Source organism: Schistocerca serialis, chromosome 9 (assembly GCF_023864345.2).
Source record: "Schistocerca serialis cubense isolate TAMUIC-IGC-003099 chromosome 9, iqSchSeri2.2, whole genome shotgun sequence".
NCBI classification, from domain to species: Eukaryota; Metazoa; Arthropoda; class Insecta; order Orthoptera; family Acrididae; genus Schistocerca; species Schistocerca serialis.
In genome coordinates this window covers 361,888,460-361,960,548 of record NC_064646.1, presented here as the reverse complement: position 1 = coordinate 361,960,548, position 72,089 = coordinate 361,888,460, and the positions used below count along the sequence as shown (strand labels likewise).

The 72,089-nt window shown below is 41.1% G+C and overlaps 1 protein-coding gene across 2 annotated transcripts; it reads left to right on the top strand.

The window, feature by feature from the left end:
* Positions 1 to 36,260: 36,260 nt before the first annotated feature.
* On the top strand, positions 36,261 to 66,079 carry LOC126419855 (uncharacterized). Of its 2 annotated transcripts, none has more exons than XM_050087112.1 (2): positions 36,261 to 36,815; positions 65,912 to 66,079. In XM_050087112.1, the coding sequence occupies exon 1, from the start codon at positions 36,307 to 36,309 to the stop codon at positions 36,811 to 36,813; it is 507 nt and encodes a 168-aa protein (XP_049943069.1). In that variant the 5' UTR covers positions 36,261 to 36,306; the 3' UTR covers positions 36,814 to 36,815; positions 65,912 to 66,079. The 2 variants fall into 2 exon arrangements, with proteins under 2 accessions (XP_049943069.1, XP_049943068.1); XM_050087111.1 differs by lacking the exon at positions 65,912 to 66,079 and adding an exon at positions 43,533 to 43,866 and having other exon boundaries at positions 36,262 to 36,815.
* The last annotated feature ends 6,010 nt before the right edge of the window (positions 66,080 to 72,089 follow it).

The following is a 72,089-nucleotide window of genomic DNA, read 5'->3' as shown; positions in this document are numbered from 1 at the left end:
AGTTAGGCAACTGAAGCATGAACTGTACCACTGTACACTTTTCACATTAACAAGTTAGATTATGAGGCTGTCAAAAGGAAACATATAAGCCAAAAGGAAACAGGCTGGCATAACTTGGAGAAATGACAAATGCAAGCATGCAACCAATACATGCTACTTTACAACATCCACAAGAACACTGACAGATTGACTAAAACAGCCCCTTCTGCTAGAAACACATATTGCTCAAATCATTCAGACTCAGATGGAGACCAGACAGACAGACAGACGAACATGCACAATGTGCATTACCAGTGTGAGAAGGCAGACTGCAAACATAACAACAGACACACTAGAAAAAAGGAATATGACATGACAAAATGTTGTTACATCAAGTCAGTACGTAACAGAGCCCTAGACAGTGTAGTAACAGACAAAAAAAACATGATGCATCCTTGTTGACACTGTAGACTGTCACAGCAAGCCTAGATTTACTTGTGGAGGAGGTTGAGTGAATAAAACGCACACAAAATAGAGGGTTGGTCGAAAAGTTTGTATCCAAATAGACTTGCGTATCCACAAAGGGTCACCATAAAAGTAGGTGGCTTGTTTGTGCGAGACATTATGGTAGCCTTTATTACTTTATTAATAATAAATTACTTTATTAATTACTTTATTAATAATAAATTACTTTATTAATTATTTTATTAATAATAAATTACTTTATTAATTATTTTATTAATAATAAATTACTTTATTAATAATAATAAAGTAATAAAGGTTACCATAATGTCTCGCACAAACACCACCTACTTTACGGCGATCCTTTGTGGGTATGCAAGTCAAATTTTGCTGCTCCAGCTTCATTAGTTTTGCTGCTAGAACACATTGTATACCGTAGTGTAAGCAAAATGATGAATATTGAGAGAATCAATAACCACGTTTTGATTGAATATCTTCATTTGAAGGGAATGACACCCAAAGAAATTGTGGAGGACATGCGGAATACACTTAAAGAGTGCTCTGTCTCACGCAACAGTGAAAAACTGGGTGTTTGACTTCAAACATGGAAGAATGAGTGTGGAAGATGGGCCAAGGAGTGGAAGGCCTGTCACTGTTGCCACTAATGAAACAGTGACTGCAATTCACAATACGATTTTGCAGGATTGTCGAATAACATTGCAGCACATTGAAACCACATTTGGATTCTCCCATGGGTGTGTTTGTGACATTGTTGTGGATATTTAGCGAATGCAGAAAGTTTCATCTCAGGGCATCCCAAAAGACTTGAGTGCAGATTAGAGATGGGAGTTTGTGCAGTGTTGTGAAGAAATTGTCGGCCAATCTGAAGTGGATAAAGATGGCCTTCTTGCAAGGTATGTGGCAATGGACAAAACATGGATTCACTAATTTGATCCTGAAACAAAACAACAGTCACAACAATGGGAACATCCTTCATCTCCCATTCAAAAAACTTCCGGGTGCAAAAATCTGCCGGTATGGTGATACTGTTGTTCTTCTGGGATGCTGGTGGATTACTTACAAAAGGGCATAAGTATCAATGCATCATACTATTGCACTATCCTGCACCATTTAAGAGAAGAGATAAAGAAAAAAAGGTGTGGAAAATTGGCGCTCAGAGTTCCTTTGGATCAGGACAATGCACCACCGCACAAAGCCCTCACAACAATGCGTGACTGCGTGTTCGAATTATTATGTCATCTGCCATATACTGCAGATTTGGCTCCATCAGACTTTCTTCTTCCCCCAAACCTAAAAAAAGACCTCAAAGGATGACTATTTGACAGTAATGATACAGTGATTGATGCTGTGAGAGTTTAGTTGGACTCGATATCAAAGAACTGTTATTTTAATAGTTAGCAGAAGTTACTTGTGCATGCCTGCAAGTGTATTCGTGTACACGGGTATTATATTGAAAAATAAATTGGTATAATGAAATTTCTGCCATTCTTTATTTGTTAGGCTAAAAACTTTTCACCCGCCCCCCACATATTATTATTTGAACAATATAAAATACTTAACTTGCAAAGAATCCTTTTCCACATGAATGACAATCTATATTTGTTACTGTCACTGAATAACTGTTGTCACTTTATACAGTACAGAATTATAATCTCATTGTATTGCGTAATTTACTATAAACTTTGCTACACAGTCTGACTAATAGTTCTGTTATATCACAACTGGATGATGCTGTCGTTGTGAGGTACCAACTTTAACACGGGACATTCTTTGGGCGACTCACGGGACACCAATTTCCACAGCACAACAATAACTGCAGCACAGAAACAGCAACCAACAAAACATGTGATAAATAACCACATGACAAGGATGAAGGCATACAAAGAGAAGCACCAAGCCAGGTGCAGAAGACTACAAATGGCACAACACACTCAACCAAACTTTTACCAAACACAAACAAAAAAGAAACTGACTAGAAACAAGTACCAGTAACCACGGAAACAGAACAAGTGAACACTTACAGAAATGATTCTATAAATATGAGTCACTAGAGGAGAAAATGTGCATTAACAGGCTGGGACACCAAAATACATCTTTCAAACCACCTAGTGTTTCAGAACATACCAGATACACTCAAAAGGGAACACAATATGCTTTTTCTCTAGCTAACAATCAGACTGAGTGATCTCAAAGGCTAAAAATCTTTTATCCTTGTTGATTTCTTGAACTTGTAGGGAGAGCAGGGAATGGAAGGGTTCAGCCTGGACCAAGTGTATAGGGACCTTTTAAGGATATGCAGCCATGTAGTATTCAACTTGGTCAGAACAAGCATGAAATGCTATAGTTTCCTCTACATCTACATGGATACTCTGCAAATCAAATTTAAGTGCCTGGCAGAGGGTTCATCAGACCAAGGACCCATGAAGCTGTTCCAACTAAATACTACCCGGAGTACTGTCATAAATGCGGATTTCATAAAGGTCATGGAAAACACAACACACAATAGCAAAGAACTATGTATCTCACACAATGCTACTACTACCTACCAATGGAGATGAAATCAGTAGCATTGTACATAAATTCAAGAGTAAATCATCCACAGGTCCAGATGAAGTTCCTATGTGTATACTAAAAGACTGCATTAGCAGCATAAAAGAACCGTTAGCAGACATTATAAACGAGTCATTCTCATCAGGTTGCTTCCCTAATGATCTAAAGCACGCAAAAATTCTTCCCATACACAAAAAAGGTGATACAGAAAACATAGAAAATTACAGACCAGTTTCATTGTTGTCTTCTTTTTCAAAAATAATGGAAACTATTATGAAAAACAGACTTATGGACTAGTTAAATAAATACCAACTCCTATGCAAGCAACAGTTTGGTTTCAGGACTGGAAAGGGAACAGAAGCAGATATAGAAAAATTTACAAGAGTAGTTCTAGAAGCAATAGATAAAGGAGAGCAAGTAACAGGCATTTTCCTAGATCTCGGCAAAGCATTTGATACAGTTGACCATGAAATACTACTGGGTAAACTTGAAGTACTATGAATCAGGGGGGTTGTAAATAAATGGTTTAGATCTTACCTTGCAGACAGAGTGCAGAGGGTGGAGATATCTCAAATTTCAAGTAGCTCAAATTATTTAGTGAAACATCTTTCAGATGAAGAATATTTGAACATTGGAGTACCTCAAGGGAGTGTGTTAGGCCCAATATTATTTCTTATTTATATTAATGACTTCCCACAGTGGGTAACGCAAGGAGAAAGTGTCGTTTGCTGATGACAGCAATATAATAATTACAGACAGGACACAAGAAATGTTAAATGTAAAAGCTGAAAAGGCACTTATGGAAGTTCCCAACTGGTCAAATAACAACAAAGAAACCCCTAATGTGAAGAAGACTAATAACATAAACTTCTATATAACGAAAAAACTGAATATGACAAAACTTAAAGTTAAAAATGAAACTGTAGAGTGTGTAGCCAGCACAAACATTTTGGGTATGTATGTTGATCAACAATTAAAATGGGATGAACATATCAGGATGCTTGGGGAAAAAATTAGCACAGCATGCTATGCCTTACGAATATTAGTCACTGTGTGCAATAGTTCATGCCAGAAAATGACATACTTTGCACACATACATTCTATAATAAGTTATAGCATAATATTCTGGGGTGCAAATGCCCAAAATGTGAAATATGTGTTCAGATTGCAAAAATGAGCTATCAGAATAATGAGCAAGAGTCACAAAAGAGCACACTGCAGTGAGCTATTTAAAAAGTGGGGTATTCTGACAATCCCAAGTGAATATATCTTGCAAACTACAGTTTTTATTCACAAAAATATTGAGCAATACTTAGCAAACAGCTGCATACATGATCACCAAACCAGAAACAGTAATTGCTTGTACCTAGACAGAATGAATAAAACTAAAACCCAAATCACTATGTTTTACCAAGGTGCCAAGATATACAATTAATTGCCAAAAGAAATCAAAAGCATAAAGGAACTCTGTAAATTTAAAGCATTCCTTAAAGAATATTTATTAAAAAAATTGTTTTTACTTGATTAGAGAATTCATGCAGCATAAAATTGGCATAAATAAATAATCAGGTTAAAAAATTATAAAGTGGACATACTAGACTGTAATTTACCCATACAAGTATTAGAGGAGTCTTGTGATATATTCTTTTTGATTGAAGTAGGTTCTTCTGCATTATGTAATTCAATGATAAATTGTGTGTGTGTAATATACATATATATATTATGAATTTATTATATATAGCTTGTATTTCATTACCTTATATGACAAAATAATGTACACATGTATGTATAATGATGACATCCATACAAAGAAATTTGTTTACGGATGAATAAATAAATAAATAAATAGATGTATACGTGGACTTTGCATGCTTGCAGAAGCTATACGCAAGGAAAGGATGGCTAATTGGTCTTGCAGACACCATAACAGTGATATCAGGGGGCACCAACCCAAAAGCTGTGATTATATTAATCAACAGTCAGTGGACTTTGACAGCCATGTCACAACTATGCAGTTACAGTAGAAATGAGTCAAGATAATTATGAATGGGTAATTTTGTCAATTTATACACAGTTCTCTGATGAGGCTCAGTCGCTACAAAGAACAGAAAACAGGCATGATTTAAAAGTTAATGATCATGGCAGATATTGAAGCATATTCAACACTATGGCACTCATCACGAACAAATAACAAGGACAACGTATACATTATTAACAGGGAGGACCAACCACACACCGGCTGAAATTACAGGACTTTTTAGTTACACACGACCTTTCCCAGACTGAAGGTAGCATTGACTATAAGATAAAGTACACAGACTGATGGAGATTTTGAAAGAGGTACTAGACAAACCAGTTCCAACAGTAATATGTCAGAGCAAGGAGAAAATACCCTAGTTGAATTAGTTTAGAAGTGACATAAGTCAGAGCAAAATTAAAAATATACCAGTCTCTGACAGTGTTTCTTCTGAGACCCTTACATGAGCAGCACCACAGATTACTCCATTTTTAACTGAGATAATAAATGAAGCCCAAACTGCCTTGATACCTGTGGCATTAAAAAGCGCATCTGGCCACTAAGTTAAATAATTAACAGGTAGAATCTCACAATGACATGAAACATTCTCAGGCATGGTCAAGAAGTGTTGTACTGAGATTATCAGTGGCTTTCAGCACCATATCAGAAGAAGCACCGTGCATGGTGCTTGGAATATACCCGACTGACATAACAATCTATTAGCGAGCTGCAACATACTATCTGAAGATGGATAGCCTATACTAATCAAAATTACAGAGGAAGATTTAAAGGACAAGAATCAACTAGTGAGTGAGTGGCAGCCAGTGTGGGGAAACTAATGCTGCAGCCATAGAGTTACTCCTTTCTCCTGAGATGCGGGAGCATTTGAAAATGTGCCACATACATCCCTAATGAGTTATGGCACACCATTTTGACCAACATGTTCCTTACCCAATGCACCTTCATCCATTGCATCTCAGTCAGGGAATAAGGCGTTCCTGTGGGGAACCAGGCACCTCTGAGAATATACAAGGATTGGACAAAAGTATGGAAACATTGCGAAAAAAGCATGTTTGAACATAACTGCAGATGCTAGCCAAGCTAATTGGCTGTGCTGTTGTATTTTACCACGAACGATATCTGTTCAATTTCCTCAATATGTTGCAAGTGTCAGTTATGGCCAGAACAGAATTCCATGTTGGTGTGAGTGTCTCATGTCAGAGCTAAGGGAATTCAAACATGGGAAATTTTTGGTGCTTGTATAGTGGGTGGTTCCGCAATCAAGGTAGCCATAGTGTTTGCTGTTTCAATAGGCATTGTATCGAAAATTTTAAGGCACGAAGAGAAAGCGAAGAAACATCATCCGCCAAGTCACAGCATGGACAAAAGTGCGTGTTGCATGATCGTGGAAGACGGTGATTCAAGAGGACTGTGACAAAAGATAAGGAGACGACAGCTGGAAAAGGCACTGCAGAACTACTCGTGAACCCTGTCAGCAGCAAAACAACACGAAAGGAGACCCACAAGCATGGATTTGCAGGGCGTTCTGGAAATCCAAAACCACTAATCAGTTATGCAAATGCCCATAACAGGAAAACACAGTGCCATAAAACCTGGACTATGGACCAATGAGAGATAGTCATTTTGTTGGATGAGTCTAGTTTCACGCTGTTTCTAACTTCTGGCCCATTTTACGCCCTAAGAGTTAAACATGGCGGGGGTAGGCGATGATTCGCGTAGCCATATCGTGGTACTCCATGAACACCATTGTTACTCTGCGATATCACGTAACAGTCAAGGCTTACCGGTATGTGACCATATGGCTCATCAGATCCCTCGTATGGTGCAATGTTTGTTCTGCAATGGTGATGCTGTATTCCAAGGAAACAGGACGGCTGTTCACATAGCCTGTGACGTCTGTGACTGTATTCGTGACCACAATGATGAATTGTCGCATCTCCCCTGTCGCCACAGTCACCAGATTTCAATTTTGTTGAATCTTTGTGGTCTACTTTGGAGAGGAAGGTGGGTGAGCACAACCCACGCCCATCACCATTATCTGAAATTGCCACTATTGCGCACGAAGAAGGTATAAAATTCCATTGAAAACAACACAGGAACTGTATTTATGCGTTCCGAGACAACTGAAATCTGTTTTGAATGTCAACGAATTTTCTACATCGCATTAGGCATGGTAATGTGTTATGTTTCTGGTGTTTCCATATTTTTGCCTGCCCTGTATTTCTATATTGCACACTAGATGTACGTAGATTCGACAAATAAATTTCACGCATGGCGACGGACGAATCAGTAAGAGACCTAGACTAAAGGTAAGACCTGAACGGAGTCATTGTCACTACGTCACGTACCGGCACACTACATGAAGAATAGCCTACATAGAAACGAAACCGTACAGACGGACCAGACAGGCAGTTACCCGAGGTGAAATTGACCCATGGGAAGTATCCGACACAAAACAGAACGTAAACTGAGATGCTAATAATGACAATTCATAATTAGCGAACAACGTAGTGGAAGAAAAACAGAACACAACACCATATTGGTTCAAATAGCTCTGAGCACTATGCGACTTAACTTCTGAGGTCATCAGTCACCTAGAACTTAGAACTAATTAAACATAACTAACCTAAGAACATCACACAAATCCATGCCCAAGGCAGGATTCGAACCTGCGACCGTAGCGGTCGCTCGGTTCCAGACTGTAGCGTCTAGAACCGCACGGCCACTCCGGCCGACCAACACCATATTAATAGCTGACATATTGACGACTAACTGTCCGCAAGTAGATGTCATGAAGAGGTAATATTTGTGAACACAGCTAGCTGTAATCCTTCCAGACTGCCGCGCGGGATCAGCCCAGCGGTCTAGGGCGCTGCAGTCATGGACTGTGTGGCTGGTCCCGGCGGAGGTTCGAGTCCTCCCTTGGGCATAGGTGTGTGTGTTTGTCTTTGGGATAATTTAGGTTAAGTAGTGTGTAAGCTTAGGGACTGATAACCTTAGCAGTTAAGTCCCATAAGATTTCACACTCATCATCATCCTTCCAGACTGTGCCCTAAATAGGCATGTACAACATGTAATAGATACACTGTAGAAGTAATAGCACTAAATTTCAGACGTATGTCAACTAGGTCATAGATGCAGAAGTTATATCTGTGCCGGGCTTCTATTATAATACACATGTTAAACCGTGTACAGGCAGAAATGAAACCACACACGAAGAACAATACGAGGACTTACACTACATTACATTAGAATAGAACAGCAGACGGACTTAAGCTGGAAAAAGCGAAAATGAGTGTACGGATAGTAATGAGAGAAGTGTTCAATGGCTTTGAAAGTAAAATTTAGTGAATCTGTCTGACTGAAAACGCGAAGAAGCTTTGGTTGTAAAATCAACAAGATAGTCGAAAACATATTTTCAGTCACTCAGTGGTTATCCTGGCATCGAAACGGAAGATAACAGAGAGAAGGCCGAAATTTTTTCACGGTGTAAATCGTAGTACGGTTCCTCCATTCAGTCAAAGTACGAACATCTAAATGGCAATTATTGAGATTACCAATTGCAGAACAGAAAAGCGACTGCAATTGTTTAGCAGTGGAAAGGCATCTAAACGATATGAAATACCTGTAAGTTACTACAAACTTAATGCGAAATGACTTGCTCCCCTACTAGCAGCAGTTTATCGTAGTTCGCTGGAGCAACGAAGGGTACCACCCAGCGACTGGAAAAAAGCGCGAGTCATTCGCGTTTTCAAGAAGTGTCGTACGACAGATGCACTTAATTGTAGTCCTATATCGTTGACGTCAATCTGATGTAAAATTGTGGAACATGTTTTATGCTCAAGAATTACGACGTTTTTAGAGAACGAAAATCTCGTCTATAAAAATCAACATAGATTCCACGAACAGAGCTCTTTCGAAACTCAGTTCGCTCTGTTCAGCCATGAGATCCATTGCGCTGTAGACAGCGGCGCTCCGATTGATGCCGTGGTCTTTGACTTCAGGAGTGCATTTCACATCGCTCCGTACTGCCGTCTAGTGCAAAAAACGAGCTTACCAGGTATCAGGCCAGATTTGCAACTGGATTCAGGACTTCCTTCCATCTCTTAACGGAACCAAATCTACAGATGTAAAGGTAACTTCCTGTGCACTTTAAGTTTGATAGGACCGTTAATATTAAGATTGTATGTAAATGATCTGGCAGAAAGTGTTAGAAGCTCTTTAAACTTTACACAGATGATGCGGTTCTCTATAAGAAAGTAACAACACCAGAAGACAGTATCGAATTGCAAAATGATCTACGGAAGATTGGTGAATGGTGCAGGCTGAACATAAATAAATGCAACAAATTGCGCATACATGGAAAAAGAACTCCATTACTGTACAACTGCACTATTGATGACAAATTGCTGGAAACCGTATATACCATAAAATATCTAAGAATAACTATCCAGAACGACTGTAAGTGAAATGACAACATAAAACAAATAGTAGGAAAATCAGACGCTGGACTGAAATTCATAGGAAGAATCTTAATTAATTGTAACTCAGCCACGAAAGAAGTGGCTTACAAGGCACTTGTACGACAGATTCTTGAGTATTGTCATCAATCTGGGAGACTTGCCAGGCAGAACTGATAGAAGAGATAAGAGAAGGTCCAACGAAGAGCGGCGCTTCGTCAGGAAATCGTTTAGTCTTCGCGAAAGCATTACAGAAATGCCCAACAATCTCCAGTGGTAGACGCTGCCAGAGAGGTTCACTACTCAAATTTCGAGAGAGCATTTTCCAGGAAGCGTCGAACATATTGCTTTCTCATCAGACAACGAAGGCTGTCACGACCGGATGTCATAGTTGCTGATGAGTCTTCCGGGCTGTATGGCCACTGTCAAAGAAACTTCTCGGTTCCTGACGTTTCGTCCAGAGTTGCGCTGGACATCTTCGATGGTGCTCCAGGCGACGCTGAATCTAGCCGGACGTCAGAGAGCTACATAAATACTGTATAAAGTAGATTGGTCGTGTTTACACGTGATCAGCAGTGATAATATTTGTCAGAGATAAAACCTTAACTATCGATTGTCGCTGTCAAAATTATCACTATGCTTATATCTTTCAATGGGTTCTCTATATAGTCTTCGAAAACAGTTTGTCATAGTAGATAAAATTTTGGTTTTGGAAAACTTCACCTCTCGATTTCCTGAATTACGAGCATGCTCTGCTTCAACTGATTTTTCTGTTTTTAGGTTGTTTCAGTCTTGTATTCACACTTCTCTTGGTAGTTCCAATGTAGACCTTCCCACAAGTACACGGAATCTTACGTATTTCACTTGCTGGCAGAGGAGGACATGTGTATTTTACACATCGCAGTGCTTGACATATTTTCTTAGTTTGCCTAAAAACCAGTCTCATGTCATGTTTCTGTAGACCTTGCTGATCTAATCAGTTACATTTTTGATAAAAGAAACAGTCAGCTCTATAAAATGCAAATAAGAAACCATATTGATGGTTCCGGTTTGTCGATGATAAATTCGTGTTTCGATGATGTGGTAAAAAGCTTTACAAGAATTCTTTTGTTATTTGAATGGCATAAATCCAAAAATCCTGTTTACCATGGAGATGGAAAAAGGTAACACAATATCCTTCTTGGACGTTTTAGTTATGAGGCAGGCTGATGGAAGGTTGAAACGTAAGGTTTTTTTGGAAATTCACACATACAGATAGACAGTTGCATAAAAACTCCAACCAACATTCCAACAAAAGAGAGGTGCCCTTTAAAGTCTTGTTGACAGAGCCAAAAGAATTTACACGCTGGAACCCATGTTCGCCGAACTGAAATATATGAAGCAGACTTTCGAGAAGAATGGCTGTTCAAGTAAAGAAGTAAATATGGTTCTGTGAGCAAATAACCCTAGGAAAAAGGACAACGATAAAAAACAGCTGTGGTAGAACACTGTTTCTTTCCCTTTTATCAAAACATTAATTGATCAGGAGTGGAAGATTTTACAGAAATATGACATCAGACTGCTGTTAAGACCAACGAAGGAAAAGTGTCAGGCATTCCAATCTATAAAGGGACAAACACCCTTTTCTGTCAGCAGCGGAAAATATAAGACTCAGTGTGCTTGTGGAAAGGTCTATATTGGTACTACCAAAAGAAGTGCGAATACAAGACTCAAAGAACATAAAAGTCTAGGGAAAACAGAAAAATCAGCTGTACCAGAGTACACTCTTCAGTCAAGAAATCATTAAGTGAAGTTTTGCGAAAACAAAATTTTATCTTTTATGACAAACTACTATCCACGACTATAGAGAAGCGATCAAAATATATAGACATAGTGATAATTTTGACAGAAAAGAAGCCATGAAACTCAATGATATATGGACAGTCTCTCTGCAGACTCGATGGATAAATTTTTATCCTCGACAGACAACAATCGATAGTTAAAGTTCTATCTCTGTCAAAATTTGTATCGGTTGATCACTTGTAAACTCGACCACGCCCCTATACACGATATTTATTTCACTCTCCAATTCCGACTCGTCAGTCTGCACAGCATCAGCTACCACGTGTGACCAAAGTAGCCACCTCAGAACGTCCATGTGAGCAGCAGGACCACTTCTGGGAACTCCCGCCTCACACTGTGGAGGCGATCAAGAGAAGGACAGGACCTTCTGCGAGTGGCAGGTCAAATGCCAGCTGGACATGAAACGTCGCCTGAACCGTGTGAAGTGAGACATCAAGTTGGCAGTTGAGGAATTCAGAAATCGGGATTGGGCTGGTCTGATGGCCACACACAATCTACAAGACAGCAGCGCTTGGCGAGTCATGAAGAGTTCCCTTTGCCGGACTACAATCCCTCCTGCCACCACAGGTTGGCCAGAAGGTCGCCTGCAGCCCAGACGAGAAGGCCAGTGTATTGACAGACACCTTTGCTGAAAATCTTACAACAGTTGACATCATCTACCTAGATCACATTTGCCCTATGGAAGAAGAGCTACCAACTTACCTGGCAGTAAGGGAAGACAATGATGAAATCACCCTCATCTCTGAAGAAGAGGTGGTAGAAGAGCTGTGGTCGCTGGACACCAGTAGGGCAGGAGGTGCAGATGGAGTCGACAGTCTCCTCATGCAACACCTGCCAGCGGCAGTCCTCCAGCTCCTGATGAGATTATTTAACAGCATCTTTCGGTCCGGAATCTTCCCTTCCTTGTGGGAGCATGCGGAAGTCATAGCAGTACCGAAGACAAAGAAGGATTCCCGTCTGGCCACCAGTTACAGACCCATTAATCTGCTTCTGTCCCTCTCTCAGGTGTTCGAGAGGTGCTGGATCAAGAGGCTTCTGCACCATGTCGAAGAGGAGTCGATCTTTGCTGTACTCTCTTTACACTGCAACGCTCCGTGGGTGGTGGGCATGAAGTTAGCGCAACATGCCGACGATATGGTGCTACTTGCATGCAGTATGAAAGCAGCAGAAATGAGGTGACTCCGCAACTTGGCTGCGACACTCTTGGAGCCTGTTCAACCTAATGACAGTTGAAGTACAACACCGCCAAGAATGGTGTTCATGAGGAAGCTGCTGCCACCAGATCTGCCACCTGTTACCATCATGGGCGGCTCTATACCAACCTCAACCTCAGGGTTGCCCTCGACCAGGAGTTGACATGGCTGCCGCACATCAGAGAAGTAAAGAGCAGGGCAATAGGGCGGGCCACTTTGCGCCCTATCTCCTCTATCCAAACCGTACTCATCGCTGCCTCCACGCCATGTGTGACACTGTATCTGACACTGATCAAACCAGTGTTACAATACGCAGCAGTAGTGTAGGGAAATGTGGCACCAACATCACATGATGCTATGACAACAACACATCAGTGGCAGACTCTGCAAGAGAGTCGCTCTGCATCGCGGTGTAGCTTGCTGTCCAGGTTTCAAGAGGGTGCGTTTCTGGATGAGGTATCGAATATATTGCTTCCCCCTACATATACCTACCGGGGAGATCACGAATGTAAAATTAGAGCCATTCGAGCGTGCACAGAGGCTTTCCGGCAGTCGTTCTTCCCACGAACCATACGCGCCTGGAACCGGAAAGGGAGGTAATGACAGTGGCACGTAAAGTGCCCTCCGCCACACACCTTTGGGTGGCTTGCGGAGTATATATGTAGATATAGATGTAGTCATCAGAATGCAGCAGGGGGTGCAGAACTGAGTACTCAAGCTCTCTCTGCACATTCTGAGAAGATATAGCTCGCAACTGCTGCACAGGGACACTGGCATCCCGATGCAGCATGAGAGATGCAAGCAGACAGCATGCCAATTCTACAACAAGGCGGATCATTCTTGGAACAAGCTTGTTCAGGACATGGGCCACCAAATACACCGCAGGCCAACCATGTGTTGACTTGACTTGTTGCAGGAGTAGACACCTACAACAGCGGCCTGAGGAAGACATAGAAGCCAATCAAACAAGAGGAAAGCCCACAAAGACAGGCAAAACAACACTGAGAACGAGAAGTGCCACAGAAATAGCTTGCACAACAGACAAGCTCAGGATAGGCTTATCGATTTCAGCGAACAGCCAACCAACTTGTCAGTCAGTAAGACTCAGTATCGCCAGGGAGCACCTCCAAAGATGTCCGCCGTAACTCTGGACAAAACATCAGGAATGAAGAAATTTCTTGAATCATGGCCACACAGCCACATACATCTCGCGAAAGTTACACAATGAAAAAATTCTAGAAACTAGAAGTAATACAGTGGCTTACTGACAATCACTATTCCCAAACGCCATTTGGGTGTGGAACAGGGAAAGAGGATCAGTTAGTAGTACCAGAAGTACCCTCCACCACACACTGTCAGGTGGCTTTCGGAGTACTGATGTAGATGCAGATGAAAGGCAGCTACTCCATGTTAATTCAGAATTACTTCCATAAAGTCAATCAATCATTAGGATTAGATATCAGTGTGCCAAGCAGAGGCGAGCAGCTCGATGTGTCTATCGATGCCCTTGCATCTGGAATGAGATTGATGGTGTTATCTTACACATTCTAGTCTATGTTCTCTATTTTCTTTCTTTCTAGTGAAATAACTTTAGGTTAAATTCTTCCACACCCTCAGCCTAACGCCATTTTTAGGTTTTTATCTATTTGTTAAAGTCATAAGTACATATTGGGATACAATAAAGATTCCTTCCTCCCCAATCAAGATAAATGCAAATGTATATACAGCAGAACCACTGCTCTAACAGTCCAGCGATTTCACTATCAGAGAAAATGACATCCACTTTATCGACTGTCTTATACGTTGTGAACGTATGGATAGCAAGTTGTTTGGTTGCTGTAACACGAGAGCACAGACTGACAGGCTCCAAGTGTGGCTGAAAACACGTGTATTGAACCAGAGTTATGTGTTTACTTACTTTTAGTACATCAGGGCAGACATTTGTGAGAGATCTGCTCCTGATGGCAGGACAGTGATTTCTGGCACAGACACACAAACAACGTGCCCACGCACAGCCCACTGCCCCCTGTCCACTGGGTTGCACAGAAGGCTAACACACACCCTCCCAGAAGTCGAGATGCACCAGCAGCTGTAAAACCACGTACAGGTGCTTGCAAGTATGAGGCACCGACATCCCTTTCATACTTGACACCTGAGAAATTCCTCTCAAAATACATGATCACCCAGGTGCCATTGCTGATGTGACCAGACGGGAGCGAAGACCTATTTGCAGAGTGCAGACGCCACCGCAAGCCGTTGCCGTACATAGGCAAGCGCTAGCCATCGCTCTCACGCCGCTGCAAGTGAAAGTTGGGTCTATTTTTGGGTATACAATGCGCTCAAGACGGTCCTATATGCGAGACGCCTCTGGGCAGCACGTGTGTTTACTGTTGCTGACTCGATGACACATAGCTGTGGTGCAGTCTAGTGCCGAGAGAGATGTTCCAGTGCTTCCCAGAATAGCACAGTGAGCATTGTTCCTAGTGATACTTTCGCCATTGTTTTCTACAGACAAGACTTTCAGCGGTAAAATTATTTTGTACAGATTCCTAAATTGCACTGACATTTAAACCCCGCAAATGTTGTCTACAGTTCATCAAATAAATACAAGACTCACAAGAATATTGGAAGCCAGGAACATATTTACCAGTGCAACTACAATTAATATTATGATTCCTGCTACAGTCTGACACTGATTGAGGTACAGGTAATGTCTCCTCTTGACGGCTGTGGTTCTGGAATGAATCTCAATATCTATAGTGAACTCTCGGAAATTGCATAGTGTCCTAGAAGTACTTAATGTGTGCTTTTGTAGGAGTTCTCGTGATGTCTCGGCCTGTATGCACAGAAATGCTTGTGCTAACATAACCTGTTCATGAAAAAAGCGCTGAATAATGTCAAATGCATTCTTCCTCGGTGTCGAAACGTGGCTGCCCATCCATCACATGCTACCCTTCCTGCTTTCAACATATGTCAACATTTTAACTGCTATGTAGAGATTCCTATATCCCAGCACAAAGTTTGTCTTGTGAATGGATCAAGCATTATGATTGGCTCTTATCGAACTTACCCTCTGAATTACTGATGCTGCCGGTGTGAAAGCACAGTCTGCCTTTTCTTTCTTTCTGCAGACAGGACTTTCAGAGGCAAAAAACTATTTTACACAGATCGCCATACTGCATCAACAATTAAACCCTGCAAAGTGCCACTACACATCGTCAAATGCGGAAAGACACTTACTCAATTACACTGTTCTCCAACTGAGGACAGGAGCTTGAGTATTAGAGCATGAAACCGCTCTCCTACCCAGCAATATATCACCAATTACCATCTCGATGTAGTAAACATACAATCTGTATCCTGCACCATACAAAATTATCGATTTTACATCACTCGTACATATACCGCAAAGACAGAAAGCATTTATATACCCCACACAGCACTAGACATTTCTCTGTGAGTTCGGTGGTCATCTGTGCCCGATGGGTGACCAGATCGCCCTCAGTGGACCGAAGTCATTCTCAGAACAGTTCTACAACTTTGGGCTTACTTTCCCTCAGCACAAACGCGTTACTGTTTCTAGTCCAGGCCTGATTGCTTGCTTGGTTTCCTACACCCATCTCCAGAGTCTGGGATTACAAGAACAGATGTATTTTAGCATGGTTTTCAATGATATTATATAATTTTTGCGGCAATTCTCTATATCAAGCGCATGGCAGCACCGTACCAATTGCTCACGCAATATAATTCCCAAGATATAGACTGGAAATTACTTCTCTAGAAACCCCAAACTTATGTAAGGTGGAGCGTTCTCTATACCACTGAGTAACTAGAAACTTATTCCGTGTGTGAGGACCTTTACATGAAAAAGCTCGACAAAAGAAAAATAGAGGAAACTGATATTTCCACCCGCTAATACCAATGTCAGTGATGTAACGGATTCCAAATCATCCCTATAATTTACAATGTCAAATAACGTGTTTCTCATGTCTAGAGAACCAGCAAACATGTGTTTCACCTGCTAGATGCACACGCCACAATCCATGTTCCATCAACTAAAGAAAGGCGCGAAAAGCAGAAGCAATGAACTGAACAATTTACATGGGCAGGAAAAATAGTCCAGTGCACACACATGTCCATATTGATCTTCTCAAATTTCCACATGGACACTAAAGCTGTCCAACACATACTAAGTATTAGTTTGCTATTCTGCCATCTAAAGGACGAAAACGTTAACTCAGATACATTCCTACAATCTAACAGGCCTCTCCATTCAGATAGATCCTACTGTTAACGGGAAACGTGAATAAGGCCCACCACAGACCACACATAGGCAAAATCATCATAGAAAGCTTGTCACATATATGCTTTATCATTGTACTTAAAATTAAATGTTACGATCGTGGCCTCAATTGAATGACAATGAGCGAAGTACTGGAAATACACCCTGCTGATAGATGTGTCTCTGGAAATAGAAATATCTGTACCATTCTTATGACTTGACATATCTCTGATATCGCAGTATTCCACATTCATCCCTTTTCCCTATGTCGGATTACAAACGCATACTTTATAAGCCTGATGCTCAAGGTGAACCTATTATGCATCCGCTACTACTACTAAGTATAATATTTGACCAATAATTGATTCCACACGTTACTGAGAGAAAGTCAGCCATGGGTGGACATGTCTCATAAGTTTTTTTTTTTTTGAGAGTGTTACCACTGTGTGTTAGAAAGAGAGGCGTAATCGGCCATATGTAAAGAAACCCGATCGCAACAACTACTGTATGTTACTGTCACAAGCGGTCTTGGTTGTACAGGTGCCCATAAGTGTCCATAGGCGATGACTGGTTGAGAAGGATCACAAACAGTAGTAGATGGTGTGCTGATTGAGGTCGTGAGAAAAGTACACTAGGTTTTCAGATCTCTAGTGTCACGCTGTCTGCTAGAAGTACTGTCTATGATTTGGAATCAAGTCTCTAAATTCATCAACATACATGCGTTGGATCCTATGGAGAAGTCCTCTAATGATTACAGTCACTAGTGAATCACATTTGTGGCACTCTCACATTTCTAAACGAGACACCTTTCTCGAACCTGTGTGCTACAATAAAAGTCCAACGTGGTTTTAGTCAGTCCCTACACATCCTGCAACTGCCCCATTTCTGCAGATTTGCGCATGTGATCGTTACAATTTAAGTCGGAACTGAGCAGAAGTCAGAGATAGCTATATCGAGCACCTTCTGCACCCAGTCTACAAACAGAATAACCTGAGCTAGTCCAACAGGACGGTGTTTTGACCTTTTGGTGGAAATGTGCACATTGTGGTGCGTCTCCAAGTTAGATACAGATACTACAATCCGAAGCAGATCCGTGTCCATTCACATATATCCTCCAACATGCTATCATCATTATTCTGTAACATCCAAGAGAGAAAAATTACGACCTATAAAAGCTCCACTAACTTCATCCGATATAGAACTCACCTAGGCACCATTGCTGGCGCGATGACATATAGCTGTGATGTGGGTCTGGCGCAGAGAGAGTTGTTGCGATGCTTCCCAGAATAGCATTCCTAACGGGACACCCTGTCCGTCATCGAATTTACCTGTCAAACTGCTGCTACTGCCCATGTGGGACGATCCTTTTGAATATACAGCTTTTGATCTATTGCAGAGCCCAGTTTATAGTTTCATCACTCGCGCTGTAGGAGGGTGCCTGTATCCCACAGACTATACTGTAAGTCGCAAGAGACGCTTCCTGTGACCCTGTGTCGTTGTTTGAAACATTGTTTTCTAACACGCTTTGTACACTGCATATATTTTGTTTTCTGCCACGACTTTGAGGTCTGTGTCAGGTCCTAAACTGACATTAAGACACTCGCAGAAAACTAGACATTGCACAATGTAAATCATATTGTTACTGTGGCTACCATAACACGCCACAAACACTGGATAATTTTAATATAATCCATTATGGAGTCGAGGTAGCAGTTATACTGGTTACCACTGTTAGCATTCAACCGCGATTTCTTATACATATATTTTAACAACGCGTTTCAAGAGACAATGCTCTCATCATCAGGTTGTAGTCTATGTCATGAAATTAAACGGACTAAAAAGACAAAATACCATCACAAATAGTTGTAAAGTCCATAGAGTAAAACAGAATTAAAGGTATATTGGACTGTGGGTCCTCGTCTTAGATTGAAGTTGTTGACACAAGTCGATGGCCGTCCCATAGCTACCAAGTATGCTGTCGCACTGTTCCGGCTCGGGAGCTATTGTGGACTGACGTGCCTAGGAGTTGTGGCGTGGTTACAGCCGTGTGCTTGACGGTAACGCTATGCTATTGGGCGCCTTATTTCCCTATTGCATTGGTCTGCCTTCGTTAGCCTCTCGCAACTCCGTCAGTGACATGCTACAAGTTTAAAGTCGCATACCTACCCTAAAATAATTCTAAAAACCCACTAAAAAATCTCGTTTCTTTAAAATTATCTTGTGCATTTAGAATATTGCTTTGTTTCTTTTCATGGATAGCTATCTCGAATTCCTCTAGTAGATCAAGTTTCCTCCCTTTCTTTTCAACATGCAATATTTCTACGGTATCTTCTATGCTATTAAGGGGATGTCCTGTTTCATATATATGGTTCGCAACAGCTGATTTGTCATAATTTCCTAACCTGAACGCATCTTTATGTTCTTTATACCGGATCGCGAATGATCTTCCTGTCTGCCCTATATATTTTGCATCACACGTTCTGCACTGAATCTTATAAACTCCCGATCTTTCAAACTTATTTCTCTTCTCGCCAATATCGTGCTTAAGGCTATACCTCACTAGGTTATTAGTCTGAAAAGCTATTTTAACATCGAATGGCTTAAAAATATTTGCTATCTTTTTGGGGCCAGATATGCCTAAAATGCATACTAAAACAGGACTTTTTGTGCAATTTTACTTTTTTCCGAATGGCTGGTAAGTATACTGAACTTGGGGTCTGAAGCTTTGCTTTTGTGCGTAGTCCAGTATGTTGGACCGTGGGCCTCAGGAGGATAGACACAACTGTGTAATGCCACCTTGATGCTGCATACTTGTTCCCAAGTACAAGTTGATCTGTGTGAACCAGACGATACACAAGTACTTTCTCAATTGCCCCACATCCAGGTGTATATTTGGTCAATTTATATCTATTCTCCGTCATTTTTCGCAATTCTGTCGATTTTATGTCAGTTCTATCCATGCGATCATGACATAACCTCTCGTTCTGTGTTCTAAAATTGCTTGTAAAAGTACGACAGCTGCCTACACAGAGACCAAATGCACTGATTGCTGTGTGTAATATAGCACTGTACTCAATTGCATCCACTCATCTCCACATTTGGTGAGTGTTTCCTCTGTTTTCTGTATGTCTGTGTATATACATGTGTCGCGGAAGGCTTACAGGACCCAGTCTCCCCGCTGGTGGACCAAACTTCGAACATAGAGCACGTGTTCATAAGTAGCATGTGATTGGTCCACCTTCAAACTCTATCCCGTGAGCGGCACATTGTGTATTTGCAACCCGACATTGCTCTCGATATAACATGCTGCGAATCCACACTCGAATGCTAACTCGGGCCTACTGCGGTTCCTGAGAGCCTTCCGCAACACACGCACTAACATACAAAAGTTGTCACGATCGGGTTATTTAACATCTTGCCGTTTACGCCTCTCTTTCTAAGACATGGTGCTAACACTAGCAAGAAAAACTTATGAGACATGTGCACACATCGCTGATTTTCTCTCAGTATTATTTTGTATCGCGTGGAACCATTTATTGATCAAGTATTATGCTCAGTAGTAGTAGGGGATGCGTGAGAGGTTCACCTTGAGCATCGGGCTTATAAGGTATGTGTTTGTGTTCCAACATGTGGAAAGGGGATGACTGTGGAATACAGTGATAGCAGAGGGAGTCAAGTCAGAATAACAGTACAGATATTTCTATTTCCAGAGACACAGCTATCGGCAGGGTGCATTTCCAGTACTTCGCTGATTGTCGAATGTCATTCAATTGAGGTCACGATCGTCACATTTAATTTTAAGTGCAATGATAAAACATATATGTGATCAGGTTTCAATGATGATTTTGCCTGTGTGTGATCTGTGGTGGGCCTGATTCATATTCCCCATTAGCGTTAGGATCTGTCTGAATGGAGAGGCCTGTTGGATTGGAGGAATGTATCTGAGTTAAGTTTTTCGCCCTCTAGATGGCAGAATAGCGAACTAATACTTAATACGTGTTGGACAGCTTCGCCGGCCGGGGTGGCCGAGCGTTTCTAGGCACTACAGTCTGGAACCATGCGACCTCTATGGTCGCTGGTTCGAATCCTGCCTCGGGCATGGATGTGTGTGATGTCCTTAGGTTAGTTAGGTTCAATTAGTTCTAAGTTCTAGGAGACTGATGACCTTAAAAGTTAAGTCCCATAGTGCTCAGAGCCATTTGAACCATTTTTGGGCAGCTTTTGTGCTAGCGAGGAAATTAGAGAAGACTTGTGTTTGCGCTGGGCCGTTATTTCTGACCATGTAAATTGTTCGGTTCATTGCTTCTGCTCATTTTGCGTCTTTATTTAGTCGAGGGAACATGGATTGTGGTGTGTGCATCTAGCAGGTGAAAGACACGTTTTCTGGTTCTCTAGACATGAGAAACACGTTATTTGACTTTGTAAATTATAGGGATGATTTGGAATCTGTTACATCACTGACATTGGTATTAGCGAGTGGAAATATCAGTTTCCTCTATTTTTCTTTTGTCGAGCTTTTTCGCGTAAAGGTCCTCACACACGGAATAAGGTTTCTAGTTACTCAGTGGTCTAGAGCAAGCCCCACCTTGCTAAAGTTTGGGGTTTGTAGAGAAGTAATTTCTAGTCTATATCTTGGGAATTATGTTGTGCAAGCGATTGGTAGGGTGCTGCTGTGTGCTTGATATAAAGAAGTACCGCAAAAATGATATAATATCATCGTAAACCATGCGAAAATACATCTGCTCTTGTAATCCCATAGTCTGGAGATGGGTGCAGGAAACCAAGCAAGCAATCAGGTCTGGACTACAAACAGTAACGCGTTCGTGCTGAGGAAAAGTGAGCCCAAAGTTGTAGAACTGTTCTGAGAGTGACTTCGATCCACTGAGGGCGTTCTGGTTATCAATCGGGCGTAGATGACCACCGAACTCACAGGGAAATATCTAGTGCTGTGAGGGGTATATACAATGCTTTCTGTCTTCGCGGTGTATGTACGAGTGATGTAAAAGGGTTAATTTTGTATAGTGCAGGATACGGATTGTATGTTTACTACATTGAGATGGTAAGTGATGGAGAGCGGTTTCATGCTCTAATGCACTCCTGTCCTCAGTTGGAGAGCAGCGTAATTGAGTGAGAGTCTTTCCGTATTTGACGATATGTAGTGGCACTTTGCAGGGTATAATTGTTGATGCAGTATGGCGATCTGTGTAAGATAGTTTTTTGCCTCTGAATGTCCTGTCTGCAGAAAGAAAGAAAAGGCGGACTGTGGTTTCACACTGGCGGCATCGGTAATTCGGAGGGTAAGTTCGATAAGAGCCAATCATAATACTTGATCCATTCACAAGACATCCTTTGTGCTGGGATATAGGAGTCTCTAAATAGCAGTGAGAATGTTGACATATGTTGAAAGCAGGAAAGGTAGCATGTGATGGATGGGAAGCCACATTACGACTGCAAGGAAGAATGCATTCGACATTATTCTGCACTCTTTTCATGAACAGGTTATGTTAGCACAAGCATTTCTGTGCATACAGGCCGAGACATCACGAGAACTCCTACAAAAGCACACGTTAAGCATTTCTAGGACACTATGAAATTTCTGTTCCAGAACCACTGCTGTCAAGAGGAGACATTACCTGGTCATCGATCGGTGTCAGACTGTAGCTGGGATCATAATATTTAGTTGTGGTTACACTGGTAAATATGTTCCTGGCTTCCAACATTCTCTTGAGTCTTGTATGTATTTGATGATCTGTAGACAACATTTGCAGGGTTTAACTGTCAGTGTAATTTAGCAATCTGTACAAAATAATTTTACTACTGAAAGTCTTGTCTGCAGAAAACAATGGCGAAAGGATCGCTAGGAACAATGCACACTGTGCTATTCTGGGAAGCATTGGAACATCTCTCTCAGCACTGGACCGTACCGCAGCTATGTATCATCACGCCAGCAACAGTAAACACAAGTGCTGCCCAGGGGTGTCTCTCATATGGGACCGTCGTTAGTCCACTGTATATCGGAAAATAGACCTAACTTGTATCTGGAGCTGCGTGAAAGCGATGGCTCGTGCTTGCCTGCCTCTAGCAATATCTCATGGCGGCGCCTGTGCTCTGCAAATAGGTCTTCACTCCTGTCCGGTTGCATCAGCAATAGTGCCTAGATGATCACGTATTTCGAGAGGAATTTGTCAGATATCAAGTATGAAATGGATATCGCTGCCTCATGTTTGAGGGCACCTGTGCGTGGTTTGACAGCTACCAGTGCATCTCAACTACTGGGAGGGTGTGCGGTAGCGTTTTGTGCTACCCAGTGGACAGGGGACAGCGGGTGGTGCGTGGGCACGTTGTTTGCGTGTCTGCAGAGTGTTATTTAGGAGTAGTTTACAGGTATGTGGACTGTGTGGCGTGACCCCAAGCATGTCAGAGCATGTGTTTTGTATCAGCGTGATAAATATACTATCTCAAATTCATCCCAAAATAAACTGTTCCAAAATAAATCAAGTAGACTCCTTCCTTCCTCCAGCAGTCCACCACAGGGTGAGTCATTTTCCCCTCCAGATAAACATCTTCTGATATGTCATGGAACAGACAACAGTGCCCTCTGGTGACAGTACTATGTACTAGGTCCATAGCTTGTGGTGACCACACTGTTTCTCTCCATTTTCCCCCCACCATCTTGAGTTGCATCACAGAACTGATGACAGCACCCTGTGGTGGTGGTACTGTGTGCTAGGTCCAGACCTCATGGTGAACACACTGTTTTCCACCATCTTCTATAATGTTACTTGTGTCATCAGCTGACGTCATGGCTGCCATCTTGGATTACGTTACAGATGACAGTGCCCTCTGGTGGTGGTAGTGTGTACTAGGTCAGTTGGGCTCTGTACCTCATGGCGAACACACTGGATTGTGGTAGTGCCTCAAATGGTTTAAATAAAGACTGGTGCATGATTTCAACAGTTGATGATTAGCAACTATGTTTGCAGAGTCTTTTAGATGGAGTATTATTTTGATGATTTACTAGTTGTTTGGCTCTTAGGACATAAATATGTTGCATTATTTACATGTGGTTTGCAGGTCTGTAGGCTGTGTGTCATGTCAGAGCGTGTATTCTGTATCACTGTGATAAATATACTATCTCTCAAAATCCGCCCCTAAATAAATTGTCCCAAAATAAATAAAGTACACTCCTTCTTCTCTCCAGCAGTGCAGTGCAGGCTGGGTCCTTTTCCTACCAATCCCTAGGAAGAGGTGGTGGTCAGATGACTTTGGTTAGTGGAGGTAGTCCAAAGACCCTTTGTTATCCACCATTTTCTTATGTTAGTAGAGATAGCCCAAGTGACCATTCTTTACTGCCAAAATTCAAATTTCTTGCCGATCCCTAGGAGGAGGTGGCGTTCAGGTGACTTAGGTTAGTGGAGGTAGCCCAGGTGCCTTTTATTTCCCGCCATTTTCTTAGGTTAGTAGAGATAGCCCAATTGACCTATCTTCCCATCTAAATTTAAACTTCCAGCCAATCCCTAGGATGAGGTGGTGGTAGGGTGACTTAGGGTAGTGGAGATAGCCCAAGTAACCTATTTTCCCCCCACTTTCTTAGTTTAGTAGCGGTTTGTATTATCCTGATGGAATTTGAACTTCCAATCATTTTCTGTGGGATGTGGTTAGGTTAGTGGGGGTAGCCCAATTGACCTATCTTCCCACCAAAATTCAAACTTCCCGCCAAAATCCTCCATCTTGAATGACGTCATCACCACCATCTTGGATGACATCATGTGCTGCTGAAAAGTCTACACGCCGCCATCTTGGATGATGTCATCGCCACCATCTTTTATACATCTGGCAAGAATGCAGAGTGTGCTTGTACTGTCCTTGTCCCAGTACTACTGTCCTCTTCCAAAACCTTTTCCAAGGCTTCAGAAAAAGTATATAGTTCATTTTTTTAGATAAAGTCGACGTTATGATTCGGTAGCTATAAACGTTAATAGTCACAGTGTCCACTGTAGCTTAGCGAAATGGCCTCATTCTGGGTGTACACTCGCATGCAAAACTTAAGGACGAAAGTACCTCTCGCATAATATGTCACTGACAAGTAACACACGCTCACAACATTTGACCCCTATGGATTGTTTTCTATGGGGGCGTGTGGAGCATAATGTTTCTATCGCAGTAACAGCTACAATAAATGATTTGAAAGCAGCTATTGAAAACTAAGGTGCCAAAATAACAGTTGCAACGATTTGGAACTTGCTGGATTCCATCGGTCAGCGTCTAGACCACAATAGCCAACAATCTGAACACTTTCGACACATGAATGCTTCCTACATTTGTTCATATTACACACATCAAAAAAAGTTTTGCATCGCCTCGGTTCCGAGAGTTCCGGAACCTGTACAGAAAATTGGTATAGAGATCAATATAAACATCATTTCCGCTCTTTTTATTGCTCATGAGAACCACACATTGCATGTTGTACCACCATACAGCGAGACCTTCAGAGATGGTGGTGAAGATTGCTGTACACATCAGTACCTCTAATACCAAGTAGCACGTCCTCTTGCATTGATACAGGCTCTATTCGTCGTGGCATGCTATCCACAAGCTCATCAAGGCACTGTTGGTCCAGATTTCGCTCTCCTCAACGGCGATTCGGCGTGGATACCTCAGATTGGTTGATGGGTCACGTCGTCCATAAACAGCCCTTTCCAATCAATCCCAGGCATGTTCGATACGGTTCATGCCTGGAGAGCATGCTGGCCACTCTAGTCGAGCGATGTGCACAATGGGGGTGTAAATTGTCGTCTACGAAGACGAATGCCTCGTCAATATGCTGCCAATACGGTTGCACTATCGGTCAGAGGATGGCATTCACCTATCGCACAGCCGTTACGGCGCCTTCCATGACCACCAGCAGTGTACGTCGGCCCCACATAATGCCACCCCAAAACAGCAGGGAACCTTCACCTTGCTGCACTCGCTGGACAGTGTGTTTAAGGCGTTCAGCCTGGCCGGGTTGCCTCCAAACACGTCACCGACGGTTGTCTGGTTGAAGGTATATGCGACATTAATCGATGAAGAGAACGTGATGCCAATTCTGAGCGGTCCATTCGGCATGTTGTGGTGCCTATCTGTACCGCGCTGCGTGGTGTCGTGGTTGCAAAGATGAACTTCGCCTGGACGTTGGGAGTGAAGTGGCGCATTATGCAGCCTATTGCGCACAGTTTGAGTCGTAACACGACGTCCTGTGGCTACACGAGAAGCATTATTCAACATGGTGGCTTTCCCATAATCCGTAGGTAGCGGTCATACACTGCAGTAATAGCCCTTGGGCGGCCTGAGCGAGGCATGTCATCGACACTTCCTGTCTCTCTGTATCTCCTCCATGTCCGAACAACATCGCTTTGGTTCACTCCGAGACGCCTGGACACTTCCCTTGTTGAGAGCCCTTCCTGACAGAAAGTAACAATGCGGACACGCTCGAACCGCGGTATTGACCATCTAGGCATGGTTTAGCTACAGACAACACGAGCCGTGTACCTCCTTCCTGGTGGTATGACTGGAATTGATCGGCTGTCGGACCCCCTCTGTCTAATAGACGCTGCTCATGTATGGCTGTTTACATCTTTGGGCAGGTTTAGTGACATCTCTGGACAGTGAAAGGGACTGTGTGTGTGATACAATACCCGCAGTCAACGTCTATCGTCAGGATGTATGCATACTGAATTCTGAAATTTTTCTATACCTTAAAAAATATTAGTGTTACAGCTACCAAAAGTTTTGTGTACACGTTTTTGCGACGCCCTGTGTACTCGGAAGTCCTGCTGTTCAGAGCAAATTATGCTGTTTTCTTGAGCAGCGGTAGTTTCGGCGTGCCTTGCGGTCAACGAGGATGCGTAATATCATCAGAATAGAAGCCCCAATGTTGTCTCTGTTGTTTCCCCGTACAGCACTTACGGAGCTGCAGAAAGAGAGGAGTTCGACAGTTGTCAGGGCACCTCACTCCTTCATCACCAGCGACATATGGAAATGGCTGCAATATATCTGACCGACATACGTACATCATCAAATTTCACAAGGATCCCCCGCTCCCTGCTGCACAACTTAACCACAACAGCTGTTTACCTTTTGTCTACGGACCAGCGAGGTTCGTGACAGACTGCTGCGAATACATTAAATTTTATTCTGCAGAGGAATTGTAGTAGATATGAAAAAATAGATAATATTATCTTGTAGATGTGCTAATCTGTGCTTAATTTGTGAGTACGTTCTGTGTACCTCCTTTTTTGAGGCGCTGCATATCTTCTAATTTACCAAATCACTTGCATAAAAACTGTAGTTTTTTAATCTTGCCCTGTTTTGGATATACTCGTATTCCCTTTGACGCCCCTGTGTGAAACATACGTTTACACGCGCCATGGAAATAGCATTTTGCTGCTTATACAGCAACACGAACTGCAACCTATGTTCGGCAACACTGCGGGCTACTATTGCCTTGGAATGGTTGTGGAAATACAGTTCCTTGCCAGAAGTGTCTACAGTGGGCCACAGTACGGTTATGAAACAGAGGAAAGTGAGTTAGCAGCAATGTGTGCGAATCTTCCGCCTTTGCCGACCACAAGGAAAAATGTTAGAAAGGAAGAGGGGAAAAGATAAATGGGGCTTTTTTCAAGAAGCGCTGCTTACGAAACTTTAGCTAGTGAACTGATGATGGATACATACCTTTCCCAGAGTGTTGAAAGACGATTCTGAATACATCGCAAAAGCAGTTCGCCTGGGAAATAGTAAGATCAATACCAACATGAACGAATGTATACCAGTTAGAACTAGCTTGGGGATCATCTTCACGTTTTGGCTACTGGCGGTCCACATAGAAGTTAGATGCACCTCTTTAAAGTGCACTTCTCATCGACATGTCACTTAGTTCTAACCATTTTCAACACTTTGGTGGAATTCATTAAGGTAAGATGAAATAACTATCAAGTGTTTATGTTAATATTTTTAAGGTTCGTCAGTTGAGTGAAAGAACTATGAACGTCTTGAACGTGATGCGTTTACGACCACAATTATGGGGTGAGATGGGCAAACTCGTTCATCCTTGGAAACTAGTTCACTGTTGATCACTCTTTTCTGGGAACCTTTCATTTTTACTCGTTCGCCGTTCATTTCTGCTTGGTATATGGTTGTTATGAAAAACTGAAAAGTAGTAGTATAGATGACTGAAGATCTAAGACGCCAAGAGGGAGTACTTGCCTCCCTCCTGGCGTAAAGAGTTTTCATTCATAACAGAATTCTCAAACACTTGTAATTTTCGTGATTCTGCAAAACTTCTCGTTTAGCCAACTGTAGCGTTATGAGGCTGATCGCAGTGAAATAATATAAGGTGGCGCACGAAAAACCGGCCCCGAGTACAGACTGGTCGCCAATTACACACGATTTGTTGACCGCTACTAACAGAATAGATAAACATGTAATAAGTAGGCAGTTTCCGCCCCCCTGTAGCTGAGTGGTCAGCGCGACAGAATGTCAATCTAAAGGGCCCGGGTTCGATTCCCGGCTGGGTCGGAGATTTTCTCCGCTCAGGGAGTGGGCATTGTGTTGTCCTAATCATGATCATTTCCTCCCCATCAACGCGCAAGTCGCCGAAGTGGCATTAAATCGAAAGACTTGCACCCGGCGAACGGTCTACCCGAAGGGAGGCTCTAGTAACAACATTAGGTAGTGAAGAACTAATAAATAAGCAAATGCAAACAACTTCGAAACAATAGATGACGATTGGTGGTCGACAATGAGCAGTCTAGTACTCGAGGCCGATTTTTCGGCCACCCTGTACCACTGAAATGGTATTGTAGAAGTTATCGCATTCTCTTTACAAAATGTGACACCAGACACTCGATTATGGAGAGCGGGCTTCATTCGGTTGTTAAGTCGGTCTGCCTTCCATAACAACGAACATTCTCTTTTACCTTGGATCAAAATAAGACGGAAAATTGCCACTCGTGCCGACTTCCTTTGCATGTGTAATAACAAAAAAAAAAAAATCTTACCTTTTGCAAGTATTTCTTCTGTAGTTTATCGAAATACTGAAGTAAGCTGATATACCTGTTACCTGAAAAGATGAATGCATTGCATACCATGTAATTTACGTAATTATGAAATACATTTTAATTACCGGTCATGGACGCTGAGTAGGATACGAAAAGAACAAGAAGTTCAGAGTTAAAAAAAGGTTTGAAACATAACAAGAACGGACGTGCGCAGCGAACAAATGAACAACTCGATACTGAACTAAACTATGAGCATTCGACAGTGGAACTGCGACGAGTGGCCACGAGAAGAAGGACGAGTCCGCCCGAGCGAGACCGAGACAGACGGGAACGGGACGGAGGCTGGAACGAGACCGGCCGACTTGCCGTTGCGGGAACGAGATCGACCGTTTCCCGTTCCCGGGAACTCTAAGTAGAAAGCCTGCACCGGAGTTAACTATGAAAGACCGTTCCTTAGAATTCGTTCCTCGGTCGTTCCGTTCATCTCGATGAACCGTTCCTTTGGACCCGTTAGTTGGCGAACAACCCATCTCTATTATGGGGCGGAAAAGTAACGTACACATGGGTGGGGGGGGGGGGGGGGGAAGAACGACTGACAAGTTTCTACTCATGAACACGAAAACACGCGTGCTGGAGCATCAGAAAAGTTAACGAGTCTTTAAAACCTATACAGCATACGTTTTTCCCCCACTACAGCAGATCTGCTACAACAGTAGCAGCGGAAATGTCCTTTTTGAGAGTTAAGTCTTGTTTTACTTTCTATGCTACATATCTATGGTCGTAGATGTACTTATCACATCCATGAAATTCATGATTCTCTCGTGTTGCCACTTCTTCATTTCCGTAGACAACCGAGAACCTACCACGACGTAGCGGAGGAGTCAGCCTACTGTTTCCCAAATGAAGCCGTTGTTTTCCAGGGACGAATATGATCAGAAGCCTTGTGATTTGAAGGGAATGAGAGACAACAAGAGCAAACTTAATAACAAAGTAAATGGATGCTTACTGTACAACTCTCACTGACTAATTAAGTCTGTCTTAAACGGGAGTAGTTTCCTAATCTTCTGCACTAAGATTGCATCAAAAGTTTGGAGCTTACAGATATTTATTGAAGAATGTAGGGTTAATTTCTGACAATGAGGAGCGAAAATGCGGCAAGATAGCTGCATGTAACTTACAAAGTAGCAGATAATGAGATTTTTTATGGTTCACTAAATTTTTCATTCTCGGTTCTTTTGTAACATTTTCTGAGATAATCTCTGCGTCTGCCTTTTACACTTATTTATCAGTCTTTAATTTATTTTTGTATGACGCAATTTTATCTCCCTTCCTTTCCACAGCTGTATTGGATTTTGGATTTGAATAATTGAAGCCTTCGATACAACTCAAATTACCCATTTCATTTTCAATTTTTTTTTCTAACAAGGATACAGAGTTCTCATGAACGCCATTTACATCAGTTAAACCGTTGTGTGTGCAAAATTTTATCAGATATTTCACCTAACTTACTAAGTGCTAACACAGCGTCGCCATGCAAATGGTGGCTTCAATATGGGATCCAGCAAGCGGTCTACTTATTTTTAGTAAGTCTATGCAGACAACAAACAAATCGAGTGTGTCACGTATGGGGGCCATCTTTCGAACTGAAGCGAAATAATGTTGTTCCATTACTCAGGCTTACATGACTTGACACTGTAGTGCTGTCGGAAAGAGGAAGCAAGGGTGAGAGAGAGAGAGGAAGCATTTGTAATGCCAGACGTAGATATGGCTAGCGATACGAAATATTCTCCTTCCTTAGTGATTTAATTCGACTACATTCGATTATCCACGTTTTGCTTTTGTTGATGTTCATCTTATATCCTCCTTTCAAGACACTATCCATTGCGTTCAACTGCTCTTCCAGGTCCTTTGCTGTCTCTGACAGAATTACAATGTCATCGGCGAATCTCAAAGTTTTTATTTCTTCTCCATGGATTTTAATTCCTACTCCAAATTTTTCTTTTGTTTCCTTTACTGCTTGATCAATGTACAGATTGAATAACATCGGGGATAGGCTACAAACCTGTCTCACTCCCTTCCCAACCACTGTTTCCCCTTCATGCCCATCGGCTCTTATAACTGCCATCTGGTTTCTGTACAAATTGTAAATAGCCTTTCGCTCCCTGTATTTTAACACTGCCACCTTCAGAATTTGAAATAGAGTATTCCAGTCAACATTGTCAAAAGCTTTCTCTAAGTCTACAAATGGTAGAAACATAGGCTTGCCTTTCCTTAATCTATCTTTTAAGATAATTCGTAGGGTTAGTATTACCTCACATGTTCCAACATTTCTACAGAATCCAAACTGATCTTCCCCGAGGTTGGCGTCTACCAGTTTTTCCATTCGTCTGTAAAGAATTCGCGTGAGTTTTTTGCAAGCGTGACTTATTAAACTGATAGTTCGATAATTTTCACATCGGTAAACACCTGCTTTCTTTGGGATTGGAATTATTATATTCTCTCCCAAGGCTGTCAGTAGTTCTAATGGAATGTTGTCTACTCCCGGGGCCTTGTTTCGACTTGTGTCTTTCAGTGCTCTGTCAAAGTCTTCACGCAGTACCATATCTCCCATTTCATCTTCATCTACATCCTCTTCCATTTCCATATTATTGTCCTCAAGTACATCGCCATTGTATAGACCCTCTGTATACTCCTTCCACCTTTCTGCTTTCCCTTCTTTGCTTAGAACTGGGTTTCCATCTGAGCTCTTGATATTCATGCAAGTGGTTCTCCTTTCCCCAAAGGTCTCTTTAATTTTCCTGTAGGCAGTATCTATCTTACCCCCAGTGAGATAAGCCTCTGCATCCTTACATTTGTCCTCTAGGCATCTCTGCTTACCATTTTGCACTTCATGTCGATCTCATTTTTGAGACGTTTGTATTCCTCTTTGCCTTCTTCATTTACTCCATTTTTATATTTTCTCCTTTCATCAATTAAATTCATTATATCTTCTGTTACCCAAGGATTTCTACTAACCCTCGTCTTGTTACCTACTTGATCCTCTGCTGCCTTCACTATTTCGTCCCTCAGCTACCCGTTCTTCGTCTACTGTATTTATTTCCCTCATTCCTGTCAATCGTTTCCTAAGGCTCTCCCTGAAACTCTTTACAACCTCTGGTTCTTTCAATTTATCCAGGTCCCATCTACTTAAATTCCCACCTTTTTGCAGTTTCTTCAGTTTTAATCTACAGTTCATAACCAATAGATTGTGGTCAGAGTCCACATCTGCAACATTGTTGCAGTCACACATTGGAATAAAATAAGGGCCATGAAAACGCGCCATCAATAATAAGCTATCTGATCAAAAGTATTCAGGCACCCCTACGTAATGCGGATCTGATCACTAGATGCCAACAGAGGTAGACCCGCCAGTATAAAAGAAGGCGAGGAATATTGGGCGGTCAGTAGCGAAGTGTAACAGCAGAGTAGGTCGGCCAGGAGGGCCCGTTGAATTCGAGCGCGGTCCCGACGTTGGATGTCACCTGAGTAACAGATCCATGAGGTACATTTCAACCCTTCTAAAGTCGCCTAAGTCGACTGTTGGTGATGAGATTGTGAAGTGGACACGCGAGGGAACAACCATAACTAAACAAAGACAAGGCAAATCTCATGTACTGTCAGACAGGAACCATAGAGCACTCCAGATGATGATTGTAAAAATTCGCATTAAACCAGCGACAGGAAGCACCCATGAGTTGCAAAATGCTACCAGTAGTCCAGCTAGCACAGTGACTATCTATAGGTAGTTAAAAAGAAGCCACACATTTCTGTAGTCGATGCTAAGCGTCGCTTGAGGTGATGTAAAGAGCGGCGCTACTGGACAACGAGTGATTTGGTTACCCTGTAGACATCCGATGGAAGGGTTTAGTGTTATACGGGAGCCAAGGTAGCCCCTGAGGGCCGGCAACCCATATAACACCACAGAAGACGAGGTTGTCTATGCCCAAGGCGTACCCCCGGCCGGTGTGGCCGTGCGGTTCTATGCGCTTCAGTCTGGAACCGCGTGACCATGCCTCGGGCATGGATATGTGTGATGTCCTTAGGTTAGTTAGGTTTAAGTAGTTCTAAGTTCTAGGGGACTAATGACCTTAGAAGTTAAGTCCCATAGTGCTCAGAGCCATTTGAACCATTTGAACCCAAGGCGTACCAAAATCACACTGGCTATTTACATACAAGATAGTGGAAACTGGCATTCCGAGCACTACTTCCTGCAGAGGGAGCTCGAGCCACGGCCTGCAGGAAGTATCACTACGCCTAAACCTGATTGGCTGGAGACAGCTATTTAGGGGCTAGAACCAGCCCAGAAGTTCAGTTCACATGCCGACTTCGTGTACTGCGACCATTGAAGATTACATCTTCGTCTCTGAATTGTACTGTTACTAGTGTGTGTGTGTGTGTGTGTGTGTGTGTTTTACCACAACCCTTTGTGGAAAATTAGAAGTGCACTTTAGTTTGCCTAAATTAGGAGACTTTTACTGGCATCGTTATTGTTACCTTCCCTTTGTTGTTCTGTCAACAACCTTGTGAACTTACATCAATAAAAGTTGTGTTTGTGAAAAATTGCGAATTGTCAGTCCCAATATTTAGGTTTGAAGAGTGCCTGCAGGACGTTAGATGTCAATATGTTTAGCGCCATCAATGAAGCACGGAGAAGACTGTGTTACAGCTTGGGAATTATTTTCTTGGTTACGCTACTGTCCACTTACTGCGCTTAAGGAAACGCCAAATGCGGAGGGTATAGACACATTTTACAGCACTGTGTACTGCGTACAGCAGAGGAACATTTTAGAGATGATAATACCAGCATGACAATGCACCCTGTCGTAAAGCAGCATATGTGGGGCAATGGTTTGTGGAAGATAACATTCCTCACATGGCCTCAACTGCCTAGTCTCGATCTGAACCTAATGAATCACGTCTGTGATGAGTTAGAACATCGACTTCGCCCCAGACTACAAAGTATAATATCACCAACTTCCCTGGTTTCGCCTCTTGAGGAAGAATAGGCTACCATTCCTCCACAGGCGTTCAGATACCTCATTGAAACTGTCCCCAGCAGAGTTCAAGCCGTCATAAAGGCGAGGGGTAGGGACATTTCATGTTAATGACCACTAATATGTGTCCGTATACTTTTGATCAGATAGCGTATATCCTGCCACAAATATCAAGATAAGAATGCGTGCCTGACCCAGTGGCGGATACGTGTGCCTCCCCCCCCCCTCCCCGCCCTTCTGCGGGGCCGCCCGCTTTGCATCCCTCGCCCCCCCGGCAGTCAACCCGCACGCTATTCGTTCGTTCCTTTCGTCAGTTGACTTGACTGAATCGAGTTATCGAGTAGTTGTACTTTCCTATGTAGCACGCGCGTCCGCGTCATCGTATTTTACACCTTTCTATCTGGCACATAAATAGCTAACATATATCTACGAGAACGCTGCTATGACGTATTGGAAAAGAACTGTTTCTATTCTAACGCTGGACCATGTTACGAATGACATGAGGGAACGTTCTGGTGAAGAAACTATTTATCATTTAAAATCCAACATACTTTTGCCCTCACAACTACTGAAACATGACGGTAATGGTTTGCCATATAAATTGAATCAGTGCTTAAATGAACTACCGTTCTTTGAAGAAGAATCACTCTTTGTGATTAAAAATAGAGTAATGAGAGAGATTTTCAATGCAAGCAAACGAGCATAAATGCCCTTAATGATCGTGATCTGTTATGCAAGCGTTGTCTGTCCTAGATCTGACTATCTACTTTGCACACGTTGTATAAAATATTTGCTTGTCTACCTGCATCTATTGCTTGAGTAGAAAGAAATTTTTCAACATTGCAGAGTATAAAGACATGGCTGGTTTTCCTTATTTTATTACGATTATCATTTTTCTCCGTGTAGGTCGGCACAACAAAATATTTTCGTATTTGGAGGAGAAAGTTGGTGACCGAAATTTTGTGAGAAGATTCCGCCGCAGAGATAAACGCCTTTGCTTTAGTGGTGTCCACCCGAAATTCTGTATCACGCCTGTGACACTTTCTCCTCTATCTGGAAATAATACAAAAAGTGCAGCTCTTCTTTGCACTTCACCGATGTACTCTGTTAGTCCTACCGATAAGGATCCCAGACCACGCAGCAGTACTCCTAAAGAGGACGGACTAGTGCAGGCTCTGTTAAACACTCACCTTGACATTGACTGTCCTATTGATGATGTAATTAACCAATTAGCCAGGAATAATAGGCGCATAGAATTCATCATTTAAGAAAGAGAACCACAATTGTAACTTTTTTATATCATAAAATGGCATTGTCTTGTATATGTGTATAATCAGTATAAATTAAACTTCCTTAAACTTTGCACGTGACTTGATTATTTTGTATTACAGTAAAAGTAAAGGTAGCTCATGATATCTTTAGCTCCCCCTCCTTGAGGTTTTTCTATATCCGCCGCTGACCTGACATGCATAAGATTTCTGAAGAGGCTTTTCTTTCTTCGTTTCTTTAACGTTGATCTGAAATTTTGCTTTAGTGGTACAACGTAAATCTTGCGTCTATGCAAGATTTGTATTGGTTAAAAACAGTCTTGGTTGCAATTTTAGTTTTTCATTTTTCAACTACGCGTTTCGCCTTGTTTAGGTATCTTCAGGTTATCTTAATTTGATATTTCTTAGAAGGATCCTTTAGTCAGTGTAGCTAAAGTGCATCGTCGAATATATCAGCCCAACATAGCCTTCGTTAAACTCAGTAAAAACTTTTCTAGATTGACGCGAGTGACACTAAGACCTGCATAACGTATTCCCGTTCACAGGAGCTTCTTCGGAACGCGTTATTCAGGTCTTGGTGTCACTCGTATCCATCTAGAACAGTTTTTACTGAGTTTAACTAAGGCGACGTTGGCCTGATGTATTCGACGATGCCCTTTGGCTAGAACTGACTTAAATTATCCTTCTAAGAAATACCAAATTAAGATAACCTGAAGATGCCAAAATAAGGCGAGACGCGTAGTTGAAAAATAAAAAACTAAAATTGCAACCAGGACTGTTTTTAACCAATACTGTTAAGCACTGGTTTGCTGTATGCCATATATGGATTGGAAGAATTTCTATGCAAGATGTTTCCCGCATCGCAGATAGTGTTTAGTTCGTCCCGTAAATTCGTGCTTTGTTACTTATGCGGTACTATTTCTTTAATGACGAAATGTGTATCGCGATTTAGCCGTGGTACCAAGAAAAAGGAAACCTTCCACATCAGTTCTCTAGGACAGAAGTCGACACAGAAATGGAGCGCAATCGGCGGCGTGAGTTGTGGCCAGGAAACCGCAGCTTCCCCTGTCGATTGCAGCGAGGCACCGTTCCCGGCGTTTCCTCCTCTGCCGTGAGTCGAGACTCGCCAACGTGTTAGACATGCAGCCGGCTGTAGCACTCGTCTGCGCTCTCTGCCTTTCTGCGATCGGCCCCAGCTATCAGTTCCGCCTGCCTTGGACCAAGAGCCGACAAGGGTCCTTCGAGGACTTTGAGAGGGAGACAGGCCTCTCCCAACTCGGAGATCCCGTCAGCGCGAACAGAGAAATCGTCTACGTAGGCGCACCAGACAGGACAGAAGGCGCCAAGTTCGCGGCGTACCAAGAGGCTGCAGGAAATCCGCTGGACACGAAGGATGAAGTGGAGGAGCCGCTGTTGAAGAAGACGAATTTCGTCTACGGCCCCGATCATGAGGACAACATCCGTCCAGCGGGGCCACCTCTGGAACAGCCCGCCGACGGCGAGTATCCGGTACCTCCTGATGATGCGGACATCTCAGACATGTCGAGGCGTGCCTCCATACCAGAGTGGTGGTTAACCAACCCCGACAGACGGAGCTATATACATGAAGCTCGTTCTGAGGAATCTGAGGATGATTTACAACCCTAGTGGTGAGTATCTGCTCAGGCTAAGGCTGTCCCTACACTAACGATAACGTTGTGCAATATTTAGTATTGTGCAAAATTGCTGACCGTGTGTGGATTAGACTGAATGATGTGCAATATGCAGGGTGGACCACAACTCCACTTTCTGATTCTTCTTCTTGTGGTCTTCAGTCCTGAGACTGGTTTGATGCAGCTCTCCATGCTACTCTATCCTGTGCAAGCTTCTTCATCTCCCAGTACTTACTGCAACCTACGTCCTTCTGAATCTGCTTAGTGTATTCATCTCTTCGTCTCCCTCTACGATTTTTACCCTTCACACTGCCCTCCAATGCTAGATTTGTGATCCCTTGATGCCTCAGAACATGTCCTACCAACCGATCCCTTCTTCTTGTCAAGTCGTGCCACAAACTCCTCTTCTCCCCAATTCTATTCAATACCTCCTCATTAGTTATGTGATCTACCCATCTAATCTTCAGCATTCTTCTGGAGCACCACATTTCGAAAGCTTCTATTCTCTTCTTGTACAAACTATTTATCGTCCATGTTTCACTTCCACACATGGCTACACTCCGTACAAATACTTTCAGAAACGACTTCCTGACACTTAAATCTATACTCGATGTTAACAAATTTCTCTTCTTCAGAAACGCTTTTCTTGCCATTGCCAGTCTACATTTTATATCCTCTCTACTTCGACCATCATCAGTTATTTTGCTCCCTAAATAGCAAAACTCCTTTACTACTTTAAGTGTCTCATTTCCTAATCTAATTCCCTCAGCATCGCCTGACTTAATTCGACTACATTCCACTATCCTCGTTTTGCTTTTGTTGATGTTCATCTTATATCCTCCTTTCAAGACACTGTCCATTCCATTCAGCTGCTCTTCCAAGTCCCTTGCTGTCTCTGACAGAATTGCAATGTCATCGGCGAACCTCAAAGTTTTTATTTCTTCTCCATGGATTTTAATACCTACTCCGAATTTTTCTTTTGTTTCCTTTACTGCTTGCTCAATATACAGATTGAATAACATCGGGGAGAGGCTACAACCCTGTCTTACTCCCTTCCCAACCACTGCTTCCCTTTCATGTGCCTCGACTCTTTATAACTGCCATCTGGTTTCTGTACAAATTGTAAATAGCCTTTCGCTCCCTGTATTTTACCCCTGCCACCTTCAGAATTTGAAAGAGAGTATTCCAGTCAACATTGTCAAAAGCTTTCTCTAAGTCTACAAATGCTAGAAACGTAGGTTTGGCTTTCCTTAATCTTTCTTCTAAGATAAGTCGTAAGGTCAGTATTGCCTCACGTGTTCCAATCTTTCTGATTACATTTGTATAAAACAGAGAATGGGGAAAGAAAGAGAAAGGATGGGTGGGAATTCGTGACTTTCAGTCACACAGGGCATTGTGGTAATGCCGTGCGAGAGTTGAAAATTTGTGCTGAGCCAAGACTTGAACCTGGATTTACCGCTTCTCACGAGCGGTTGTCTTAACCGCTTCAGCCATCCGGACACGGTCCATGACCGACTCAAATTTCCAACTTATCGCACGCTGCAATGCAGCGTCCCTCGTCCATTAATCCCTTCTAGCAAATTACTAATTTCCGTTGGGCTTCGGACCATATTAGTGCAGCCGCACTGAAATAAACGTCAAGGAGCCGCCGCGATCTTACAAGAATGTGTATGTCTGAGGGGTGTCTGGTCTGTCGGACATTTCCGACAGAAGACTCCATATATCTTCTAAGTATTTTGGCATAAGGGATCCACGGTCTCTGGCAACTCGTTACAGAGCCATTGCATTTTGTTTGGTTTCTTGCATCAGCTAGCTTTGTAACTGTATTGCACTGAAATAGTGAACAACAGCGAAAATGTCGACGTATACGCTGGTAATCCGCTCACAGTATCTGTTGTCGATAACAGTAACGCCCTCTTTAAGTCAATGTGCTCAAGTTTCCATTCAGTACTGCTCGGTTTGTTTTTCGGTAGTGTTAGTTGCTTGTTAACAATTATACACTGCAGTACTGTGGATAGGTTTACCGATAAAGAGTTGTCCGATATGCACCTCTTGTAGGAATCCACTGAACGTAATGGAAGAGCGGCACAACGACCCTACGCTGAGCTGTTTCTGCACCGACGACAACCACATTGCAGTACTTTTGCATATGAAGGTTATTTCAGTGCTGTGCATCGTGTGTTATGTGATGTACGTTTTACTCTCGTGAAGGTATTTTCACAGAAACATTGGTGAGTGCTGTAACAAAACCAAATAAATCATAATTACTTTACTACTCGGTAACGATCCATCAGAGATTGTGGGTCCCTTATTCCAAAATACTTCGGAAGTATCCCTGAACAATCTCTGAAAGTTTGTCTGTGGAATTCTGGTTGACTCTGAATTAGTACGGCGGTCAGACAATAAATAAGTCGCGCAGTTTGAGGCGTCATGTCACGGACTGCGCGGCCCCTCCCGCCGGAGGTTCGAGTCCTCCCTCGGGCAAGGGTGTATGTGTCGTTCTTACCATCTTTTTCTGTGAGCATACTCTCCCTGTAAACTTAAACACTTATCCCATCGCTCGACAAAGTGTTACAAGCCTGCAGCACATAGTTCGCATCTAACGGCTGACTCGTCGTGATATAACAAGTTTTTTGGTTCCTGTTACTACTGCAACCCGCAACACCGATGTGTCGTGGAGGCAGCGAAATACCCCAAGACGGGGAAACAATGTGCCATCACTGAATAACCAGGGCGGCCAGGACGCTCCTTGTGTGTAATTTTTATGTCCTTTGTTGAATTCCTGTATCCAGCTGAACAAAATTGAGAGATGCAGTTGTAATAGAACACGTGGCGAATTTAGCTACGGACATGCTCTATGGACAGTCCGTCCGCTCACAAAAGTGGCGTTGTTCTTGCCGGGTACACACACATAGCGCACTTCCTATCTTGATCTAATTGCGGATCATTGATCATTGTCCGCGGAAACTGTGTATCGGCTGTCTTCCAAGCTACATGTGCTGCCACCTTCTAGATAGGTATAGGCGCAAAATTTACAACGATTTGCCATATTCTGGCGTTTGTGACTTATTTATTGACTCATCCTCGTATAAGAGACCCACGGTCTCCGGCGGCTTGCCGCAGAATGATACAGCGATGCCAACCACCTCAGTTGTACATAGTCACCAATGGGAAACCAAATCCTGTGTTTTGTGCTGTACGTTTTGGAGATTACAAATACAGGCTATTGGTAAAAGTGTACGACAAACTCTGGATTGCATCGTAGCATGGCAATATGACAACAAACAGCATATGCTTTTTAGCTTTATATCTATATTGCACTGAAACCCGTGCACAGAGTGCGAATGTCGCCAGTATGCGCTGTGCACATTGTTTCCATTCGCTCACGGTACCTGCTGTTTACAAAGAAATGCCAATCCTGTGTTTTATGCTGTACGTTTCGGCGCTTACACATTACAGACTTTTTCAGTGTTGTGAAAGTATTTTCTCAAATAAAAGGTAATTTGGGTAACAAACTGAATAAATCATAGTTACATTATTATTGTGTAACGAACTGCAGGTCGTGAATCACTTACACTGTAATACTCGGAAGGTACATCAGAACAACCTCTGAAAGTTTGTCGGTGGAGTTCCTTTTCACCCTGTATGTTAACGAATCTATCGAAATTAGATTTTTATTGTACAAACTGTTTGCACTGTATGCTCTTTGGCTAATTCTGTATATCTTTGGCTGCGCAGTTGCGTATCCCAAACAGTTTGTTTTGCGCGATTTGTTGTGTTGTGTAAATCGAATTGTGGAATAGCTTTGAAGTCGGCTATGCGCACGTTCGTTTTAGAATTATTGGAAGTGTATAGAGATTTCCCAGAGTTATCGTGTGGAAAACCAAATGAACATAGTAACCGTCAGAAGAATACCGAGCAATATGATCAGTCGTTGTCCACGTACAGGTAAATATATCTGGAAGCAGTCAAGAAGTTTGATCCATTACGGACGAATTACAGGAAGATGTTGAGCTGCAAGGACAATATCTCGCAAATGAGTGTAGATTTCTTAATTATTGATGCAACTGTTTGCGGAATTACATTAAATAAACAAGCGCCTATCCTGAGAAAGTTCCGATATTCATTTGGCTCACTAATCCTCAAGTCACTTGCAAGGAAACCTCACCAAACTGTCCCGACATTTTAAGGAGAGAAAAGCCCCTTTGCAAAATATCAGCCCCAGTAATCGATCCCGCGCGGAAATTTGGGCCATAATTCTGAAACGACGCAGTGATTACCTGAAAGTACACCTTTTAAACATTCGCGCACAGGCCTGCTGATGTGATCGCGCGGTTCTAGGCGCTTCAGTCTGGAACCGTGCGAACGCTACGGTCGCAGGTTCGAATCTTGCCTCGGGCATGGATGTGTATGATGTCCTTAGGTTAGTTAGTTTTAAGTAGTCCTAACTTATAGGGGACTGATGACATCAGATGTTAAGTCCCACAGTGCTCACAGCCATTTGAGCAATTCGCGCGCACCGGTTGTCTCTCATAAACTTAAGCAACTGAAAAATTATTAAGAAATGAAGTTAATGATTTTCGATTCACAATTTAATTATGCCAGTGACACTGAAGCATAGCATATATCCTGCAAGCGTACTTCACTTTAGCGGTGCCAGCTTTAAAATCCAAAGAAAATAAGGCACAGCAGCGATGTTAATAACTGAAATAGAGTTACGTTGCTTTTCTAATGACGCACTAATTCGTTTCATTCATTTGCACTGCATTTGTGAGCCGCACCGTGAAAGTCAAAGCAAGGAGATCTCAGGCAGTAGCTACAAGTTAGTGAACAAAGCATATTACCAACGTTAAGCTGTGTTTCACAAAGGTCTTACACATTCCACTGTATGGTACTGCGCGCACAGGCATTAGGCGGCTGCAGTGCGGCAGAGCTAGTGACAGACAACCGCCGTTTAAAATCTGTACTTTTAGAAGGTCATAACTGCTTACTACCACAATTTTGGCCCAAATTTTCTAGCAGGATCGAGCGCTGGGGCTGTTACCTTGTAAGTGTGCATTTTTTCTTCTTAAAATAAGAGGTAAAATTGGTGGTGTTTTCTTGTTAGTTAATTTGATATGTCTGTCTTCCTCTCTTCTTATAATCGCTCCTTTATCAATCTACGCTTCCTCTTTTTCTGCGATCTCAGTGCCACCCCAAATAACCATATCCAACACATTCCACCATGTAACGTCAGTACATTAATTCTACTCCTCTTATACACTGAGGTGGCAAAATTCATGGGATACTGCTAATATCGCATCAGACGTCCTTTCGCCCGGCGTAGTGCGGTAACTCGACGTGGCATGAACTTAACAAGTTGTTAGAAGTCCCCTGCAGAAACATTGTGCCATGCTGTCTCTATAGTGGTCCATAATTGCGGAAGTTTTGCCGGTGCAGGATTGTGCACCAACTGACTCCTCGATTGTGTTCGTAAATGTTCGATGGGATTCATATCGGGCAATCTAGATGGCCAAAACATTCACTGGAAATGTCCAGAATGTTCTTCACATCAATAGTGAGAACTGTGCCGCATTGTCAGCCATAAAAATTCCATAGCTGTCTGGAAACATGAAGTCTATGATCGGCTGCAAATGGTCTCCAAGTAGCCGAATATACCCATTTCCAGTGAATGATCCATATAAACACAGTCCATACTGTCATGGAGCCACCACGAGACTGCACAGTGCCTTGTTGCCAACATGGGCCCATGGCTTTTTGGGGTCTGCACCACACTCGAACCTCACAGTCGAACACTATAATCAGTTCTCACCAACTGAAACCGGGAATAATCTGCCAAGGCCCTGGTTTTCAGTCGTCTAGGGGCACACTGATACGGTCACGAGTTCAGGAGAGGTGCTGCAGGCGATGTCGAGCTGTTAGCAAAGGCACTCGCCTCGATCGTCGCTGCCGTAGCCCATCAATGCCAAATTTCGCCGCACTGTCTTAATGGATACGTTCGCCGTACGTCTCACATTGATTTCTGCGGTTATTTCGCGTAGTGTTTCTTGTCAGTTACACGGACATCTCAACGCAAACGCCGCTGCTCTCGGTCGTTAAGTGAAGGTCGTCGGCACTGCGTTGTGTGAGGTGAGAGATAATGCCTGAAATTTGGTGTTCTCGGCACACTCTTGACGCTGTGAATGTCAATGGAATGTCCCATGTGTCTAGCTCCGACTACGATTCCGCGTTCAAAGACTTAATTCCCGTCGAGCCGCCATAATGACGTCGGAAACCTTTTCACATGAGTCACGTGAGTACAAATGACAGCTTCGCCAATGCAATGCCCTTTTATACCCTATGTAAGCTATGCTAACGCCATTTGTATAAGTGCATATTGCTATCCGATGACTTTCGTCACCTCTGTGTAAACAATGAGGATAGGAGAATGTGTGGAAAACACTGCTGAGCGGCCGGCCGGAGTGGCCATGCGGTTCTGGGCGCTACAGTCTGGAACCGAGCGACCGCTACGGTCGCAGGTTCGAGTCTTGCCTCTGGCATGGATGTGTGTGATGTCCTTAGGTTAGTTAGGTTTAATTAGTTCTAAGTTCTAGGCGACTAATGACCTCAGCAGTTAAGTCGCATAGTGCTCAGAGCCAACACTGCTGAGCAACCGGATGAAGTCACCCAAGTAGGGGGTCTGTCTTGTGCTAATCTGCCATAAAAATGTTTTAGGGAGAATATTTGCGACGCCATCCAGAATCCAGAGGCACTCGGGGAGATAAAGAACCCCGGCCAGACTGCATGTGTGGCGACAATATTGGACGGCCGCCATGGAGCCTTCGGACATCATTGCTGCTGTTCATGATACAAAATGAAATTCTGTAACGCCAGTCTTGCCTTTGTATAACTGAACGACTGACGTAATACGTTTTTGTTGCGCGAAGCCAAGCTCTTTATTATATTCAAAGTTAACACTGATTGAAATATTTAAAAGATAAGTAGGGAAATACGAGGCTTAATGAGTGTAATATTTACTTGAAGAATATATCTGAAATTCATTACAGCAGCTACCTTCGTTTTTATTCGTAGGTTGTAGTTAGTTATATGAAAGTAAGGAAGTGTGAGCATTGGCTTGAAGACTAATTTACAGTGCAAACTTGTATTTATTTTTAATATTTGCGTAACTGAAAGTAATAGTTTTGGAATTTATAAATACTGTGAGATAACTAGGACTTCTGATTCCACGTAGGGAGGAAGGCGACCTTAAAACGCAGTCAGGTGAATATAAAGCTCAACTATGGACGGTTGTAAGTAAATATACATTGCGCCTACTATGTGGGTTTAATATTTGGCCCCTATTGCGGGTGATCTCACCTGAGCCAGGACCCAAAGAGTGTGAGCAAATAGTTTAAAAACATTCTTGAACACGTTACGATAAGTGAAACGCCACAACCTCGAGACTGAACATAAAGTTCTTGTAATATCACTTCGCCCTCTGGAGCTAACCATCAGTATACAGATAAGCTCTCTCCAATAATTTCCACAAATAGGGTTTGGGAAAGATACACCATTATTTAATAATTATTTTTACGGAGAGACTAGGACAGCAGAGATCACATTTTCTGATACTTATATCAGTACAGCCTCACTATATTTAAAAAAAAATCGAACAGAGCAAATTAAGTGTATTAGAAGTGTATTCCTCATCAAAAATATATACTCTTTAGATTAAATTAGATTAGGTTAATACTAGTTCCATGGATCATGAATATGATATTTCGTAATGATGTGGAATGAGTCAAATTTTCCAATACATGACATAATTAAGTTAATTTAACAACATAAGTAAGTTAATATAACAACTTTTTCTTTTTTGCTTTTTTTTAATTTTTTTATAATTTTTTTTTCTTAATTTATATCTAAAAATTCCTCTATGGAATAGAAGGAGTTGTCATTCAGAAATTCTTTTAATTTCTTCTTAAATACTTGTTGGTTATCTATGAGACTTTTGATACTATTTGGTAAGTGACCAAAGACTTTAGTGGCAGCATAATTCACTCCTTTCTGTGCCAAAGTTAGATTTAATCTTGAATAGTGAAGATCATCCTTTCTCCTAGTATTGTAGTTATGCACACTGCTATTATTTTGAATTGGGTTTGGTTGTTAATAACAAATTTCATAAGAGAGTATATATACTGAGAAGCTACTGTGAATATCCCTATATCCTTAAATAAATGTCTGCAGGATGATCTTGGGTGGACTCCAGCTATTATTCTGATTACACACTTTTGTGCAATAAATACTTCATTCCTCAGTGATGAATTACCCCAAAATATGATGCCATATGCAAGCAATGAGTGAAAATAGACGTAGTAAGCTAATTTACTAAGATGTTTATCACCAAAATTTGCAATGACCCTTATTGCATAAGTAGCTGAACTCAAACGTTTCAGCAGATCATCAATGTGTTTCTTCCAATTTAATCTCTCATCAATGGACACACCTAAAAATTTTGAATATTCTACCTTCGCTATATACTTCTGATTAAGGTCTATATTTATTAATGGCATCATACCATTTACTGTACAGAACTGTATGTACTGTGTCTCATCAAAATTCAGTGAGAGGCCATTGACAAAGAACCACTTAGTAATTTTCTGAAAGATATTATTGACAATTTCATTAGTTAATTCTTGTTTGTCAGGTGTGATTACTATACTTGTATCATCAGCAAAGAGAATTAACTTTGCCTCTTCATGAATATAGAATGGCAAGTCGTTAATATATATTAAGAACAACAAAGGACCCAAGACTGACCCTTGTGGAACCCCATTCTTGATAGTTCACCAGTTTGAGGAATGTGCTGATCTTTGCATATTATGAGAACTGCTTATTTCAACTTTCTGCACTCTTGCAGTTAGGTACAAATTAAACCATTTGTGCACTGTTCCACTCATGCCACAATCCTTGAGCTTGTCTAGCAGAATTTCGTGATTTACACAATCAAAAGCCTTTGAGAGATCACAAAAAATCCCAATGGGTGGTTTTCGGTTATTCAGATCATTCAAAATTTGATTGGTGAAAGCATATATGGCATTTTCTGTTGAAAAACCTTTCTGGAAACCAAACTGACATTTTGTTAGTACCTCATTTTTACAGATATGTGAAGCTACTCTTCAATACATTACTTTCTCAAAAATTTTGGATAAAGCTGTTAGAAGGGAGATTGGATGGTAATTGTTGACATCAGATCTATCCCCTTTTTTATGCAAAGATATAACAATAGCATATTTCAGTCTATCAGGGAAAATGCCCTGTTCCAGAGAGCTATTACACAGGTGGCTGAGAATCTTACTTATCCGTTGAGAACAAGCTTTTAGTATTTTTCTGGAAATGCCATCAATTCCATGTGAGTTTTTGCTTTGAAGCAAGTTTATTATTTTCCTAATTTCAGAGGGAGAAGTGGGTGAGATTTCAATTGTATCAAATTGCATAGGTATGGCCTCTGCCATTAACAGCCTAGCATCTTCCAATGAACACCTGGACCCTACTATGTCCACAACATTTAGAAAATGATTATTAAAAATATTTTCAACTTCTGACTTTTTGTTCGTAAAGTTTTCATTCAGTTTGATGGTAATACTGTCTTCCTGTGCTCTTGGTTGACCAGTTTCTCTTTTAATAATATTTCAAATTGTTTTATTTTTACTATCAGAGTTGCTGATTTCAGACATGATACACATACTTCTGGATTTTTTAATAACTTTTCTTAATATAGCACAGTTCTTACTATCAGATACATTTCCCTTTTCCGGTTACAAGATATTTCTATACCCTTAGTAAGCCATGGTTTGTTACATGGTTTCTTATGAGTATATTTAATTATTTTCTTGGGGAAGCAGTTTTCAAATGCATTTACAAAAGTGTCACGAAATAAATTATATTTTAAATTGGCATCAGGTTCACGGTACACCTCATCCCAGTCTAACTGCTGTAGGCTTTCCCTGAAATTTTCAATTGTTAGATCGTTGACTGAACGTACTACTTTGGAGGACTGTTTAGTACTGCTGAATGGAGCTATGTTATATATTGTAACTAGCTGTGTACCATTCTCAACAGGCTGAGCATTTATCTGGTTAAACTTATCTTGGTCTATAAAGAAGTTATCTATCAGTGAGCTGCTATCCTTTACCACCCGAGTAGGAAAATCAATAACGGGTGTCAAATTGAAAGAACCAAGTAATACTTCAAGGTCATTTCTCCTATTACCCTCTTTCAGAGAATCTACATTGAAGTCCCCACAAATAATAATTTGCTTCCCCCTGTCTGACAGATAGCACAACAAGGAGTCCAAATTTTTCAGAAATAGATGAAAATTTCCCGATGGGGACCTATATGCACTTACAATTATAAATGTGTCTTTATTTAATTTAAGCTCACAGGCACATGCTTCTATATTTTTCTCCACACAAAACTTTTTTGTTTGTATACTTTTTGCACAATGATAACTTTTGACATATATGGTAACTCCTCCTTTCTCCATATTTTCTCTAATTATATGTGCAGAGAGCTTATATCCACTTACATTTACCTTATCCATATCAGTAACAATGTGATGCTCATACAGGCATAGTATATCTATTTCATTCTCAGCTTCTAAATCTTCTAAACAAACCAGAAGCTCATCTATGTTATTCTTTAAACTCCCAATATTTTGATGAAATATACTTACATTATTTTTAATCATACTTTTATGAGAACCTTTCCTTATTCTAATATTTGCAGTACTCTCCTGTCTGAGTTTCTCATTGTGCTTAGGCCTAGTTCCTATACCAGTGGTCACATGGTGTTCAATTTATTGTTAGCTGCAATGTACTTTGAAAAAACTATGGCAGAAGAGCAGTTATATTCTGCTGCCGGTCTGTCCTTTGTTCTGGAAATGAAATGATAATAAAGAAAAAAACCGGACAAATGAGTGTAGTCCTCACGCTCTCAGGGTTCCAGAGAAACTTAATTATGTGTAGAATATACATAGTTCATCTATAGATTTTAGTGAGTGAGTTTCGAATACCAAAATACACTATGTGATCAAAAGTATCGCGGCACCCCCAAAAACATACGTTTTTCATATTAGGTGCATTGTGCTGCCACCTAATGCCAGGTACTCCTTATCAGTCACCTCAGTAGTCATTAGACATCGTGAGAGAGGAGAATGGGGCGCTCTGCGGAACTCACGGACTTCGAATGTTGTTAGGTGATTGGGTGTCACTTGTGTCATACGTCTGTAGGCGATATTTCCACACTCCTAAACATTCCTAGGTCCACTATTTCCGATGTGATAGTGAAGTGGAAACGTGAAGGGACACGTTCAGCACAAAAGCGCACAGGCCGGCCTCGTCTGTTGACTGACGGAGACCGCCGACAGTTGAAGAGGTTCGTAATGTGTAATAGGCAGACATCTATCCAGACCATCACACAGGATTTCCAAGCTGCATCAGGATCCACTGCAAGTACTATGACAGCTAGGCGGGAGGTGAGAAAACTTGGGTTTCTTGGTCGAGCGGCTGCTCATAAGCCACACATCACGCCGGTAAATGCCAAATGGCGCCTCGCTTGGTGTAATGAGCGTAAACATTGTACAATTGAACATTGGAAACACATTGTGTGGAGTGACGAATCACGGTACACAATGTGGCGATCCGATGGCATGGTGTGGGTATGGCGAATTCCCGGTGAACGTCATCTGCCAGCATGTGTAATGCCAACAGTAAAATTCGGAGTAAGTGGTGTTACGGTGTGGTCGTGTTTTTCATGGAGGGGGCTTGCACCCCTTGTTGTTTTGCGTGGCACTGTCACAGCACAGGCCTACATTGATGTTTTAAGCACCTTCTTGCGTCCCACTGTTGAAGAGCAATTCGGGGATGGTGATTGCATTTTCAACATGATCGAGCACCTGTTCATAATGCGCGGCCTGTGGCCGAGTGGTTACACGACAATAACATTCCTGTAGTAGACTGGCCTGCACAAACTCCTGACCTGAATCCTATAGAACATCTCTGGGGTGTTTTGGAACGCCGACTTCGTGCCAGGCCTCACCGACCGACATCGACAGCTTTCCCTAGTGCAGCACTTCGTGACGAATGGGCTGCCATTCCCCAAGAAAACTTCCAGCACTTGACTGGACGTATGCTTGCAAGAGTGGAAGCTGTTATCAAGGCTAAGGGTGGGCCAACACCATATTGAATTCCAGACTTACTGATGGAAGGCGCAACGATCTTGTAAGTCATTTTCAGCCAGGTGTCCAGATACTTTTGATCATACAGTGTACGTGACATAAATGGCCGTATCTTTTGATTGCATTGACTTAGAAATTTAATTTTTTTTTTCACCAGCAAAGAATTGCCGACCTTAGTATTTGACATAAAATTCAGCTTAATACCTCTACCCGTTTCTGAGAAAAGGGTATTAACAGACATACGGATAGACAGACGGATAATAAAGTTATCCTATAAAGGTTCCGTTTTGACCGATTGAGGAACGAAAGCCTAAAAGTCGAGCGCAAAGAAAGCTAGAGCAACGCTTTCAGTCAATTACAGAACAAACTTATCGACCGAAAGATAAAAAAGGAGTGATTTAAAAAAAGACAGCAAGTTAAGCCCTTTTGTGATTTGGTGTAATGGGACGACATCATCTGTCAATACGCGGGTTATTCCTACATGCCCCACACGGAAGACGGCGCTGCTTCAAGTACTTGTTAAAGATGTACGATCGATGTCACGTCGGAATATCTGGGGATCTCGAGCTTACACGAAGAATGACGGGGCACCTGGTCGTAGGATACTGTTTCATCGCGAGTCAGTGTAACGGAAATACTGAAAAATTTCAAATAACTAAAACTCGAAGAGAAATCTATGACCACTCGCAAAAATTTACTTAGAAAATTACAAGAATCTGTGTTCAGGCCGGAAAGGGGGAATATTCTTGATCACTTACACACTGCTTCTGCAGAGACTAAAATAATTGCAATAGTAGTATTCCATAGATCTCACAGAGAGTTGTATCTGCGATATGGAAAGAAAGAAGAGGCGTACATTTAGTTTAATTTAAGTATAATACAGAGAAACTACTTTACGTTACTGTATTACACTGCCAATATCAATAACAAAATAAACTCAGACATTAGTTTTAAGAGGTTCTGGAAGGTGCTCTTCAGTGGAGTAGAAGGAGTCACCCAACAGAAAGTTCTGTAACTTAGCCCTAAATTCCACCACATTCTCTACATGCAGTGTAATGCGCTCTGGTTGGTTGTTTTAATATGAACATGACTCCTTTTTGTTTTACTGTTAACCTCTTGAAATCTTTGTAGGGGTTGTTTATCGTTGTGCTTCTTATTAAAATTCTTATTAAATTTAATATTTATTAAATTTCTTATTAAATTTATGAAAGGAGAAAGACTGATAATGAAAAAGATATTAATGAATTATTTTCAAGTTGTTATCAAAATATCCAGTCTTTTTAAAGAAATCTCTGCAAGGTGTTCTAGAATTAGCAGCAGATATAATTCATATAACACGCTCCTGTATTTTGTAAATACTGTCCCTGTAATTTGAATTTCCCCAGAAATTGATTCCATAACTCATTAGTAAGTGAAAATATGCTGAATTTTAAAGTATCGTAAACATGCATACTGTAAACATAGCTGACGTCAGGCGACTCAATAATTCTAGCCATTGCGTTTCCCATTTGAGATTGTGATCTATCTACAGTCCCAAAAACTGAACACTCCCTTCTTCCTGTATTCCATCGTTTTTGAAACGTGTTTGAGAAACCTATTTTTATAGCTTGTAGGCTTCTGTTACAAGTATTGAGCTGTATGTACTGAGTATTGTCGAAATTCAATGATCATCCATTTGCCTTGAAGCAACTGTTGATATTTTTGAATATTTAATTACCTGCCTTTTGCTGTAAGGGGACTGGCACTATTTCGTTTTATTCCTGTACTCGTATCCTTCGCAAAAAGTGTAAAATTTGCATCTTCCAAACTGAAAAATTCAAGATGATTTATACACAGTAAAAATATCAGAGGACTTAAAATCAGGCCGGCCAGGGTGGCCGAGCGGTTCTAGGCGCCACAGTCTGGAACCGCGCGATCGCTACGGTCGCAGGTTCGAATCCTGCCTCGGGCATGGATGTGTGTGATGTCCTTAGGTTAGTTAGGTTTAAGTAGTTCTAAGTTCTAGGGGACTGATGACCTCAGTAGTTAAGTCCCATAGTGCTCAGAGCCATTTGAACCAACTCACAATCAAACCTTGAGATACACTGTGTCTGATTGCTTCAAAGTTTGAACACATATTATTACGTGACTGACATGGAACTGCTACACATCGCTTTCCGTCATTCAGATTTTAAAAAATCGGGAACCTGCCGTTTCTTACTGTTTCTTAATATTTTTCTTATGTATTAGGGTACCAGAGGTCACACAATCGGAAGCCTGAATCTGGTCAAAAAATATGGTAGTTGTTTTTGATTTATTGATGCCAATATATAGACTGTTAAGTTAAATATTGTCTGTTCATTTGACAGTTAAGATGGAATTAAACGGAGAACAACTCGCACAGATGTATATAAGCAATCATTATTCTTTCCACGATCCACCTGTGAATGGAATGCAGAGGTATCTGATAAAATGTTACGAAAAGTGTTCTCTGTCACGTTCGAGGTAGTGATTCCTAGAGTAAAAAGTAAATGGCAGGAAGGTTCATATTTCGAATTATTTCTTTCGATGTATTCACTACTTTTTATCAATAGGCAAGGTAAAAATTACAGAACTAGAGAATAGTAATGATGAACAGGAAGGAAAGTAGTTTAATGACGGCAGTGCCACTGGGCCTAACTGAATACCTTTTACATTTATATCATTTACGGAACAGAACTGGTGTTAGTTGCAACAGCCATTTATCCAAGGTCCCTGGAGTACTAGAAAGTGTCTTGTGACAAGGAAAGTGTGGCGAGTGCTCCACTTTCTGAGAAAGACAACAGAACAATCCTGTATCACTGATGTAACTACGTACAGTATTTAAGAACACATTTTATGTTCAATCACAATTTCTAATACACTGGTAAAGCGCCGGCCGAAGTGGCCGAGCGGTTCTAGGCGCTACAGTCTGGAGCCGCGCGACCGCTACGGTCGCAGGTTCGAATCCTGCCTCGGGCATGGATGTGTGTGATGTCCTTAGGTTAGTTAGGTTTAAGTAGTTCTATGTTCTAGGGGACTGATGACCTCAGATGTTAAGTTCCATAGTGCTCAGAGCCATTTGAGCCATTTTTGAACTGGCAAAGCCTCTGTAGGAATGAACACTGATGGTGCAAGCTGTACTTGTATGGTACTTAACTTTTCTCGGAGCAATGCATTCCCAGTCGTTCCACATGAGCACATTTCACTGACCATCTCAAAGCTTCAACTTTTCAGTAGTCCATCTCCATAAACTGAGCGAGGTTGTGCCATGATTAAGTCAATGTGGACAAGCATGCAGGAGTAGCAGGGCTTACATTATAGTCCAGCCATCCAGATTTGGCTTCCGCGTGGTTCCCACAAATTGATTAAGTTGAACACTCAGCTGATTCCATTTAAAAGAATACAGATGATATCATTTTCCATCACCGTCCTATCTGAGTTTTTCTTTCATTTCTAACGATCTTGTCATTGACGGAATATCTATATTATTACACGAGTAACACAGCTCATGGTTGATGGTGGCCGAGTGGTTCTAGGCGCTACGGTCTGGAACCGTGCGACCGCTACGGTCGCAGGTTTGAATCCTGCCTCGGGGATGGATGTGTTTGATGTCCTTTTGTTAGTTAGGTTTAAGTAGTTCTAAGTTCTAGGGGACTGATGATTTCAGAAGTTAAGTCCCATAGTGCTCAGAGCCATTTGAACCATCTTTTGATGGTTCATGGTGCAAAGATCCATTTGCAGGTTGCGTATCTATCGGCTGACAACAGCAACAAAAATCATATTTTCAATATTTTATTTAATTATTGATCAAATTTAAAAATATAAAATGTTGTCATGATCTACTCAGTAAGAGAGATAATCTTATGTTAAAGGTTTAACACAGAAAGACAGGTATGACAGTTAGAAACTGAGTAGCCCTATACGAGGTCTGCTCAAAAAATTCCGGAACTTTGTCCACAAAATTTTTCTACTCTTACCTTTCACTAAATGTGCATTATCTTCCCTGAAATACTCTCCTCCACAACTGATACACCGCTCCCAACGCCGTACCCGCTTCCGGAAGCAGTCTTGGTACACCTCTTGCTGAACCGTGCAAAGCGCCGTCTGCGAATTTTCTTTTATCTCGTCTGTCGTTGCAAATCTTCGTCCTTTCAACGCGGTTTTCAGCTTTGGAAACAAAAGAAGTCCACAGGGACCAGGTCTGGAGAGTACGGAGGATGAGGCAGCATAGTGATTTCGTTTTTTGTGCCGTAGTCACGCAGCAACAGGGATGAGTGTGCGGGTCGTTATCGTGATGCGTCATGAATTGTCTCGCCACATTTCAGGCCGTTTCCTTCTCATATTTTCTCGCAGGTGTCGCAACATGTCTTGGTAGTACCATCGATTAACAGTTTGTCCCTGTGGCTCGAATTCATGATGAACCAATCCTTCAAACTCGAAGAAAACGATCAGCATGGCTTTGACATTTGACCTGACATGACGGGCTTCTTTTTGGCCTTGGAGAACCTTTCCTGACCCATTGTAAAGATTGCCCCTTGGTCTCAACATCATAACCATAGACACACGTCTCATCGCAATTCTCTTAAGAAATATCTCGTTCTCATTTGCTCGATCCAAAATCTCTTCAAAGATTGCGAGGCGAAGATCTTTCTGCTCTTGACTCACGAGCCGTGGGGGGAACTTGGTGGCTATACGATGTATTCCAAGATACTGTGTGAGGATTCCATGACATGATCCAACTGAAATGTTACATTCTTCTGCAGTCTCTCGGACAGTCAGTCTTCAATTGGCACGCACAATTTTGCTGACGTTACTGACATGAGCGTCGTCGGTAGACGTCGAAGGGCGTCCTGAAAGAGGGTCATCTTTAACTTTCGTCCGGCCATTTTCAAACCGTGTGAACCATTCGTAATACGGAGTATGGCTTAAGCACTACTCACGGTAGGAGGAATTTCACGAAAAATTTAATGAAGACGCGTTGCTCCTCTAACTCTGCCACCTCGAAACTCGCGAACTGTGCGACACGACGTTCTACTCAAAACAGCACAGACATACAACAATGAAACTTCCATCAGTTACACATTAAACACAGACCTATCCAGGAATGGCAACCGCATTTAGCTCCAACACACTATTGGCCTGAAATTACGAACGTTGCGGAATTTTTCGAACAGAACTCGCACGTCTTGGGCAGAAAACTCAAGTTGCGCAAATACCCACATTGTATTCATCCAGCATTTAAGAATGGGAGCAAATTGTGACTTGCAGCAAACTTTACACATTATTTCAAACATTTGAGAAACTTTCACTCGCCGATACTCCCCACAAAATGACGAAAGGGAAGAAAGTTAATCGTTTACTACATTTTCACTGTTCACTTAGTAAAACTATTGTATCAGGCAAGTTATTTTAATTTACTACTTCTTTACTATCAACTCTATTCGCAACAAGGTTTGCAGACAGTATCCTCGTGTATCACTGAATAAACCTGCAAAATTATGTCACTGTACGACTAACGAAAAGGTTAGGAGAATGACTTCATAAACGTTGAGATACTGAAAACTGGCTTTCGTTTGAAATGGAGTGCAAATTACCCAGACTATATGCAACCAGTGTTGATAATGAGAGAACGGAACGCCTGACACAGGACGGGCCTCAGAGAGCTACCACAGATGGCGACCAAGTCGGACGCGGACGTCCGAGGCAGCACCAGGGAAGAGACAACACATTACAAGCAGCGCCAGGCGGGCGCGGACGGCAAAGAGGGCGCCCAGCGCCCTCTGGGCATAAATACTGGACAAGATCCTCCAATACAGCAGTATCAGGTAGCACCCGAAGAAGGCAACGACTGACGTGGCCGAAATATTGTGCCAGAGCGACACAAACACCCGGCAGTAGACCCGATTATTCCACATGTCAACTATAAAAATATTTCAAATGTAAACTTCTTGAATATGTCCTCATCTATAATTGGGCTCAAATTTCACTCAAGGCTCACCTTAATTAGAAATACAATATTACTTCAGCACATAACATGTTATAATTTATTGGTGTGTTTTCTTGACATATCATTCCCAACTTCTGCAGTTAAACAGTATCTTATATTTAACTTGTTATCATAAAATTGGATGATATTTTTTAATATTTCTGTCCCCCTTTTTCCAGTGGAAAGTGAAATAATTTGCAATTTTATACTAGCTACAACAATGCAACCGGTGAAGTTCTTTCTGCTCACACTAAAAGCTTTTAAAGATGTCTCGAATTAACTCAAATAAAACTAAACTGTTTCTTCTTTTAGTATGTAGTGCTGGAGTAAGATTCGGGAATTTATTTTCTATTGCAGGGAATGTATATAGTACTTACTTTAAAAGAAACAAATCCAGTTCCATGATCACTGGATTTAAATTTAAAATATGTTGCACTTGTTAGAAAACGTTCTTGAACTGGCCCTGGGGAATAGTGGACTTTGAAACTTGGGTCTTTTACTAATACTGCCATACACTAACTGGTTGAAACCTCCAGAAGCTTTTTCTGGTCATTCAAAGACAATGAATCATCTAAAATATGTTGAATCCACTGATAGTTCTTTGGCAATAGCAGAAGCAAAGGAAAAATCCGTTGTGCATCAATGGAACAATGAAAATATCATCAAGATGCTAACTACATGAAAGTTCTATCAATTCTGAAAACTGCAGTTCTCTGTGGCCAAGAGGAATTACCTCTTCTCAGCAAACACAATCATGGAAATTTAATGTCTGATGACTGTCAGTTAAATGATGGAAATTTTTGTTCTCTCAAAAGGTTCCAAGCTTAAGCTGGTGATTTGGTTTTACAAAGGAATCTTCGAAGTGGTCCTAAGAATGAGATGGTACTGGTATTCAACACCAGACAATAGAAATATGTGGTGACACTTAACAGGGCATGGTCTGTCAAGCTTAATATTATCCAGTCTGAAATTAATCAGTGTTAACTGTATATTTTTGATTGGTCAGGGGTACAATGGAGCAGCAGCAGTGAGCACAAGCTTTCATTAGAAACAAATACCCAATGGCTGCTTATATATATTGCAGCACCCTCTCTTTACACCTAGGCTAAACTGATTTGTGTTCTCTGCAGACTATTAGGGACTGGATAGGGAGAGTATAAACCATCAGAAACTTCTTAGAGCTCAGCTGAACATAACGATGTTCTGAAACTACCTGCTAAAGATTTATTACTGGTGGCCAGATACTCAACACTTTTGGAAATGTGTGAAACTAGGTGGCTTTATAAATATTAGGCAATTCTAGGTTTTCTGTCACAGGTCCAACTGCACTAACATTGATAAAAAGCAAGCATAGTTAAAGCTTATTCATGATTAAGTTGTCTCTGCATTGCAACGTTAAATACCAGTTGGCAAAATGTGTTAGGCTAACTGGCAATTTGACTGCAGTTCACTCCATGTGTTACAAAAGGAAAGTGGCCAATGTACATGCAAAGAGAATGATAATCAGTGTCTGCAGTACTTATGTGCATTATCATAACTCAGGTATTGTTGCTGCACTGTGGAAAGCAAGAAAAGGACATCAAATTTCTCAAAATTTTAAACTGATATCCTTTTAGAGCTGATCAACTTCAGTTTGACATCAGCAAAAAGATGGGTGTAGTATGAGGGAGAAACTGGAAGCATGGTCAAATATACAGGGTGACAATTATTGAACTATGTGGAAAAAAAACATAAATTAGTTACAAACTACGATGTGCACACACTTTATTCAACATGTAAATATCACTACAGATATTCAGATTTAGGTTATGACACATTCGATATGCCTTCATCATTGGTGATGATGTGGCACAGACAAATAGCGAAATTCTGCATGACCCACTGAAGTGTCAGAGCATCGATCCTGCAATCAAGGCCCATGCCAGTGGCCTCTAGGTACCCCAGAACCAGAAAGCAGTTCCCAAAGCACTCCTCCAGGACCTCAAACACTCTCCTGGTTCATTGGGGTTGAGCATGAACCACATCTTGTCAAAATAGGGGATAACGAGTATGAAATCATCTTCCAAAACTTTCACACTCTGTTCGGTAGTCACCACACCACCGATGAATAACAGGCTGATTCTTCCATGACAGGACATTGCACAACACACAGTCACAAGTTGAGAGTGAAGAGACTTCTTTATTGTAAAATGACCCTTGTCAGTCCCTCAAATGTGCCAGTTTTGCTTATTGACAAACCCATCCAAACGAAAGTGGGCTTTGTGGCTAAACCAAACCATACTAATTCCCATCATGCCCTGGGGCCAACCATGCAGTTTGAACATCCTAACACAAACCATTCAGAAGTTATGATGATTTTATTTCATATAGTTCAATAACTGCCACCCTGTAGGAACACAGTTTAATTCCATTCCAAGGAAGAATTACATTTTCTTTGATTCCTAAAGTAATAAACTTCTGTTACTAAAGTGAATGAAAACACTATTTTCAAATGTGCTTAGATTTATGTTGCAAAAACAATTCAAGATACAGAGATCACAAAAATGGTAAAAACAGCTACAAAATGAATTCATTTCAGGTGTAATGAAAAGAACTCCAGAAATGTTGCAAACCTGTTACAAAAACATGAAGAGAAGGCTGCAGAAGGACTTGGTGGAGGAGAAGGTAGAAGTGTACAAGGCAGTAGGGGGTGAAGGCAGTATTGAAAACATTCCACACAAGTCAAAGTTGCTATAAATATCTGGGTCCTCATTGAAGCTGCTTTATAACCCATTTGATTTAGAGGCACAGTATGGTGTTGTTTGTATTTGAATGTAGATGTGCTTGAAGACAAAGCAGTTGTCAATGCCAGCAGTATCCCCAATCCAGGTACAGAAATCAATTCAAGCAGCACATAAATGTTCATCCACTAGATATTGTTATGGAAGCTCCTGAACAACCCCTCCCACAAGCAACACCATCCAGATGAAATCAGTGAAGAATGCCCACAAACCGAAAGGATCATCATCATCATCATCATCATCATCATCATAATCTTCACTGCAAAATGTGTTGCAAAAAGGAATAGAGATACACCTGGAGCAGCTACACATGATGAGATCAAAACATCACATGTTGAGATCACAACATTGGAATGAAATGTGAATAAAAAAATTGAAACTTTTGTACTAAAAGAAAAAAATCAAATTCTAGAAATGAAAAAAAAAATGCAGTTAATATGTAGCATCTTTTTATCTCACATCACTATGACTAATTTCATTATTCAATAGTTTTTCCTACATTATTATAAATAAATTTATTGACTGTGAAAATTACACTTGCAGTCAGCTTCTGCTTCAGTATTTTGTTATTTGTGCATGATAATAATAATAAAAAAATAATTATGTCTTTTATATGTATTAAGTTATAGGTACCTCAGTGAAGATGTTCATTAATTATAGTGTGATGAACTACTCATCCTGACAAGGTATCCTCACAATACGTTTTTTGACAGTGAGATACTGGTTCATTATCGTCAATGTTGGGACCTCCCTTACTTCATAACAGCCTCAGCAGCTGCGCATTTGTGGATCTTCCGGTGTTCTTCTTTGGTCATATTTCTTGCAATATTATGCAAGATAGCCATACTCACTATAATTGCCATCATTTTTTATGGACTGCACCTCATTCACATGGGTAAAATTGGATACCTCTGCTTTCACAAACCATATTATCTCTCCACAGTGTTCCTTGTTCTAACATGATAAATGTTGTGTTGGTGTTGTGATTCACTTTGTGGATTTGAAAGTGGTGTCAATAGGCATGGTCTGCATATGTAGCCACTATACCCTAGTAAGTGACCTATTGGTATTTTGCCATTTTCAAACTGTTTTGAAATATTGTAGTGTGGTTCACAGAACAAGGCCACCTGAGCCTCCGCCACACACCGTCAGGTGGCTTGTGGCGTATGGATGTAGATGTAGATGTAGATATCCCATTTCATTAAATTGTGGTAACTGATGGTTTGGCAACTAAATTAAAAGTATGGATTTCTCTCGCAGGGAAGTTCTGCATTATATCCCCCAAAAGACTGAATCCTTATGTGAGTAAAATCTACTGTACCAATGACTCCACCAAACCCATCAAGTATGCAGAAATCACCTATCAAGGGGCGTAATTCTGCTCGAGAAGCAAACTTTATGTTTTGAGGAGATGTTGCTGCTATGTTCTCTGACACATCACCGATAATTCTTTGCACTGTTCTACTGTGTACATTAGCAGTGCCACTAATAACTAAATTTAATGCACCAGCTGCACATGCCTTTATTGTCATTAGCATTCTGTTCTTGTGTAAGACAGGGTTACTCTGATAAGTGGGAAATTCCAATCTCTGGTTGATCTGACCTAATAACCTCCACACTTTTCTTCTGAAAGATGGAATCTCTCTTCAGATTTCCTGCCCCATACTCTTCAAAAGGACTTCCTCGTATCACAAGTATACCAATATGGTTGCAGTGACAGTTTATATGGTCAAGAAATAACAAATGGCTCAAATGGCCCTGAGCACTATGGGACTTAACATCTGAGGTCATCAGTCCCCTAGAACTTAGAACTACTTAAACCTAACTAACCTAAGTACATCACACACACCCATGCCCAAGGCAGGATTCGAACCTGCGACCATAGCGGTCACATGGTTCCAGACTGTAGTGCCTAGAACTGCTCAGCCACCCCGGCCGGCCAAGAAATAACATTTCGTCATCTTATATGCTGTCTAAAATTTCAAAATGCACAACTATCTTAATATGATACATGTTTACTTTATTTTAACAGCCATCAATTCAAGATAAATGAGCCTTCGACCTTGGTCAACTTCAGCCACAATCAGCTCCCATGTTTAACTTTATCAGAGGTTGGTGCAGTTGAATTTTGTACTGACCATGGATAGCTTTTAATGAATGTTTACACAGTCGGCACACAGTGCAATCTCTGCAGCACTTAGAATCGTGTGCTAACAATGTATGTTAGCCCAGTTCTCAGCCACATCTGTAACTTTTCCTTTAGGAGTGGTCGGTTTCCCGACCGATTAAAGTACTCGGTAGTGAAGCCACTTTATAAAAAGGGAAACATTGATAATGTTGACAATTTTAGACCTATTTCTATGCCATTGGTGTTTGCTAAAGTTATCGAGAAGGTTGTATATACAAGGTTACTGGAGCACTTAAATTCACATAATTTGCTGTCAAATGTTCAGTTTGGTTTTAGAAATGGTTTAACAACTGAAAATGCTATATTCTCTTTTCTCTGTGAGGTTTTGGATGGATTAAATAAAAGGTTGTGAACGCTAGGTGTTTTCTTTGATTTAACAAAGGCTTTTGACTGTGTTGACCACAAAATATTGCTGCAGAAGTTGGACCATTATGGAGTAAGGGGAGTAGCTTACAATTGGTTCGCCTCTTACTTTAAGAACAGAAAGCAGAGGGTAATTCTCCGCAATATTGAGAGTGGTAGTGATGTTCAGTCCCAATGGGGCACTGTTAAGTGGGGCGTTCCCCAAGGGTCGGTGCTGGGGCCACTGCTGTTTCTTATTTATATAAATGATATGCCTTCTGGTATTACAGGTGATTCAAAAATATTTCTGTTTGCTGATGACACCAGCTTGATAGCGAAGGATCTTGTGTGTAATATTGAATCAGTAACAAATAATGTAGTTCATGAAATAAGTTTGTGGCTGGTGGAAAATAATTTGATGCTAAATCACAGTAAGACTGGGTTTTTACAGTTTCTAACTCACAATTCAACAAAAACCGATATTTTGACCAGACAGAATAGGCATATTATAAGCGAGACGAAACAGTTCAAGTTCCTAGGTGTTCGGATAGATAGTAAGCTGTTGTGGAAAGCCCATGTCCAGGATCTTGTTCAGAAGCTAAATGCTGCTTTATTTACCATTAGAACAGTATCTGAAATAAGTGACACTTCAACACAAAAAGTAGTCTACTTCGCATATTTTCATACGCTTATGTCATATGGTATTATTTTTTGGGGTAATTCTTCTGATTCAAAAAGGGTATTTTTGGCTCAAAAACGGGCTGTTCGAGCTATATGTGGTGTAAGTTCAAGAACCTCTTGTCGACCCCTATTCAAAAATCTGGGAATTCTGACATTGCCCTCACTGTATATATTTTCTTTAATGTCATTTGTTGTTAGCAATATTAGCCTATTCCCAAGAGTTAGCAGCTTTCACTCAGTTAATACTAGACAGAAATCAAATCTGCATGTGGAATGCACTTCCTTGACTCTTGTGCAGAAAGGAGTGCAGTATTCTGCTGCATCCATTTTCAATAAGCTACCACAAGAGCTCAAAAATCTTAGCAGTAGCCCAAACTCTTTTAAGTCTAAACTGAAGAGTTTCCTCATGGCTCACTCCTTCTATTCTGTCGAGGAGCTCCTGGAAGAGCTAAAAAATTAAGCAAATTCCAGTGTTACATTGTTGATTTTCTTCATTTAAACTTACGACTTGTAACCTGAATATGTTTTTTTATATTTCATTTTATCTGTTTCTAATATCGTGTTATAATTTCATGTATTGACTCGTTCCATGACCATGGAGACTTCTCCTTAATTTGGTCCCACGGAACAATAAATAAATAAATAAATAAATAAATAACTGTTCAAAAAATTTTTGTAATGGATCTTGAGCACACCAGTTGTCACATGGAGCCACTTATAGCTGGTTCATTGTTTTTCCTGTATGACTGGAAGTAATCTTCTCTTCAAACATTTCTCTTTCCAGAATGCTTCATGGTGTTTACTGTGATCTTGTTGCTCCATTAAAATACATTGATCAGCCAGAACATTATGTACACTGACCTACTATCAATATAAACCCATCTACATAATAGTAGTGTCATCTTGCAAGAAATGACTACTAATCAGACTCATGCACAGTGCTTATAGTGTTGGTGAGTGTGCTGTTCGTGTGTAGAATGAGGAAGGTGCACAATCTATCTGAGTTTGTCTGAGGGCAGATTGTGGTGGCCCAGATGCTTGGCTTGAGCATTTCAGAAAGTGCACAACTTACTGGTTGTTCAAGGAATGCTGTAATCAGTGTCTTCAACTCATGCCGAAACTAAGTTGAAACAATGTCCAAATGTCATGGAGTTGGGTGGCCACCATTACTGATGTCAGATGTCATACACTGGGCAGATTGGTAAAAATGGACAGGTGGGTAACTGTGCAGAACTAACATCAGACTTCAAGCTGAGCAGAGAACAAGTGTGTCAACTGAAATGGGCACATGACCATCGGCACTACATGTTGATACAGTGGCAGAGCATTGCATGGTATGATGAATCTCAATACCTTCTTCATCATGACTGTGGGAGGGCACGAATCTGTTGTTTTCCAGGGAATCAGATCCTTGACACCTGTACTGTGAGACAGAGACAAGATGGCGGCTGCTCCATCATGCCCTTGGGAACATTCACTTGGGCATACGTGGGTTGAGTAGAGCTTGTGCAAGATACCATGATGTCCAAGGAGCATCGTACACTGATTGCAGACCATGTACACCCTTTCATGACGATTAAATTTCCCGATGGTAGTGGCATGTTTCAGCAAGGTAATGTGCCTGTCGCAAGACCAGGAGTGTTACAGAGTGATTTGAGGAACACAGTGGCGAGTTCCAATTGATGTGCTGGCCTCCCAACTTGCCAGATCTGAACTCAGTCGAACACATCTGGGACATGATTGAACATGCCGGCAGAGCTCGTCAGCCACCCTCCCCAGAATTTATGGAAATTAGGTAACCTGTGTGTGCAGATATGGTGCCAACTCCCTCCAACTATCTACCAAGGCCTCATTGCTTTCATATCATGACACATTACTGCTGTTATCCATGCCAAAAGTGGACATACCTGCTATTATGTAGGTGGTCATAATGTTCTGACTGATTAGTGTATGATGTCAATGTGTCCAGTGTCTTAGAATAAGAGGTATGGGACAGTGGCAGAAAATCCAAAAATCTATTTTTAGTCTACATTTTCATGACTGCATTGCAATTTACAATTAAGCGCTGGGCAAATGATTCATTGTACAATCTCTGGACTATTCCTCTACTGTTCTACTCTCCACACATGGGAAAAACAAACACTTAAATTTTTCCGTGTTAGCTCCAATTTTTCTTACTTTTATTGTGATTATCATTCTTCACTACATGGATGGATGCCATCAAAATATTTTCATATTTGGAGGAAAAAATTGGTGATTGAAATTTTGTGAAAAAATGAAGTCGTAATGAAAAACACCTTTGTTTTAATGATTGCCTGCACAATTCAAGTATCATATCTGTGACACTCTCTTCCCTATTTTGAAGTAATACAAAATGAGCTGCCCTTCTCTGAACATTTTATATATCCTCTGTCAATCCTATCTATTACATATCCCATGTCATGCAGCAGAATTCCAGAAGAGGACAAACAACTGCAGTATAGGCAGTCTCTTTAGTAGACCTCTTGCATTTTCCAAGTTTTCTGAAAATAAAACGTGCTCTCTGGTTTATTTTCCCCACAACATTATCTAGGCCTCAAAAGAAGAAGCCGAAATAACAATCACAGTACCGAGGTCTGAGCCTACAACGAAATATGGAAACAATATTCCTGCTAGCAGTCATGAGGATATTTACAGAAGAAACGTAGCCTTACCTCTGTTACATCACACAAGAAACTAGCTCTGTGACAGGTTTGTGGTATATCAATATTAAATCAAATCTCTTCAGAGCATAATTCTGAGGAAAGGTGGAAATTTCAGTACCTAAGATGAACTGGAGACTGTCAAAAATCAATTGATGTCACTAGAACCTTCATCTGCAGCTGGATAATTTTTGTTTGGCAACAAAAATGTATGAACAAAGAACAAGAGCAAAAAATGATTTGACAGCATAAGACATATGCAGTTAAATTTTTTTCCCTGATATTATAACTTTGCTCCAAATTCTAGTCACCATCCCAGTTTCAACAGCAATACCAGTAAGGCAATTTTAAACTTTAAACATTTAAAAACCTATGTAATAAGTAACAAAATCATTCAAAATAGACTGAATGGACTTGTTCTTCTGTGCATTGTGCCATTCCAGTTGGTCCAGAGGTAGTAATGAATCACTTTTCCAAATTGTCACAACACATAACAACCTGATAATGTGGAGTGCTAACAGCTGTCATATGTTAGACAGTTTCTGTTATATTGACAGTTATTTGAGCTGCAATTGAATAGTAAAAATTGTGTCATAAAATAGAGACAGAACCCCATGATCTCTGAAACAAAATTCTGAATACAAATTAAATGGAGATACTTGTTAAACATGATATTACAGTGTTGACAAATTGCCCTTCCTATTCGAAATACTATGTACTCACTCCCCTCTACAAATCCTAGAAGTATGTAATAGGAATATCCAAACGCCCTATATAAAGTAATGAATACAAGTTCTTTACTGTGAAATATTAATATCACTGCTGTTCTGACAATTCATTCTTCAAATCAATTAGGTTTTCCGTTATCAAAGTGTATTTGCAGGTATTGCTCTGAATAATTTTTTTTATTTTTCCTTCTACAATCCATATGTCTTCTTCAGAATTTCTTCATTCACTTGGCACAGAAGAGTTACACAGTACTTGACAGTTATTGTTTCAGTCTTTGTGATGTAATCAACAACAAGAATCTTATTTGCACCTCAGAAAACAGCAGGCATAAGCTTCCTGGCATAGCAAATCGACTTTCATACAAGGCCGGCAACTTCCATCCACTATTTTGATTACTATTTTGCTTCCGGTATCAGGTCATCCACAATAATAAGTCAATGCACAAAATTAGTTGGATGATTTTTAAAATAGCCTTAATATTGTTGAGAAATAATTTTACACACTGGTTTTCCATCAATATCTGGTATGTGTGACACCTACTTTACTCATAATTTTCTAATTTTTAATACTTAATGTAAAATGTACAATATTCTCTCTTTACATATACGCTAAATTTCATACAACTTGATCATCACTTACCATTTTGAGCATTTTTTCATATTTTCATTTGTGGTTGCAAGTATGGGACATCAATAATGTGAATCATATTCAGGAGAAGTGTGGCATGTTTGAATTCAGCACACAATTTTTAAACTCTTTGACAATAGAGGATCAGATTCCTTGAAACATGCCCAACATCATAAGTTTCAAAAGCCATATAAACAGTTACAGAATGTATGTAAAAAACAAAATTATTCAACAGATCAAGATTACACTTGGCACATGCTATTCTGCAGTGTGTATCAACACGAAAAAAATTTTTGGTGCCAGTAGTGCTAATTTGAAAAATATTCTGCTTGCCGTTGTATGGGCACTAATGCAGATTGTTTTCTCAGTAGTCTCAGTGGATTCTGTCTTCCCCCTCCCACCAACTACCATCTTCCTTATATATCCATATCTGTCACATTCCTCCCCAAAATGTTCTGTGTTCCAGTGTGCAACATGTAACTTAACCTGCCTGTGCCAGGGTAAGTTTTCTCTGTTGCTATATTCCTGCCCTGAATAATTATGGTTTCCATCAAAAAGGTGCCTTTTGCCAAACCAAAACAATGTAGCTCTTAACCAACAACCTTTACCTCTCCACCACTTGTGTGTCTGAAAAAGTGGAGACAATAACTAAAGCTGGGTACATGTTAGGAGTCATTATTGCCAGGAACAATTTTGCCCACATGTTTAGGATGATGTTGAGGTACTCTTAGTCGTTTTGTATGTATTATTTTTTCATAATTTTATGTCTTTATACTTGTACAGAAACCCTTCAAACAACAAGATGTATTCATTTTCTCTGTTTTTGTTGTTGCAATTTAATTTCTTATTCTGTTTGTTCCAGCACACCTGGCACATAATTGACATTTGTGAAGCAACAGCAAGAGACACAGCCAATACACAAAAGGTGACAATATGATATGTACAAACATAGAAATAAAGTTACAAATATAGGAATAAAAGAAGAATTTTACTGACAATTGCCATGGTCCAATAAAAATTTTAAAATATAGCAGCTTCTGGTTCTTCATTCATGCAACCTACTACTTGTTTCTCTCCTTTACTCATTATGTCTTATTCTTAGTTTAGCATTAATTACTGGTAATAAACAAAATTTTCATTAAAATCCTGTAGTAAATGATGTATTACTGCATCCAAAGACTACAGAAATTTGTTCAACTGCCAATGTCACAAGTGTGAAGTCTGGAGCAGCATGAAATCTGTGGTGCTGAACTCCATCCTGCATAAATCATTCCATTTCCAAAGGAGTTTAGTAAAGTACTCAAGCAAATCTTTGACAGAGGATGATATCAGGCACATTGTTGAGAATGCTCTTTATACTAGTGTGAAGGTCGTACCACTCTTTGATCAGTACAATAAGCCCTGGATGAAGTGTTATATTGAAATTGTTAATGTAGAGCTTGGGAAATTGCTCAGGGGAGATAGGTGTCCAAACATGAGATCACATGGTCACATCATACACAACATGGTTAGCATCTGAATGCTTCTGGCATAAGGCTGCAGCCTGGCTAATTGCCAGAAGCATCCAAACCTAACAAAGTATAATGCATCCTATACCAGTGATTCTCAGCATGTTCCTTTTTCTTTTACTTTTTCTTCTTCTTCTGCTTTTTAAAAAAAGAGGATAAATTCATCTGCAAGACAGCACTGTAGGATAAATATAGTTACAATTAAAACAGCTGCTAGGAATACAAAATACTGCAGCTTAGACAAAACTATGGATGTTAAAAAAACGCATTTAGTGTCTTCCATCAAGACACCAGCAACCTCATTAATGAAACAGGTGAAATTCTCATTTCCATACCGGAGAATGAAAGGATTGGTGGAATTTTCTCAGAATTGTGCATATTGGAACATCACATGGAAATCACAAAACTGAGTCATTTTGATGAATATGAGCTAATATAAGATAGTAGAATTGATAATGAATTGAGCTATATACGCAAAGATTCAGTTAAATGATAGGCCATTCAGCTTAATTGCTATTGTTTGATAAATTTAGAGAAGTGTGGGCACTCCTCAGGCACATAAATTATAATAATGTAATAACAACTATTTGTTTAATGAACAGATTACACATGGTAGTTTCTGTTAAGTCAAAAATTTCAGATGTCTGAATTGCAATCATCAAAAATTCTCCTCAATTCAAATACCTCTCAATCTACTTTGAAAACATTTAAATGATCCTGTAACTTTTTAAATTGTTCACTGGGTAACGGCTTGGTTAACAAATCAGTCAGTTGTTCCTTAATGTTTATGTAACAAACTTCAACAATTCCCTTGCTTGCATAATCTCCAAAAGAATTATATCTAACATCAATGTGTTACATTCTTCGATGCTCCCTGCTTCCAAGTGAATGCGAGAACTGTTGCTTTCTAGAATTCTCACTAGGTAGTTGGCCTTGAGACCTGTGTCAGTCAACAGCTGAATTAACTGCAGAAGTTCACCTGTCATTGTGGCCAAGCCTACATATTCCGTTTCAGTTGGAAATAAGGAACCACAACTTTGTAATCCAACAAAAAGTATTTCCATGCAGTTGCAAAAGAAATCCTAATGTACTCACAGACTTCCTATCTTTCCATCTGCCAAAATCTGCATCTGTGTAACAGAAAACCATCTCCACTCCTCCCCTTCCATAACAAAACCAAAATCCAACATTCCTTTAATGTGTCCTATAGTTGGAGTCACAAATTATGGTGGTTGAGTTTAGGCTTGTTCTGCACACCTACGTCACACATTCTCCAACAGCCAATAAGTGATCAGCAGTGTTGTGAGTGCTCTGCTGTGAATGTCGTAGCCAGTGTGAGCATTAAACGTGATCATAGAAAGTCATTTAGTGAATTTTTATTCCTTTTGTTGCAGGTTTTCATGGCTGATGGTGGTGGTAAGTGATGTATTCTACACAAGGAACTGACAGACATAATTAGCAGGATACACGCTTTCATCAAGCCCATAGCAGCTATTGCTCGGAACTGATGACAATGCAATCCCTCTCTGTTTCTCACCCTGTGAAACCACCACTATTCGTGGATTGGACTATGGTACTATTTTAAGCCTTCTCCAACAGTACTCCATAGGTTTGTTTGTTATCTGCTGAAGTAATTTACTGCTACACTCAGATCCAGTCTTGTAAGTGTAGCACACATCAAACAACCTACAGGGTGTTTCAAAAATGACCGGTATATTTGAAACGGCAATAAAAACTAAACGAGCAGCGATAGAAATACACCGTTTGTTGCAATATGCTTGGGACAACAGTACATTTTCAGGCAGACAAACTTTCAAAATTACAGTAGTTACAATTTTCAACAACAGATGGCGCTGCAGTCTGGGAAACTCTGTAGTATGATATTTTCCACATATCCACCATGCGTAGCAATAATATGGCATAGTCTCTGAATGAAATTACCCGAAACCTATGACAACGTGTCTGGCGGAATGGCTTCACATGCAGATGAGATGTACTGCTTCAGCTGTTCAATTGTTTCTGGATTCTGGCGGTACACCTGGTCTTTCAAGTGTCCCCACAGAAAGAAGTCACAGGGGTTCATGTCTGGCGAATAGGGAGGCCAATTCACGCCGCCTCCTGAATGTTTCGGATAGCCCAAAGCAATCACACGATCATCGAAATATTCATTCAGGAAATTAAAGACGTTGGCCGTGCGATGTGGACGGGCACCATCTTGCATAAACCATGAGGTGTTCGCAGTGTTGTCTAAGGCAGTTTGTACCGCCACAAATTCACGAAGAATGTCCAGACAGCGTGATGCAGTAATCGTTTCAGATCTGAAAAATGGGCCAATGATTCCTTTGGAAGAAATGGCGGCCCAGACCAGTACTTTTTGAGGATGCAGGCACGATGGGACTGCAACATGGGGCTTTTCGGTTCCCCATATGCGCCAGTTCTGTTTATTGATGAAGCCGTCCAGGTAAAAATAAGCTTCGTCAGTAAACCAAATGCTGCCCACATGCATTTCGCCGTCATCAATCCTGTCACTATATCGTTAGCGAATGTCTCTCATGCAGCAATGGTAGCGGCACTGAGGGGTTGTCGCGTTTGAATTTTGTATGGATAGAGGTGTTAACTCTGGCGCATGAGATGATACGTGGACGTTGGCGTCATTTGGACCGCAGCTGCAACATGGCGAACGGAAACCCGAGGCCGCTGTTGGATCACCTGCTGCACTAGCTGCGCGTTGCCCTCTGTGGTTGCCGTACGCGGTCGCCCTACCTTTCCAGCACGTTCATCCGTCACGTTCCCAGTCCATTGAAATTTTTCAAACAGATCCTTTATTGTATCGCTTTTCGGTCCTTTGGTTACATTAAACCTCCGTTGAAAACTTCGTCTTGTTGCAACAACACTGTGTTCTAGGCGGTGGAATTCCAACACCAGAAAAATCCTCTGTTCTAAGGAATAAACCATGTTGTCTACAGCACACTTGTACGTTGTGAACAGCACACGCTTACAGCAGAAAGACGACGTACAGATTGGCGCACCCACAGACTGCGTTGTCTTCTATATCTTTCACATCACTTGCAGTGCCATCTGTTGTTGAAAATTGTAACTACTGTAATTTCGAAAGTTTGTCCGCCTGATAATGTACTGTTGTCCCAAGCATATTGCAACAAACGGTGTATTTCTATCGCTGCTCATTTAGTTTTTATTGCCGTTTCAAATATACCGGTCATTTTTGAAACGCCCTGTATCAACTTGCAAAATGGTTTGGATTTGGCTATTGATGATTATTAAGCTCCAGTTTGCTTTTCACTGTGGATTTGCTCTCAACTGGTCTCTTAACTGGGTTACAGTTGCTCATGTCAAAGCGTTACAGTAGTTTTTACAAGTTTTATGTTGACGCATAAACATTTTGAAATCAGTGCTAAAAAAGACAGTAATAGAATTCTCACATATCTCACATGAAACTCTGACTTTCCAAAGCCCCTTTAACCAAGCTGCTCTCAGCAAAGTTACTTGTAACAATTGTGTCATCATCTTCATGTAATAGAAGATCCATTACACTGTCTTCAGGATCACCCACATACAAACATTTGTCGACACTTGACTATGTCCAATAATATTGACAAAGCTATCAGATGTTGCATTCTACATCCAAGTAATTCATTTCTATCCATACAAGGCCTTTCTAAACTTTAAGGTTTGATTCTTTTGACCTGTGATACTTTGAGGAATCTTCAAGTAGTTCCCCAGGTAGAAAATCATTTTTGACATCCATTTGACATGTATATCAATCCTTTTCAATGATGATTGACACAAGTGTTCTGAAGGTAGCCAAACATGCAACAGGAGCATATGTTTCATTATAATCATAACCATAGTGGGTCAGAATTTTTCTGGGTGTGGGAGCCGAGTACGTGAAATGGTGACACTACCGGTGCAGAAGGCCAAGCTCAGGAGTTGGTGAGGGTGGCTGTTGTATGCCCTAAAGTGTTAGTGATACAGCATTGAAACATATATGTTGCTTGTTGTTTTACAGTATGGATTGTCTTCTCCACGTTGTGAAAGGCGCGCTCACGTTTATGAATGATTTCATAGTCAAATTCACTCTAAGAACCCACCTTGTCAATCTGCTAGAGGGATCCTTTAAATGCAGTAGGCATTTCAGTGAAGTGTGATGTATTACAACTTTCAGTTTCTGCCCAAACAGGTTAACATTGAAAGTAAGTGATCCTATAGATCACTGCCAATATTTTCTTCTCTTTGGAAGAGTAATGGCATTCCACTCTGTTTAACTGTTAAGATGTGTATGCTACAGGACCTATATTCTGAATGAGAATGCAACCAGGAGCACTATTGCTAGCATCACAGGAAAGGATTAATTCTTTGTCAAAATCAAAAAACACCAGTACTGGTTCTTCAGTTAATGCATTTTTCAGCACCTGAAAGACATACTCACATTCCTGTGATGATTTAAATTTAACACCTTTCCTCAGCAAATGATTTAATGGTTGAGCAATTTGTACCAAGTTTCTGACAAATTTTAGGTAACAGTCACAGAGGCTCAAGAAGGATTGTTGCTGTTTCATTGTTTGAGGGGTTGAGAATTCAGAGACTGCTGGCATCAAACAGCGATCAGTTCATACACCCTCTTCACTAATAACATGGCCCTTGTACTTCGCCTGAGTCTGTGGAAAATTACATTTTTCAATACTTAGCATAAGACATGCTGCCTGTAGTCTACTGGATACTTCCTACTACCATTTTACATGTTCATTGATGTCCTCCAAAAAAGCAACATCATCATCATTTTCTAGATTTTAGGCCACACAAAAACCCTGTCTAGCAATCTTTGGAATGTGGCTAGTGTATTTTTTTAGCCTAAGTGGCATCCTGCAATATTTAAAGTGCCCCAGGAAACCACAATAGCTGTTTCAGGTCTTTCCTCAGACACCACGTTCATCTGGTGGTGACCACTCCACAGATCCATTGTTGAGAAAAATTTGCATCTGCCTACATTATCAAACATCTTCATGATATTAGGTATCAGATAGGCACCAGTGATAGTTCATGCATTCAGGTATCTAAGGGTGCAACAAAAGTGCAATCCATTGACTTTTTGGGGCCAAGACCACAGCTGCCTTCCAATCTTATCAAGGGCTTCTATGCTGCCTTCTACCAGCTGTCAGTTGGTGAAATCTTCCATGAGAGGTTGCAATTGCTTTGGTATGTGATATGACTTCCTATAAACCAGAGCATTATATTCTGTCAGTATGTTGTGCTGCGTAACAGGAGTCACAGGTAATGGACCTGATGCATTAAAAAAAGTCTTTAAATTATAACAGTAGTGCTTTCATAGTTCTCTAGTCACTGCCCTGCAGATGACACACTTCATCATGTAATGAAGAATCACTGAGGGTATGCTTGAGGCTGTGGTCAGTGTATGACCCATCTATACCTCCTTCATCCAAAATATCCAGTGTGGTGATGATTAAGCCCTTCAGGCGACTTGCATTGTTGATACTGAAATTGTACAAGCTAACC

What these genes read in the sequence shown, in the direction of transcription:
- LOC126419855 (XM_050087112.1), top strand. Translation starts at nt 36,307, where the DNA reads ATGCAGCCGGCTGTAGCACTCGTCTGCGCTCTCTGCCTTTCTGCGATC.